A 56185-nucleotide genomic window follows, 5' to 3' on the forward strand; every position below is an offset into this window, starting at 1 on the left:
CTGTGAACCTTTGCGTCTGCAAGGTTTCCCAGGTCACGCAACCAAGACTCCCACTGAGGTCGAAGTCTGTCAGGTAAGTTATCATCCCAGCTGAGTTTATCTCGACACATTTGTTGCAAGATGTGCTTTCCCAGCAGAATGAAAGGTGACACAAACCCAAGTGGATCGAACACAGAGGCGACTGTGGCCAATACTCCTCTTCTGGTGAGTGGTTTTTCCTTAACAACTACTCTGAACTGAAATTGATCTGATGCCACACACCATTGTACGCCAAGTGCTCTTTCCATATGTACTTCACCGAGTGCCATATCTAGCTCTTTGTGAGCTGCAGCGCATTCTTCTTTCGGAAGCGAAGCTAGAACTTTGGTGCTGTTTGAGATGAACTTGTGCAACCGAAGTTTGCCCATGCTGCAGAGTTTGCGTGCTTCATTAACCAGCTGTATTGCCTGATCTTCAGTGTCAACACTTGCTAGTCCGTCATCAACATAGAAGTTGGTTGTGATGAACTTGATGGTTTCTTCATTAAAACTTCCTTCCCCTTCAGCTGCAAGATGCTTGAGGCCATAGTTAGAGAGAGCATGCACATGGAATTGGTGGAACATGCGTTCGATGTCACACATGAAAGCCACTGGGCCTCTTCGGAAGCGACACTAGACTCCGAGCAAGGTGTTTGTTAGCTCTGGACCAGTGAGGAGATGGTCATTTAAGGAAGCGCCTTGGAACTTGGCAGAGGCATCAAAGACGACACGAATCTTTCCGGGTTTTTGTGGATGATACACACCATGGTGTGGGATGTACCAAACTGGTGTCTTGTCAATGTCTTGCTCTGTGACCTTTTCAGCATCTCCATGGGCTAGGATCTCATCCATGAATTTCTTATAGTCCATGTAGTACTGCTTGTTACTCTTGAGCCTTTTTTCTAAACATTTGAGGCGATGAATAGCACATGCCTTGTTGTTTGGCAGGTTCGGCCTTTCACTCTTAAATGGGAGTGGCATTTCAAAATGACCATCCTCCTTGTGCCTAATGCCGGCCTTCATTTTTGTTAAAAATTTGAGATCTTCTTGAGAGACCTTTGTGTCTTCTGGTGCTTTCTCAACAAAGTCAGACTCCAACATCTTTAGGACCTCTGTGGGAGAGATCATTTCCTTTATTTGAGTTCTGTAGACATAGTGAACCTTTTTGGTGAGGTTTGAAGAGGGATTAATGTCAGGCACCACTTCCTTCACAATGACTTGGTGACTTATTCCGAAGGCGTCTCCATAATCGAGCCATGGATTGCCATAACCCACAATACTCCATCCCAGATCAGTTCTTTGCGCAAACGGATGATTTTCCTTTCCAGACACAATCTCACGAGGAACAAGTGCTTGGGGGCAGTTGTACCCAATCAGCAGACCAACATCACAGCTTTGTAGTGGAGCGATCTCACTTGCAATGCATTCAAGATGAGACCATGCCCTAGCTGTTGCAGGCGATGGAATGTGATCTCGGTTTGCGGGAATAAAGTCTCTGGCATACATCACTGGTAGGGAAATGGTCTTATTTGAGTAGAACCCTCTGACTTGTAGACCTGAGAGCTTGCGACAGGACACAACTGTGTTTCTTGAAGACATGGTAGTGAGCTTTAGCTGAGTCGATTCACCTTTGATATGCAGAGCTTGTGCCGTTTCTTCAAGAATAAAGGTTGTATCGCTCTGTGTATCAAGGAGCGCGTACACAAGAATTTCACGCTCTGGCTCACCTTTGGTTGACACCCATACTGGAATAATGGAAGATGTGTGAGTGTCGTCAACATTCTGCGTGACTCTGTTAGAAGTTGCTTCACTTGTTGTTGGTGTGACACTGTTGTCTTGTGAGACATCTGAGTTCGTTTGTCTTGTCCTGTCACTGTTCTTGTGTGGATTTCTCCTTGTTCTGTCTTCCTTCGTGCGATTGTCATGAAGACATGTTGGATGTCTTTTATTACATGTGTCACAGGTTTCTCTCCTTTCGCAATCTTTGGAGCGATGACCAGAGTTCAGACAGCCAAAACATAACTTCTTGTCTTGAACAAACTTTAGTCTCTCAACAATGCTCTCATTTATGAACCTTCTACACTTAAGTAGGCTGTGACCCGACCTTTCACAGTACACACAACTAGCACTAGCAGTCCTTTCATTTGAGTTAGTTGCTAGCACCTTTGCTCCATTGCCTCTGTTCCTTGTTGTTTTTGCCCCTTCAGTTTCACTTGGCTTCAGAGCAAAGAGAGATGTTATGGGATTACAGGCAATTTTGGCTTCCCGTGAGATGAAATCTACAAATTGGCTGAAGCTTGGAAAGGTGTGAGTCTCTTCTTGCACTTCTGTAACCTTTCTGTTCCACCTTGAAGTAAGCCAATCTGGAAGTTTTGCAAGCATTTTTTGGTTTTCATTGCAGTCGTTGAGCACTTCAAGCCCCTTCATTTGCGACATGGCTGTCTTACAGCAGCAAAGGAAGTCAGCAAATGCTTGAAGTTCCATACTGCCTTTAGAGCTTATCTTAGGCCATGCATCAAGTTTGTCTCTGAAGGCCTTTGCTACGAGGAAGGGATTGCCATACCTCTCTTCGAGAACTGTCCATGCTGCATAGTATGCAGACTCTGTGCCAAGCGGGAAGTAGCCTTCTATTGCCTTCCTTGCAGGTCCACTTACATATTTCCTCAGATAATAAGTCTTCTCTTCAGTTGGTATATTTTTCCTGTCAATCAGAGTCTGAAAGGAAATTTTCCAATCATTATATCTGATAGGGTCGCCACTGAATATTGTTGGCTCTGGTACCGGAAGACGACTTGCATTAAGAGACACTGCAAATGCTTTGACCAGATCTTCTGTGTTCACCTCTCGGTGCGGTGTCACATTTCGTGGCGAGGAACACCGTTTCATATGCTGGTCATTGTTTTCAGACTTGACTTCATTTTTCTTATCAGATCTGTGGTGAAGTAGGTTGTATATTTCTTCATCTGAACATTCACTTTGTTCATACACCCGCTGTCGAGCCTTTGCTGCATTCAGCTTTTTTACAGTCTCAAGTCGCTCTACTTCTCTGCGCTTAGCTTCTAGAGCCTTTTGTCTTTGTGCTATTTCTGCTTCTTGCCTTTCAATTTCCTTCATATGGATTTCTTGTTCAAGCAGAACTTGGAGAGCAGCCTCATTTGCTGCAACTTCAGCAGCTGCATCTTGTCTTTTAGCCGAGAGCCAGCTGGAGTGTCTAGAGGAAACCCTCGAATGTGAAGAGAGCTTAGTGTGGTGTGACTTAACACTCATCCTGTCTGAGGCTTCTAACTTAGGCATAGAATCAGTCTCCTTCCATTTTTCATCCCTTTGACTTTTCACATCTGAGGCTACGGATTTAGATGAAGACTCAGTGTCCTTCCAAAGTTCTTCATCTCTTTGAACCTCCGCACTACTTGGGCTTGGACACTTTCTTACAGATTCGATAATTGTCTTTGTTATGGCTTCACACGTATCCATCCTTCGTCTTGTGTCACTATCTGGAGATTCATTACGTCTCAAGTCATCATAGGCAGCATTCACATCCTTAGAAGCACTCAAAACCTTGGAAACATGTTCTTGTAGCAGATCCTTTGAGCATTGACCATCTATAGCTCCTTTGGCATCCTTAATGACAACCTTCCACTTCTCGTAGCGCACACTGAAACGATGTGCAACCTTCTTTATGTGCTCACCGTACAGTTCTTTGCCCTTTTCCGTCAACGTACGGACTCGTTGGCTGTGTCGTGCTCTTTGTGAGGTAGTAGAAACATCATCAGCTGTGCCTTCAACTGCTTGTAGTTGCTCATCTGCAGAAAGTTGTTCCACATCACCCTTTTCACTGACTTCTGGATTAGCCTCAAACTCTGCCATTGTTGGAGGGGTTTGGGGTTTTTTTGTGTATCTTACTTAGCCTTAATGTAAAGGTGCAGCAGCTTAAATTTGATTTGGTAGTTGAGGAGCAAATGAATATTAATCTACGTTTACTGTTACAACTTTAAAGCACAGTAATTACTATTACTCCTTAAACATCACTTAACGTGTATACTTAAGTCACATTACATATCTTGTCCAAGCCAGTAATACTGTTTCTTACAGCAACTGCTGAAGCCCACCATATGCACAATGCACAGGTTACTCATCACAACATTAACTTAACACTGTATGAATATCAGTCACTTAAACAGCAGAAATGTAAACAATGAGAAAGAAAGAAAAAAGAAGAAATATTCCAGTCCTTTGTTCATTTATAAAAGGAAACTTATCTTAATTATTTTTACAGTCCTTTTCCTTTTTATTTCTCTTTCTTGTGGTTAATTATATTGAGTCCTTTAACTGAGGCAACACTTATTTTGGGGGCACCTGGCTTTCCTGCGGGGCTGCGTCCTTCATCTACCCGTGCAGAGCGGAGTTCTCACTGTAGCACCCTCAAGGATTGACGTACGCACGATGTAGTTATAAAACAGGGTTTATTCTGGTCTTGGCAACCCGTGAGAACTGCTCACGGACAAAACAATAAAACAAAAACATCACATCAAAATGCGCTCTTGTACGTAGTGTCAATCAATCAAAAATCCTTAATTACAGAAAATAAAACATTTAAAATACACAAACCTCGTGAGCTGACATCCAGGAGGTGCTAAATAGTTCTTTATGGCCTTATTGCCTTATCTTCCATCTTCTTTGTCGATTATTTCCACTCTTTAAACGATATTTTCTCCATGTGTGGAGCTAACTGTGAGCTGCAGCATGCAGACACCATGTGCGCTAGCAAAAGAAAAAGTGGCTGGGTGGAGACCCAAACAGCAAAGCTGTACCCTACACAGTTCACCACCAGAGGGCGCAAAGGAACAAAATCCAGACATACAGCTTAACAAATATCAAATGCAACAAACATCAAATGCAACAAACATCAAATGCAAAAGACCGTTACAATGATTTTATTCCTGTTTCTTTGTCTAGACTGTGTTATTTAGTCTACCCTGTTTTCTCAATGATAGAGGTTAATGAGGTTCAGATGTGAATGGAATTCTGTATGAAGCAGGTGCGATTTTGACTGCCAGGCTCTTAAGTTTTGGTGAACAATTGTTGAAAGGCGACACCAGAAAATAAAGAACACTTAAAAGAAACTTGAACAGTCTGCAGATGCTGTTTTCCTATCACTTTCCATGCTGCTTATGTTATGCTACCTTCAAAGGATTGCACAGAGCTGTATAAAAACGTATTTTTACACATGGATGCATGTGCGTGAAGGTATTTTGAAATAGCTGTAAAATTATGAGACACTCGCTTTTATAAGGATTTTAGTAGTTTAACACAATATAGCTGCAATCAAGTATAATGTTACGTGCGTGTGTTGGTGGGTTATTTGTTTCTTAATGTGTGTATGCAAATTCACCTGTGCAGGGGCTCGGCTGTGATTGGTGGACCTAAGGAACGGCCTGATGTAACTGGTTCCTGCTGTGGACGTGAACTATAAAAGGGCGACTGAAGAGCTGCGGTGCGGGGGGGGGTGTGGCAGACTTCCCGTGCACTTGCCTCAGGTCCAGACGGAGCGGCCGTAGCTATTTGGTTAAAAGGTCGGGCATGTGTGTGAAGTGCGGAGCAAGTAGGGGTGAGCTGCCGATTATTTTGGGAAGCCTTCTTTTCTCCTGTGTTTTTAGACCAGGGAGGTCAGACTGTGTTATTTCTTTCTTTTCTTTTCCTTGAACAGGTCAGAGGGGAACTGAAGCCTAGGTTGAGTTTTGTTTGTTGTGTTGGCCTTAGCTCACCCCGAAATTATACACTGTGAATAAACTATTGTTAAAAGTCCGATGCTGTGGCTGTGTCTGTTTGGGCGTGGGAAGCGTGGGACACCCCGCTCTTGTTACGGTCATTTCGAGCCGGGTCGTAACATATAAGAAGAAAAAATAAGATTTATTTTTAAATACATTGTTTTTGCATTATTTCTAACCAAATACAGGGTTTTTAAGACTTGCGGAATCACTGCATGACACCATTTTTTCAACAGAGTTAGTGTGGAGTTCACAAACTGCCTACATGGACAATAAAATTCAGAAGATTACAAATAGCAGCATTCAAGCTGCACATCTCAGGGGACATAGAAATAGTTCTATATTTGGCTTTTTACGGATAATCAGCAAGCATTTATTCTCAAAAGAAGGTGTTTTTTGTGTTTTGTTTTTTTATTAAAGCATTCAAAACTATATCCTACATCCAAACTACATTGGGATGTACAGTACTTTATTTATTATTATAGGTTATAAGTTAAGTGGTTTGAATCTTTTAAAATCCTTCTTTTTTTTAATGAACATGCTCTTGTGCTTTGGTTGAACTGAACTTAAACTTAAACTTTCTGTCTCCAGGTTGTTAGTTTCTCACTTCTCCAGACTGCAAGATTTTCCTGTGTGGAATGATTTTCATGAGCAGTGACCCATAGTTTGACAAGCAGCAAGTGTCAGCATTCAGAAGCTTCCCAAAACCACTCCAGACACTTATTTGTGGATTTATTTTAAAGCACCATCTAAATTAACTTTAATTTTAAGAGATTAAAACTGAATGCACAAAGTCAACAGTTACATTTGCTTTGATTTTGATGACTATGACCCTGGGATACAATCTTAAAACCTCTATTTTCATTCTCCTGTTCTGCTTGTACCAGCATCTTTGCTGTTCCAAAAGTACCCTAAAAGCTTTAAATTCAGGACTATTGCTCCTATAATATCTCTGCTCAAACTATCTGTTCTTATGCTTTTATTTCCTGATTCTTTTGCAGAAAGCACATGAGCTGTACCACAAGAACATCGACTGCATGCTAAGAGCAGTGACAGCCTTGGTTTTAAAGAAGTGGTGGTCAAAGAAATGCCCTAGATAAGTCCACCCACATCCTTTTTACTGACACATACATACTAAAATAAACATCACCACAAAAACATATAATGGCAATGGTAATCAGAATTAATACTCTTTGTGGTTCCACATTTTCCAAACACTATTCCTTTATCAGTTACAGTCTGCAAAGCTTCAGTTTGTCAGTGTACATTTAAAAGAATACAAGCATGTGTTTACTGGATGCTCGCACTGAAGATGGGCATGGTTTCAGCATACAATTTTACCACATCACAAGCCTTGAGAAAAAACATTTTCTTCCACAGAAAGTTTCAGTTACTGAGGCATGTCTTCATTGAGGGAAGGAAACACAAAGCTCTTCATCTCACTGTTTAAGACCAAAACGCAGGAAAAGCAACATGCTTGAAAACAAAATGCATGCTTTTGGAGTTAGAACTTTCTGTGTAAAACACACAGAGACACAGACACACACTGTGGGAGGCTCAGGGCACCATTAATAATTACGGTTAATATGATCTCACTTAAACTTGAGAACTTGAGATGTGTAAGTCAGCTCTTCACAGCTCTTGCAAGTGCATGATGCAGAGAGAGAGAAAGAGAGAGAGAGAGAGAGAGTGTGTGAGAGAGGACATAAAGTGTATGTGTGTGTGTGTGTGTGTGTGTTGTGTAATGCAGCTGCTGCGTGATGATCAACATCCACAAGCTTCTTTACTTCGCTAAGTAAGTGTTTCTCCCTCATTTTCAATTGCTGTGTCATATGATGTTGGATGATCTCACTGATGAAACTATCAATGTACAGCTGTGGGAGCAGGCGTAAATAGATGGCCTCTTCATTAGCTGAGCTGGAGATGCTGACCATCATGTTTTCTCTCCTGGTTTTTGCCCTCTTCACACTTGGAGGGATGCTCAATGAGGAATGTGGACAGTCAAATGGTACAACTAAGACACACACACACACACACACACACATACACAAATGTCTGGACTGTGACTTAGCGTCTGCACTCACACTTAGGTAAAATATCAAAATATTAGAGCACCAAAGTACTTCAAAAATGATTACACATTTCAAATAATAATAATATATAAATACATATATACATTCATACATATAGGAAATTTTTGTCATCAACTTAGTGAAGTTTGTCAACTCTGCAAGCATTAAGCACGTGTGGCACACATGTTTAACGAGATTTCCACATAACAGAGTTATTTCCACATAACTGAGACACATAACTGAACTTTCTATATCTTCCTCCTGTCAAGACAAACCCGTCTAATTATTAACCTCAGCTTTGAAGCGTTATCTTTAACCTTATTTTCACACAATAAGGTTCTCTTTGTATTTCATTTGTACTTCCTTTGACTGGAATTGCTGCTTTGTTTTATATATTTTATGTTTTAGTGATATTAAATTATTATTATATTAAATGTATTATATTTTTTTTCCATTGCTTCATTTATACTTCCACTTAGAGAATGCTTCAGATAAAAAATCTACCACTAGATCACAAGACAAACTGTCCAGGCAGGATATAAGATTCTTATATATCTATTTACAATCTACTATCATGAATGAACCCCACACAATTTCTATCAAATGTATAAATCATATTTTATAGATTTATATATATATACATATACATACATAATTACATTTAATTCTAAGATTCGATTATGATAGGTCCATTTTTTTTTAAACATTTATATTTAATAGCCTACAACATGAAAGATGGTCAAATTATTTTGTTTGGCATCACATTAATTTTTAAATGTTATTAATAAATCATTATTATTTTATGTGACCAGATCTGTGATAAAGTATTGCATTTTGAGGTGAAAAACCAAAGCAATAAACTTTCTGTTTCCATTTTCTGCAGAGACTAACACAAACCCACAAAACGATGTGCTGACTGTCTGACTTTGATGAGGGTTATGATTCAGATACAGAAGATTCACAGGGGAAAAGCATCCCTCTGAGAATGTGACAGTCAAAGCCCCCTCCTGTGTGAACCTGTTGGTTACCAGAAAAAAAGTTGAACTGATAACCTCTGAACATAAGTGCATGTGTACTTTGTTAAAGGATCTTGCATTAATAGCCTCCAGGATGAGCCATAGGGGAGTGGCCTACACTACACATTGTAAAAGAAAAAAAAAAAAGGACTGAACAAAGAAACGCCTGCTTTAACAAACAGTGTCAAGTCAGTATCTCACGCCTGCTTTCTTTGTGAGAGTGTGAAGACAGAAGGGTTTTATCTAACCTAGAACTGAAAGCAGCTGCTTCTACCAGTAAGTTTTAAAAGCTTAACCGTGCCTGCTCTTCTTCTTATTCACTCTTTTCTTGTACCTCCTCTTTGAGTTGCTCAAGAATGTTTTCTTCTACCCACTGACGGTTACCTTTGATACTGGAAGGCAGTTGAAAAATCTAGGTCAGAAACAAAAGGTGTGTTTGGCAGGTTGTGAGCGAGCCATCTGATCACTCTATTGAAATGAGAAGTATGAATCACTTGTGCCAAGGCTCAAAGGCTATCGCTAGTGTGAATGCCTACATTTACAGAGAGAAAAATGTAGGCATTCACAGGCCATCTGTGGTTGGCTACACTGATTCATTCAACCTGTCTGTGACAACATAAAAATGCTCTCTCTGTTATTCAGCACCAGCTCTTGTTTGACAGCCGTGTTTTCATAAACATGTAAATCTATAACTATTTTGCTTACCTGACACGTGATGGCTAAAGAGTTAAAACAAAAAGAATATAATGGATGGAATATAAGGATGTTTGATTCTGAAACTCTGCTGAAGATTAAAAATGTATTCACTGATGTTAAGTTCACAGAAAGTCCCTGAAACTTCAGTGACTGTACTTTTTTCTTTGATTTTTCACACTGACTGTTTTATTCATGGGAGCCCCGCCTGGAGTTTCAGCCTGCCACTCATACTGCGATACCACTGTACATTTCTTAACTTTAAAAAACCCAGCAGGTGATACTGCTGAGGTTGTGTGAATTCTCACATTTCAAGCTGAATATAAAGCAGAGAAGTCTCGAATGTAATGCCAATTCCAAGTTTATACGGCCCTCTGGTGGCAGTGCACGCAGAACTGCACTCGAAGGATTGCAAAAGCCTTTAAAAAAAAAAATCGTCTTCTGAACTCATTTACAGCCTGATTTGCTGGGCAGTTCACAGAGAATTAAACTGTTTAATATTTAAAAATGCGCTCCATTTTCATGAATACACACAGTCCATAACTTAATCTTAGAAGTATACACTTACCAGCCACTTCATTAGGTACATGTTAGTATTCATTTTGCGGTACAGTACCGCTTTAATTCAACCTGACATTGATTGATGATTTGTTCATACTGACACAATAGCATCACACGGCTGATAGTTGTCGGTTGCACATACCGATCTTCCGTTCAATCACATTCTATCGGATTCAGGTCTGGTGACTGTGGAGGCCACCTGAGTACAATGCACTCATTGTCATTTTCAAGAAAGCAGTTTGAGATGATTTGACCTTTGTGACATGGTGTGTTATCATGTTGAAAGCAGCCACCAGAAGATAGGTCCACTGTCATCATAAAAGAGTGGACATGGTCAGCAAAAATACTCAGGGAGACTGTGGCATTTAAAAAGATGCTCAGTTGGTACTAATGGGCTAAAGCATGCCAAAAAAAAACCCATCTCCCACCACCAGCAGCCTGAACAGTTGATACAAGGCAAAATGGATCCATGATTTCACACGACATCAAACTGTGACCCAAATGTTGCAGCTAAAATTGATATCCATCAGATCAGCAACATTTTTACAATGTTCTATTGTCACATTTTGGTGAGCCCGTGTGAAATATAGCCTCCTGTTCTTAGAGGACAGAAGTGGCAGAAGTCTGCTGCTGTAGCGCATCTCTTTCAAAGTTCTCACCATTCTCTGTGAACCGTAGAGATGGCTGTGTGGGAAAATCCTAGCATTTAAGCAGTTTCTGAAATACTCAGACCCCCATTTGACAACATAACACATTTGAAAAGATTAAAACCGCCTATCTTTCTCATTCTGATGCTCACTTTGAACTTCAGCAGGCCATCTTTACCATTTCTACATTCCTAAATCCACTGAGTTGCTGCCATCTAACTGGCTGACTAGAAATTTTCTATAACAAGCAGTTGAACAGGTATACCCAACATAGTGGTTGGTGACTGTATAATTAGAAGCAAGAAGTTTAGTGAGCTAGATTCAAGATTGTTTGTTTGTCACGTGCATGGTTATACAGGTATAACACACACTGAAATGTGACCTGATACGCTCCTCGACTGTGCAAAGAAATAAAAAAAAGAGATCCTTTCTATGAGTAGTCTGCATGTTCCAGCTTTGCCAGTGTGGGTTTAGTAATTCCAGCTTTAGGCGTGGAAATGAGCCTGTGTGGTAGCTCTGTCTGTGCCAGAGCATAAAATTATACAGTGAAGCTACACTGTGGCAAAGAGTAATTTCTTCATTTCTCTATATAAATGAGTCCTGTTTTGTGTTGTATAGTTGTGTAGATGGAACTGCCATTCACTGGCTTTGAGCTGACCTTCATCATCGTTGCCTTCATCATCTTCACTCTCTTCAGTTTGGCTTCAGTCTGTTTTCAACCACAGGCAGCCCGGCCAGGTACACATTTAGCCTCTGATATCACCACAGAAACCAACGTCAGCCTCTCTAACGCCGATTATCTATGCTCTATCTCAGAAAAAGATGTCTATGAAGTGAAGAAACTGCAGCCATGTAACAGGAAGCAGAGAGTGATCATCAAAGAAGCTGGACAGAACACATAAAGCAAACATTATAAACCCCAGCTGAGTGAAGGCAAAACTGAAAACACCGCTTACTGTTCTTTTTTTTTTTTGTATTAGTGTTGACGCAATGCCCATTACAGTAGGTTCCCACAATAAAGATAAGGTGGCAATAAACTTGTACCCTATTAATTATACAGCTTCGTGAGTTATGAGTATTGTTATAAGGCTGAAGGCAATCATTTAGAAGTGTAACACAAATTGCTAACAGCATAACGTGATCTCAGCGTATTTGTTTAGGTATCTGGAGAGGACGATTAGCTAAACTTGTAGAGCAAAGATCCTGTTTGTACAGTTTATCACTGTAACACCACATCTTTTCTTTCCTCTATGATAATTTGCTCTTTAGCTCCATCTACAGTTTTAAAAAAGCATCAGCTGAATTCTGAACTGAGGCCACAGAAAAAGAGGTAGAGTTAAATGCCGTGGAGCTGAAGAACCAGGCAGAGCCGAACACTGATGCACAGATCTCTGACAAGCCGTGATGTCTGAGTTAGGATTTAACAAACCAAGTGACTTTCAGCCCCTGCAGCCCTCGTGGGGTGACATCCCAGGGGGTTAGAGGCTGCTCCCTGTGGAGAATGCCCCTCGACCCTTAAGCCCTCCGTCACTCCTCTGCAGTCAGCCGTCTAGCTGTTGACATGAAGCGGAGGAGGAGCTCCAGAATAAAGCAACTGAGGAAGATTTTTTTTAAAAGCCAGCGTCTTTGGTGTGTAATGATGATCCTGTGTGTGTGTGTGTGTGTGTGTGTGTGTGTGTGTGTGTGTGTGTGTGTGTGTGTGTGTGTGTGTGTACTGGGTGTGTACTCCTGTTCATGTGTATATGCAGCCATTGAGGTTAGTATTGGGCTGTTGAAGAGATAAAGGGTCTTCAGAGTAATTAAGCTCTGGCTGGATGGCTACAGCCCTCATTAACACTGACGATATTGTGGCATGACAACAGACCCACTATCACTCTAATGATGGTCAATGAACTCAACAGGCCACAATCCACACCCGTGCACACAGACACAAGGGCAAGGACACACCCCTACAAATTCAGACATCACGGCACATTTCAACTATGACCACTCATTTCATCACCTACACTCTGCTCCTGAATGAGAAACAGAACAACCCACACAAGCTCCGGCCATCACGTCAGCTCTTTGATTCATAAGACCTTAGACTATGGAAACATCTCACATGCAAACCATCCTATAAAGAGAGAGTTTCTTAAAAAGAAACAAACATAAACTCTTCCATATAAAGCACAAGGAGGTCATAATTATATGCAATCTTTGGACTATTTGTGAAATCGTGGTCTTATAATGCCAATATTTGTTTTTATTCTGTTTATTTTGGTTTTCTTGGTATTCATTCCCTCTTCTGTGCCAGATAATCAAATAAATATTAACTGTAAACATCAGCTTAGCTATTCAACCACATTGTCTTTGAACATTCACCCATCACTAAACTGACCGAGTCTTATTTTCAGGCCAGCAGTATTTGCAACAAGGCTTATAACAACATATATGCCTATATTAGCCTTCATTATTTTCTCATATAATCCATTCTGTATCAAATCACCCAGAAATTTCCCAGAAATTCAGAACTCATTCACATTGTCTTTCTTGAACAACCAGCAGTGTGTAAAATGGAAATGTGTTCAGCTTTCTATCATAACATGTAGCCCAACTGCTAAATATTTACATCTGAGAACCTACGATGAAAAATATTTATAACTAAATATCTCCGTTAAACCGACTGGTTCTGGTATCTTTGTTTTTAGCAAAATAAATCCTTGATAAATCATAATACTGTGTTATATTGGTCATGAAATATTTCAATATCACCATTGAGCAGTCCCGCTGCTCATGATTTTTTAATATAACTGTGTTCTAATGTAAAAGGCAGTTGTGTCTGAATAGTAATGTGAAATCTGGTAATAAAGATGGAAAGTTTATTGGGTTTATTTTGTTCTATCTCTAATGCAAATTAAAAACTGTGGCACAGAGAATCACCAGATCCTCAACCATCATCAAATCTACAACTGTACTGCCATATCAGCTAAACATCAGTATCGACCTATGTGATTGATATCAAGTATAAAAAAGTGGGCGTTGATTTGCCACATTAACTGTGTGCTAGGTAAATGTTTGAAAATAGTGTGTTAAGGAACTGAGAGGATGACCTGTCTTTTGTTTATGCCTCCAGCGAAGTTGAAAAGACTTTCAAGAACGGTGATCTGGAAGCTCAATGGGGAAAAAACCTCACTAAAAAGTTCTACTGTTCACCCATCTACAGCATGTACCTTATATTACCATTTCAGTGTTTTAATGATATGTGCTAATGATCACCCAAGTCTAAAAGTTACAGGGGCATTTTATGGAGCACTGTTCTTTCAAGCAAGTTTTGTCAGAGATAAAGAAAGCTCCTTATCTGCTGATCCCGGCCAGGAGATGATGACAGAGGAAAAGAAGAAAGTGAAACTTTAAGAGGAGGGGAGGAGATGCTGTAAAGTCAGTACAGCTGCTGGGAAAACCAGGACTGCTGTTAACACTCGTAATAACAGCAGCCCTGCAGTCCAACTGTTTTCTGAGCTGCACACTAATTCAGAGCACACTGCCTGCTGAGTTCAGGCACACATTAGACTAAAATGTGAGCACGCTGAGCGACGGGATTAATAACGGGGCTGGTACTTGGGAATGTTTCAAATAAATGGTCACACATAAGGCTGCAAATAATTTGCTACCAGCTATTTTTCCTCATTTAGTCACATCATGGTTCTGTAATGTCAAATAAATCTATTAACGTTTACTGCTATGCTGGACAAACTGCCCAAACTCAGACTTTTGAGTTTTACAATTTCAGTAGTCTGTCTAATTTAATTTTTTGAGACTTTTTGCTTGAAAAATACTGACAAAAAGTATTTAATCAGCTAATAAAATTCTTGCTCTAATCCAAAAAGAGGCTGATGTTTTAGCGCAGATACAAGTAGCAAGACTGCATTTTGGTTTCTTTACACTCAGAGAGGAAAATCCACTTTCCAAATGGTTTCCATCACACACATGAACACATAAAGCACACATCCTGATGCTGTTTTATCAAAGCAGAAAGAAACAATTTAGATAAATACTCATCCTTCTCAGTCATTTCCACAGCCAAAGTGGATTTGCAGCTGTTCTGTTTTCTATCTATGTCAACTCATTATCTTCACATGTTATCTTGGGCTTGCTTGGGGATTTTGTTGTTTGTTAAACACTTCATACAATGCAAAAATGCACTGCACTGTTTAAGTAACCAAAGATGGCTCTCACGCCACAAAAGAACAAGCTTCACCTGCAGCCCTGCCATGGTACTGCAGCAGTGTGAGAGCTCGCCCAGTCTGTGTGTGCCTCTCTCACGGGGGTGTGTTCAAGCAGGCTGGGTAATCCTCGTAAACACAAATAATCCCTTTTATAAGGGCAAATTATTACAACACGCTCTGCAGCGAAGACCTGGTGGGAGAATCTGGTATGAATCTTACTCTCTTACTCCAAAGGGCAGGTAGACAGAAAGTGAGGAACACAGAGAGGCAGAGGTCTGGCAGGAGTTAGCGGGCAGTGGATACCAGGTGGCTGTGAATGACAATTGAGACCAAATAAGCATATTCAAATTGAGAAAATAAAAGTTTTTTAAATGACAAAGGCAGCTGATATGCAAAGTGCAGCTCACCACAGAAACAAACTACATACCTCAGCAGAGTGTTTGCAGCAGGATGAATGTGTGTGTGTATGTTTGTGTGTTGTTGGGGAAGAATCTCTGTCATTTCAAGGAGCATTTTTGCAAACATCATAAAGCAATAAAAGGCAACATTTCAAAATGCGACACCGACAAACAACACTAAAAAACACAAAGACCCTGGCCTTGGCTTTATTCTTGAGAGCTGACGGAGCTGACGGCCCAGGTGCTCGTTCAGAGACTCTCTGACTGTTTCAAGCCCTGCGGTCCATTAGTGTCCTGCTGCTCCTCTAATCCTCATTCACATGTAACGGCTGACATTTCATCTTAATGTGTTAATTCATTAGCTGGGTGCTGAATGGAGAGACTCAGTCCACAGAGACGGCCGTCAGCAGACACACTAATGAGTCCCCCCCCCCGCGCGCAGCCGGTGACTGCAGAGCTAATGCCAAGTGAAGTGGGTTACCTGCTGCAGGAAACCCCAACGATGGGCTACCCGGATACCCACGCAGGGCTGGATATTTCTTGGAATGTGGCATAATAAAAACAGCGCTTATACAACACAGACTCTTTTTACCAAAACCAAACAAAAGAAGCAAAACCGAGAGAAATGCTGCTATTGTAAATGAAAAACCTGTCAGCACCACTCTTTGGGCTTTTAAATGTGCAAAGTTCTGCTTTATTTGATTTATGTATTCATTTTTAATTTCACTGTGGATCCATTGTAAAAAAAAAAATATTATTTAATGATTATTTAATCATTTTTGGCATAATAATAATAATGTCTTTTATCAGTGGGAAAAGCTATGATGCAGTCAAAAATCCAGACTTTATCCCTTCCCTCATATTTTCTAAAGCCATCCAGATTGGAGTCTTTGCTGGCCGATTCTTACCCCAGGGCTTTATGTTTGACAACCCTGCTCTAAAGTCAGCCAAATTTGATGTAAATCATGCCCCAATCCAAGGATGTGAACAAGATTAGATCTCTGAGAAGACTTTGCACAACATTTAACACTTTAATGTACAGGTACACCCACAAAAACAGCAACAAAGGCTCTAAAAATCCTTGCTGAGGTTCTGCTGCTCCCTCTCATCGGATGACGCCAGAAAAATAAGAATAACTAAACAATCTTTATATAAGTTAGCCACAGAATGCTTTGTTTACTTCTCTGGTTATCCTTGTGCTATAAGATATTTATCAAGTTCACCTGGATATTGTGGGGTTTTTTTTTTTAACTGTAATGGTTTATCCATGTGATGAGAGAAACAACCAACTAAAAGCCAACATTACAGAGGCAGGCCTTCATGCTGTCACTCAGAGACAGTACAAGATCTACACAGACAGTTGAGACGTGGCCATCATTTGGCCACCATTAGTCTGCCGTCTCCTAGATTTCATTCGGAGGACCGCTGCCCCCCAAAATGCTGGATGCAAACTGCCCCCACCACCTCAACACCCAAAAGCTCCAGATGTATATATGTGTGTGTGTGTCTTCATCTGTTGGGGGGCAGGGGAGAGCCAGGCGGGATCTGGTTCTTGGAGGACCTGCTATTTCCAGTCACAGCTTCTTAAATCTTTGCTCTAATGTTACAGGTGATAAATCTTCCCTGCCTGCTCGCTCCGCTCTCTTTGAAAATATCAGCCACTTGCGCACACAAAATACAGCAACGCAGCATAAGAGTGTGTGTTCAAGGGGCAGTTCAGGGTGCACGGAGGGGGCTTCCTGTCATTTGAATTACCCCTCTACATGTGGGGTCAATATGTGCCGAAATGTGTGTTTGTGTGTTTGAGGGAAAGAGAGTTTGTGTGTGTATGGGGGGGGGGGCTGTTGTGGGAACTACCCACCCAGCCCCCCTCCCTCTAAAAAAGGCTGTATAAAGGAGGAAGGGGGAGAAGCACCTTTGTCACTTCGCTCTCAGACACAGAGACAATCACTCTGGACACACACATTCCTTTAGGGACATAGCGATTATCCTGAGAAGAGATCTACTTGTTCGTACTGGATTCTCCCAGAGGAGGATTTCGTGACTGAAAAGAGAAGAGGGGCAAATCTGAAAGACACTCAGCATCTCCAGTCCAGTCCGGATTTGAGCTACAGGGACTCTCCGGAATTATTTGTGAAAATTATCACAAGTTTCAGCTCCTGAAACCAGCTGCCACCTAACTATGAGGATATTCAACCTGCTCTACCTTCTCATGCTGCTCGCAGTCATGGCAGCATCGGTCTCCTCTGCCAAGCCAGGTAAGCGTCCTCAGACTTCACCGCCCAGTCCATTTAAAGGGGGACGCCTATAAATCTGAACGTTAACGTTAGTAATGTCTGCTAGGTACAATACAACTTTTTTTTTTTTTTTTTTAAAGAATAATAAATACATAAATAAAGCTTTACAACCAGTTACATGGATCAAAACATAGTCCCGTTCAGCAGCGTTCTGAATCACTGCGCACTGACCCTTAAACTCGCATCCATAGCAACAAGCTTGGACTATGTTAGCTATAGTTAACTGTCACTAATAAAACAGATTAGCTTAACCCTATGAGTTAAACAGACTTAAAACTTTTAATAGAAAAGTTTCGTTTATTTTTCTGTTTTAACCTAAGCAATGTTAAAAGTGCGCAAGATAATTTGACGGCCAATTATTGACGGGATGTTGGACGTTACTTCTTTATAACAGTGGTGATGCATTCACTGCTTGTTGTGAAAATTGTTGTGAAAAAGTTAAATAGTCAATATTTACAGTTATTATCTCAAAGATTTTCACCCGGTAACTTGAAATTATTTTTCTCAGTTTTGAGTTATTAGGTCAAACTTTTTTTTTGACTATTTGGAAATAAATAAATGAAACTTTTAGTGGTGGAATCAAGCTTCCTCAGCTCAAAGGCTCCAGTCTCATAAACAAATTACAGCTGAGTGACACTGATAATTAAGTGTCGATTTTTATTGATTTCGCATAATGCAGGAAAAGCACTTTTTAAAGCCTCCTTTTAGCCTGACCACAAATAAGTACCCCCATCTGTAATAAGGAAAAAAAAACGTTTTAGTGTTCCTGCCTCGTAGCAGGTGCGCTTTCCCCCGCAAATTCTCGACTTTTTTTGCGGTTATCTTTGCGCAGATGCAAAAAAAAAAAAAGAAAAGAAAAGAAAAAAAATGGGGGGGGGGGGGGGGTGCTGTTAAAGGGGGAGGTTTTGTGCCTCGGGTCGTGATATAGGTTCATGTGCTGATGGCGAGGACACGATGATGAGAGGATAAAAGGAGGAGTGGAGGACAGCGGAGCGCCGCCGGGGGATCCGCAAAGCGGACCGGTGGGCCCTTTGTCCCCGGCTGGCGCTCCGGAGCGCTTTTGTTAATGGCAGTGTTAAAACTTCATGCAAATACCCGCGCTTTATTTACATGACATGGAGTAGCAGTGGCAAGCAGGCTACCTTCGGGGTGGGGTGGGAGGCAGCTTCTTTCAGAGGTACAGGCAGAGGGGGTGGGAGGGGAGTCATAAAGTCATCTGGCGGTTTATCTCTTCCTGGGCTTGGCTGGCAGTCTGGATTTATTAGGGACGTATAAAAATAATCACGTGTTAGGTGAGTGTGTCCCAGCTGTTTGTAAATGGGTTGCAATAAAGAAAAGAAACTCTTAAAGTGGTCAGGAGAGGTTATAGAGTTGCAGAAGGTTCAAAATTATATATGCCAGGCGTCCACCTGCAGACCGCATGAATGAGCAGCTTTTTGCCTGATAGCAGTCTAATTTAATTAAATATCTGTTTACATCTACAATCAAACCATCTCTTTTACTCCAGATTTCTTGAACCTGAGGAAAAAATACCACAGACACCACTGCCCACACAGACGCTGCCTGCCTCTGCACTCCAGAGTACCCTTCCCTTGAGGTAAGAGACGTTCACTCATGCATGTGTTCATATATAGCAGGCGGTTATGAGCCGAGCCTAACAAAAACAGGCTACGTGGCCGGCAGGTTGGCAGTCAGGAAAAGCGTGTGTGTGATTAATGTTTACGAAGAACAGAGGACATAAATCTCACAAACTGAACTGGGAGGAGGTGAAAGAGGGGACTCAAGGTGACTTTATATCTAAATGCTGTTTTTATCCATTACAGGTCAGAAGAACTGCAATGGGGAAGACTCGAGGAGAGAAATGTGAATATGGACCGCAGTTTGTGGCAGAAACATCACGGCTGGAGCCCAGGAAAGAAGGGGAGATATGGGACTCCACAAAGATGCCACCCAAAGACTTTAATGTACATGTATCTGCTTCTGCAGCAAGAATCTGAATATTCATCAAACCATGAAAAGCTACAACAGCCGGGCGACCACAGAGCTGGGCTCGGCCAGTTTTGAGCTCCTTCCAAATGATAAAACGGGGAAAATAGGATGCGAGCGTTTAATCAATATCATCAAGTATATTCAATAATCCACTTAAAAAGCTGCGGACCAAAGAGCTGTAAATACCCCTAGAATAGCTACAAATTGTTTATATTGTATGCACTTCAGATGTTTATTGAATTACTTTTAATAAAAACAAAACAAAAAAGAAAACTGTGTTTTGATTGTGTTTGTGGTAAAGATGCAATGCACTACATCCAGATTACACTTAACTCTTGACAAAACAGGTTTAAAAATATATATATATAAATGTTAAATGCCCCGGATCAAACGGGGGATCCCGTTACCTGAAGGCCTCCTATTAAATCTGCACTCTCATCTGAAGCCACACGGGAAAGCCCTTGTAAATATTGCGCTCCCTGTGGAGTTACGGATGCCGGAGCATAAAAGAGACACAATGGGGAACAAACACCAAGGCTTCAAATGACGATGACAATGACGAGCCCAGGCATTTACTCCAGCTGATGTTGACACTGCTGTGTTTCTATTGTTTCGTGCTCTTGCACCACATCACACAAGATAAACACTCGCCGACAAAAACAAAGCAGTTGCCACATACTTGGATACTGTCTCAACTCTCGCAGTGAAAAGGCTTTAAAAATCACAAGAATATTAAAGATTTATTGAAATCTGATCACAAACGAATCCAGTGACTGAACAAAGAAACACACTCCCCAAATAAACCACCGTCACACACATTTTTAGATACATAAAAAGCACTTACACGTTTTACAGCATGGTTTAACCGCTCTCGTTTAGTTTGATGCTGATAAGTGATAACCTCTCCCTGCTCGGTTAAGATGATCTTTAGAGCAATTTCACCGCTCTGTTTCTTTCACAGCAACAAAAAGCAGCAGCACACGTGGGTCACCGGGGGTCGTGGCACAGTGATAACCCCCCCACCCACCTCTGATCTGTGACCCACGACTTCTCCCCTCTGCCTCTTTAACTGGCCTCCCGCTTTCAGTTCACCTCCTCCTCCATTATCTGTCCATTTCAGGTGAAGATGCCCCACAGAGGAGCCCTCTCACTCAGTCTGTGTGTACAGGTGCATTTGCCCACAGCTTCCCCCTTCTTTTAAAGCCTCCAATTGCTTTTTTTAAATTCCTTGTAGAGTTAAATGATCAGGCTCTTTTTCCCCAGAGTGTTGGAGGGTGTCCTCGTCTGGCATCGAGGAGGAGGCCAAACTGTGGTTAGTGCTGTGCAGTGAGGTTGAGCAGCCTCTTGCTCAGTATGGTGTTGTGCTGTTTCAGGTACTCGATCAGATCGGCCTGTTTCTCCACCACCTCCTCCAGATTAGAGCTTCCTCTGTAACAAAAATAAGAGTTTGTAAAAGATCCTCATACAAGAATACCAGCCTCGTCTGTTCATTAAAGGAAAACTGCTGCATCAAAAACACTAAACCAGCGAGGGTTATCTCAAGTATTACTCTGTAAACTGTCTACTCTGTGATACAGTTCATTTCTCTGTGCTGTGAAGTTCTACTGCTGTCCAAAAACACATAAACACAACAACATGATACATGTTTGCACTAAATTACTCCAACATGACAACAAATACACTTTGAGTCAATCACACATTTCCGCCTCCCCACTTCTAGTATAAGAAAAAAAAAAAAGAAGCCAGAAATCTTTGTAAATGTGAAACATGTGAAAATAAATTTTCTAATTAGAAGAAACCAAATAAACGTTTACCATCCTAACTTTTACACTGTGATTATCAATCACATGTATCAATGATGGATGACTTTGTCCTCAGTTTGAATTTGATGGAAAGACACACTGAAACTAGTTGACAAGGATAATATTTCTCAAACTATACAGCAATAAAAAAAAATGTCTACAAAATCTTCAAAAAGAGTGTGAGGGTCCAAAAATGCCACCATCATCTCTGAGCCGAAGCTCATTTAAAATAGACTGAGGCAAAGTGGAAAGCTGTTCTGTAGTCAGACGAATTGAAATTTGAAATTCCTTTTGCAGACAACACCAAAGAGCAGAGGGAGCATCCAGCTTGCTTCGGTGCTCAGTTCAAAAGTAAGCATCTCTGATGGTTTCGGGGTCCATTAGTGTCAATGTACATTTGGAAAGGCATCATCAATGCTGAAAGGTATACGCACAGCTTTTGGGGTGACACGCGCTCCCATCCAGGTGACGTCTTACTCGTGAAAGACGTTCCATATTTGAGCAAGACAATGCTAAGCCACACACTGCATCTACTGCTACAGCATGTCTTTGTAGCAGAAGAGTCCAGGTGCTTAACTGGCCTGCAGGTCAGATCTTACCCGAATAAAAAAAAAAAACATAATATAAAAAAATAAAAATTGGCCAGTCATTAAATGGAAAATAAGAAGACCCAAGACTGAGCAGCTAGGATCCTGTATTAGACGAGAATGAGACAACATTCCTCTCCAGCAGCTCCTCTCCTCAGTGCCCAGATGTTTACAGACTTGTTAAAAGAAGACTGGATGTTACACATGACCCTGTCTCACATGTTTTGGTATCTGATTGTATATACACACAGGTTTGGAAGCAACATATGCTGCCAGCCAGGGCTTGCTTGTTTCAGTAAGAAATTAAAGTCTGCACATATTAGAGCACCTCACTCACTGAAAACATTTAATTCACTATGAAACAAAAAACAAACAAACAAAAAGATCACAAAGGAAGCCTGTAAAACATGCACCAAGTCTCATGTTGTGCCTCCTCAGGCCCTAATGACTGCATCTATAAAGCACTAACATCATAAAATTGTCCTTTTTACCAAAGTTATTTTGTAATCTTTACAATCTGAATGTGAGGTAAATGGTAAACCGATCACGGGAGATGCTCTAAAACTGATCCCTTTTAAAATGGAAACTCATGCTGCTATGGCTTAAAATCACATTCATTCAATTCATGTGTCTCCACAGAGGAAACTTAAATCTGAGCACAGCGACACTTCTGTGGGTGCCTGAGTGAAACTGCTGTACCTGAAACCCGTCTCAGTCGGTGCGTTGGTGACGCTGTAGGTGTGTGAAAGCTCTTCCTGGCTCACATCTGGTGCAGCGCGCTCTCTGTTGAACCGCATCACTTTAACTAGAAAAGCAAACAAAAAGCTCTTAGCCTTGCAATAAAATCATCAAACCAGAGTTTTAATGCTGCCGACTGCTTGGAAAGACACACAGACATTATTGAGCAGTGACAGGTTTCTACCCACGATAATCGCCTAGGTGAGAAACATGACACTTTTTTTTTATTTTTTTTAATTGTTTTTCATCCCTCTGACTCTCCTAAACACATAGAGGCTGTTATATCCTGCAGTTAGTTCTTATGGGCTGCCATATCCTGCACTTAAACCTCTAATTCTCACACCCTAAACATGCACCTTTACTAAGGGGTGGTGCTAGCAGCAAGGTGTGTGTATGGTGGGTCCAATAGCTTACAGTAAGAGAAGCTGCAAACAAAATATGTGCTGGAGGAGTTTTTAGGGTCACAAGGCTACGGTTTGAGTACGTCTGTAAGCCTGTATGGGTGAGGCTGCGATGAAGGCCAGAGGGAGGAGCTGGCCGAGTATTGATAAGACTTGAGCGTCATTAGCCAGAGGAAATTGTCAGGGAGGTTCTAAAGAGCACTATCTTTACTTTGCTACAGTGCAGCATCTCAACATCAACACTCACACACAATCCAAAGAAATGCTACACATTCCTGCATAATGAGGCCCTAAGTCTGTGTGTGTGCTCACAAGTAAATAAAGCAATAATAAGTAAGTATTTGTGGGAGAGAGACATTCCTACATTCCTCAGAAATGAGGTGGAGGAGAGAAAAGCAAAAGGTATAAAGGCAAAATGTCACGATGAGCCTTTGTTTGATGCAGAAAAATCACAAACTGCTCTGAAATATTTACAATACCAGGAGAGAAAAAAAATCAACCATTTTCCCAGCTCACAAAAACGCTTTCATATATTTAAAAATAAAAATAAAAAAAAATGCTTTTTTTTGTTCAAGCAATAATAAAATGAGTAGAAATGAAAAAGGAAATTCTAATTTGATCAGATTTTGCGTGTATTCACTCTTGATTTTTCTCAATAATTAAAATTCCCAAGTTTCATACACGAAAAATGCCTTTCAAAAATATATATATTTTAAAAAGCAGATGTATGGACAAATGTCACTGAAAGCTTTGCAGATTTCATTTTACTTTAAATATATTTGAACATTTAGCCGTTTTAACTTACATTAATTAGAATATTTAACAACGCAAATAAATCTAAGGAAAGCATGCGCTGCATGCGGCAAGAAAAATCTTATTAACATCATAAAATGATGTATTTACATTTCGTTTTAGCAGACACACTGTCAGCGCTGCAGGCATCTGCTTCAGTAAAATTCCGACTTCAACAGACAGACACACCAGGATGGATGGATTGGGCAGTGTAAAGGAAGTGATACATTTCACATGTTCCTGTTACAGACTCTCACGGCTGGACAGACAGCGCTCATGCCTGGTCTGCTCGCATCTGAGAAGCCTCAATGACCCATCCAGGAAGGCCCATTTCCAGGTGACAACAGCGAAGCTGCAGAAGTGCTAAGAGCGAATGCGCCCAGCATGGTAGTGCGCCGGTAGTGTCGGTGCGGCACGGCTTTGCAGACCCACGTCTACATTGTTGTAGCTATGCACTATCAGCAGGGGGCAGTGTCAAAAATATGTCCCACAACCAGTTATGTGGGTTACTCTTGTTAAAGTTTGTGGTGTTACAACTTCTACCACGAAAAGACAAGCGTTACAATATACCACAAGAGTCTTTCTAGTGAAGCAAAGCAAAACAATGAAAACTACTGACTGAAGCCATACTTTTCAACAAAGCTTTGAGATTCTTAATGTTTTTGAAGGAGCACATGCAAGTACATCTGCATAACAGCTTTGGTAAAGTTCCCACAATCCTCCTTCTCTTAGCCAAAGAGCATCAATGCACCACCATGACCTAGCCACATAACTGAGAGGAACCAGCAAGAACACACTTTTGAACAGAAAGCATAAAGATAACAGAGAGAAGCAGCGGTGATGCCTTCTAGGTGTAGTATATGCTATGAAAGTACATCAAAGTCGGGCACAGAGTAGTGAAAAGTGGTTGAGAACAGCAGAGCCGAGACCCTGTGGAACTTCAAGTTCCAGACACACGAGCAGCTGCTGACTAACCGGCCAGACACAGCGGTGGCTGACGAGAAGCAGAGGAGGCCAGCTGTGACAGATGTGGTAATCCCAGCTGACAATAACATCAGAAAGAAGGAGCACGAGAAGACGGAGAAGTAGCAGGGCCTGAAGGAACCAGTGGAACAGATGGTGGACAGAGGAGTGGAATTTGGTATATTAGGCTAGGAGAACACACAACAGGTTCAACATCTGAGATGATGAGCAGTGCAGTCCTGGGAACAGCTAAGATACTGCTCTGAATCCTAAAACTCCCAGGCTTCCGGTGTAGCAATCAGTGGGTAGAAAGAAGAACGCCAGCGCTCAGTTTCCAATAACTATAGATCTTTTGCAAGTAGGTCAGCCAAGAGCATGTTTTCCTTTACAAGTAACGTTGTCTAAGAGTCTTTTCTATCAGTAAATAGATAAAGTAAGCCACAGTATTGCAAACAATGAGCACAGGGTAATTTTTCATGCAAACTACCCCACATTTACTATATATAGCGAGGTTTGTTGAATGAGGCGCATTAAAGAGGCACATTAACATTTATCATTTACCTGCAGGGAAAAATATTCCAAGCATTAAACATCAATGATTATTTATCATTCATAAAATGGTGTGAGAGATTAAATATTCACTTTTAGTCTGCACTGACAGGCATCAAACAAATATATTCTAAAATAATAATAAAAATACTAATAATGATAAAATAATGGAGGACCTCCTGATCAAAAATGTGGTTTGAATCTTTAAAAGTGATTCAGTCTTGTTTTACTTCTCCCCATCATGCAGTATATGGGGTTGGTGTGTGATTGGGTTATACTGCAGCTATCAGCATCAATGTGTGTGTGTCTCTGTTGTGCCCTGCAGTGCTTACACTAAGTTCTTGGCCAGCCAGAAGAGAGAGATGTAAGGTAGGCCTTTGAAGGCCGGAGCATGGCTTTGATGTGCAAGGAGGTCTATAGAGGAGAGGGTATTCATGTTAAAATGAGAGAGGTCGAAACATACAGAAAACCTTCAAAGACACACACACACACACACACGAGCACAGACACATACCCACACACGCAATCACAATCAGGCACGCACTTCAAAGACAAGTTGAACGAGGCCTTCCTGCATGGACTTTATGGCTGCAGGCATTACATCTCTCTCTGAGAAAAAGAAGAAAAAGAGTTTGCTTTTTTCATTTTCTTTTTCACGACCTCACTGGTGCCACCGTGACTCTCTCCGATCTGTCGGGGTGCCTGTTTGTGCTCGGTTCGTGCTGTGAGGCATCGTTCTGATTGTGCTATGCCTGACTGCACTGATCTGAGCAGGAATGCAACCGGTGACCAGGGACACCCCCCACCACACACAAACACACTGAAAAACCAGCACTGTAAACACAGGGACAATGTGCATGGGTCTCCCATGGGTGAAGAGGGTGAAGGGGGTGAGGGCTACCCTTTGGCTAGGTTAAATCCTAATGCCTCTAATCTTTTCTCTGTGGCTCTTCGGTATCTTCATCTCACATCTGTGCCCCTCAGCTGCCAAACACAACTTTAATATGGATTTCCTTTCATCACATGATTCTTCAATATCAGCATCCTCTGATTTAGCATCTTTAACAGGAGTTTTTCTTTACGCACTCAGAGGGAGGCAGGACTTCAAGCACACACACACACACACACACACACACACACACACACACACACACACACACACACACACACACACACACACACACACACACACACACACACACACACACACACACACACACACACACACACACACACACACTGGGCAAAATACTGTTAAATGCCGATTACGACAATATCGCATCGTGGTATTTTTGAAGGCAACAAATTGCAATTCACACAATTGATTAAAAACAGATCTTTGTCATATGTTGCTGCGATCTTCACCCTCTGACACTTTGGATAAGCCTCAGTTCCTCTAAGCTGGATAAGCAGTTAAAAGAAACAGGTGGATGGATGTAGCGGTTGCGTTTGTTAGGGGTTAAGATGCCAACCATGAGCCACAACGTCTCCAGATCACTAGCACCTGGGGGGGCTTTAGTCACATCTCTCTCATTCATTTCCTGTGGTTCCTCCCCGTTCTTCAACAAAGGCAGAAAAACAAATCTGTATAACCCAGATAACTTGCCAAATGAAACCAGATACCTTTTTAGTGCCTTATTAACTAAAAACCAAACAAACAAAAAAATTCTTTCCTTCTTTAAAACGTCTATTCTTCTCAGACACGTAATGTGAACCACATAAGAAGATTTTAAATCAGTGAACTACTTCATAAAATCAAAAAATTAAGAATTGCTTTGGGTGCGTCTGCTTTTGATTCCTTTCCCCTGAACTAAAGTTTGACTTCCTGCTACAACACAGTTTAGTTTGATGTGCCTCAAATGGAAAACTGGGATTTTCAAGAATTTCTAGAGATTTATATTAAAATAAGGCGTTGACTTAATTTACAGCTGTGCATGTACGCTGTGTATAGCTTCATCTTATAAAATACTTACGTACAATTAAATGAAGTAAATCTGAGTCTCTGCCCTGTAAAACCATCTGAACACAGCAGTGTCTTCTACTATACCCGGTCCTCCTGTATGAAAACTGATTTGGTTTTAGGCATGCTGGGCATCACCTGCTTATTTCACTGCATGTGTGGAAAGCATGCATTTAATGCATTTCATGGCTAGATTATGGTTCTGTGCTTTTTATTTTTTGCCTTTTTAAAAATGCATCACACTGTTTGCAAGTCTGATTCTAAAGGCTGTTTGTACATAAAAAGCAAACTTTTAGCTAACCTGACATTAAAAACAAACAAACAAAAAAAAACAGATGATAAAAAATTTTGTAGATTAGTTTGGTTTCACCATCCTAATCAACAATTAGTTTTATACTACAAAAAGCAGCGTCACAGTGAAGGACCTTTCCGTTAATAGCCGCTGCTTCGAGCCAACAAGCTACCAAAGCTACTTAATCTGAAATGTGTATCACAGGGTTAAATAACAATAGCTAAATTTAACCAGTTTGTTCTTGAGGGCTAAGGCAAAGGAAACGCACACAGTGGACACACAGACAGTGTTCAAAGTCTGCAAACACCGTGCTGAATCTGAAGCAAAGAATCAGCAGATCAGCAGAGAGAAGGAGGGTGGACAGAGAGTTGAATGGTTGATTGTCATGCTGTCGAGTCTGAAAAGGGCAGGGCAGGTATTGTAATGCAAACGCACTAAGACACAGTGTGGGGGTAGTGTGTGTGTGTGTAATGTAATCTACAGGGTGTGCCTCTCAATATAAAAAACAGCTGATGTTAGAGCTGCTATCTAATTAGTGATGCTGCAGCACAAAAAACACACTCTTATTATGAACTAGTGATTGAGAACCAACAGTAAAAAAGTGTTATTACATTAAACTCTACAAGCTGTATGGAAGCCAGTGAATGTGGTAGAGATAAAGTCCCAAACATGTCTCTGGAGGTCTTATATCAGCTGGGTTTTTTAATCTGAGAAAAAACATGAAAAAAACCCAAAACAAAACAAACTGATATTTGGTATTCAGTCAAGAGTTGTTTTCACAATGAAACTCTGGAAAATATCTGGAAAAACCTGGTCTGTGCATTATCTTACATGTGGCAGACACAGGACACCCACTTTCTCGCTCGCTATGAACTCTCTGGACAATTACTTGCTCTATTCCCACAAGGATTCAGTCAAACATTACACAGACTTTACTAGAAAGCAGGCAGGTTAAAGACTGTTTAATGTCTGCCTCGACTGATTAGGGCAAAAAATGTCTTTAAAAAAAATAAAAAAATAAAAGGTTTAGGGGCTGTAGTGCATGAGTGAAAACAGCTTTTGTTCACTGCCAGGCGGCTTTTTAGGAAAGAGAAGAAAATGTCTTTAACAGTTATTAAATAGAAGAATGATTAAGCTAAGCATGGACTTCCTCTTTATTTTTCCATGTGCTGCCTTTTTGCAGCTGATATACAATACAGGATGCTGTATAAAATGTAGATGTATGTAATAATAATAATAATAATAATAATAATGAATGTAATAACAGAATTCACTGATATTGTATATCCGTTTTAATGCAGTGCTGGCTGAGGGCCTGAAGCTCACAGGCATCCAGTAGTGACCCTAAGTCTTGTTCCTTTCTACAGAGAGATTTCCCCAGATTCTTAATGTACTCCAGATGAGATATAGCCATTCAAGGAACATTATTTTTTAAAATCTTCCACAATTTATAGATGCTGTTTTTGTGCAGATAAGTGAAACTCTGCTTTTCCAGTATGCTCATTTTTATACGAAAGTCACTGACCTGTTGCCAGTTAACCTGATTAGTTGAAAATGTTTTTGCAGCTGTTTCATTTTAGCACCACTTACTTTTCCAACCTTTTGCTCTCCCCGTCCCAACTTTTTTGAGATGTGTTGCCGCTGAAGAAATTCAAAGTGAGCTGAGATTTTTTAAGAATATTAAAACATCTCATTTTAAACATTTCATTCATCTTCAGTGTTCTATTGTGAATAAAATATTGGTGTATGAAGTTGAAAATGATTGCATTCTGTCTTTATTCACACACGTCCCAAAACACGCCCAGACTGAAGTTTGACCACAACGAGTTTATCTGATCTGTACGTAAAGGAAATTATATTTCAGTTTCTTCTTCCTAAAGAATTTTAAAACTGTATATTTTGTCTATACCTACCCTTTTTCAAATGTATATTTCATTTTTAAAATGGTTTATTACTCTACAACTTCAAGGTTAAACTATTTAGATGTGACAGGGAAGGTAGGAAAGAACAAGTACATGTGCGGACTAATTGGTTGACAACAAGGAGCTCGAGTTTCATCTTTCAAAAAATAATTGTCTTGGTGTTTCAGAATGTAAGCCTGAGTATTTGATGTTAAAGGTCTATATACATTATTTTAGAAACCTTAAATTTGTCTGCAGTCCTACAAAAGGGTCAATCTTAAATCCCCAATTGAGATTCTTTTACTCAACATTAAAATAAGATCACTTTACCTATGTAATACAGCAGGTATGGCAATGTCAACAAGACCTCAAATCCCAGAATACTGAGCAGCACGTAGACGTGTACAGTCTGTGGTAATCTCGCAGCCAGAAGAGTCATAAGCAGAGCGTTTCCTGTTCACACACACAGAAATATAAACACTTACTTATGTTTTAGGATTACTGCCACCTTGTGGATAACACTGCCCATTACAGATTCAGTCACTGTATCCTCATGAAAAGTTGTACCTGCAGAGTGTATGATGAACGGCACCTGTTTCAGCCTCTGCGTTTGTCTGTAAAACCGCAGGTATCCTCTGCTCCGAGCACGACTGTGGTGGTGATGCACGCAGCCCGTGAACACCAGCACCAGAATCCATAAACACGACTTTGCGAACACGATGACACTGTCGCCTTGGACTCTCCCCAAAATACTCTTACACACTTCCTCTTGGCCGAATTTTAATACACACAGCACTGCCACGCAGACTGACAACACAACATAAACAACCTGAAAAGAACAAGAGAGTAGAGGATTTGAGACTTACTGGTATTTAATGACTTGGTGAACACTGCGTATGTGCAAATGTGTGCATATCATACATTCAGCAGAGTCAGCAGGATGGCATGGCAGTGTGTTGGCACAGTTTGAAACTCTCTCCTGATGGCAGAGTGGAGGGCATCAGCAGAGATCAGGGGCCCATCCACCAAAGGCTCTTCCTCTATGCTTCGTGTCATATCTGCGGAGGAGCCTGCCTGCTAAAACAAACACATACATGCTTTATGCAACTGCCGCCAGGTCGCTTAAAAGTACCTTAAATTCATTAAGTGTGATCAGATCCTTGAGTTTGAGTTGATTTAGCAGCTGTTTACAGGAAGAAGCAGCAAATTTAAACGGGTTTTATCTCAAATTCACTATGGGCTTTTGGGTCTGATAGAAGTAATAAGTGGTGACTGAAAACAATGACTTCCCAAACTTACCCAGAAGCAGGTCTGCAATTAATTTGAGAGCAGACTAAGCAGGTCTGGCTTTAAGGTTTGTGTGCACTTCGAAAATGTATGCAAAACTAACGAGTATTTAAGGCTAGTCAGTCAAGGTTTAGGCACTTAGAAGCGTAAGGACAATTTATGGTGTGCTTACTCTACACCACTTGTGCTGGCTACTAAAAGAAAAAAAGAAGCTAATATAGGGTTTCAGTTCTTAATCTCGGTTCAATATCGGCACTGAAAATAAGGGAAATGGGCACATATTCATGAGTTAAAGAACTCGGTAGAGATATATAGAGCAAACATTTACTAATTAATTATTTCCAAAACAAACCTGCTGCGGAACAAGAGAAGCAGAGTCGCAGCTAATTCACGTCTCATCGTGTTGTTTTTAGCCGACAGCTTCAACTAGCCAGCTAGCTCACAAGCTAACTTCCGCGTGCAGTTAAACATCAGTATAAGGAAACAAGCGCGCTGTTGACGTGGCAATCAATTTAATGTGCATTGAAAGGTACGTACTGCATAAAGCGAGGGTCCCTTTGGGTCCATCTGTCCGGACGTTCAGCGTTTTTAAAATAACAACAACAAACTACATTGGCTTACAATTTATTTGCCAGACAGGTCAGGTGAATATTAGTAAACTTCCGGTCCTTCCTTTTTCTGGCGCCGTTTTCTGGCTACTTTCTCAATAGTTCCGTTAATGTTTTCATTTTAAAACCGAAAAATAATGACATCAAAACGACTTCAGTAAAGCCAAAACCGGACCGGATATGAATAAAGTTTACTGGTGTAAAAAGCAGGTAGTTTTTTTAAAGCTCATTGAAAAGAGTTTTAAGCCTCAAATTCACAAACTCATCCATCTACGAGGTGAACTATGAACAAAAAAACTTGTGATCTGAATTTCTAAAGTGGGAAATGGAAAAAAAAGGCGAAGGTTTTAAGGGTGAAGAAATGACTCATCCTTCTCACACTACACTACTCATAATGTACTGCAAATCCCGGATTCCAATGCCAAGAGCTTCCGTAGTGCTGTCTTAGAACATTATATATATATATTGTTTTTTTTGTTTGTTTCTGTGTGTGTAATAAAATATAATACGACCTTCCTGGAACATTTGAACATTTCCATGGTAACAGCGAACAGCACCAATCAGAGACCTCGCTGGAATTTAGGCTTCTGGGTAAAGTAGTTTTCCCGCGATATCGCAAAACAAAACTGTTATTTGCTAAAACAACGCTGAGATCACAGTTTCGAAGGGAGCACATACCGTCGTTTAACAGCGTCGAAGCTCGTAGTAAGCGTACTTGACATGGCTATAACATTACAGCTCATAATCAAAATCGTTCATGTTGATCTCAACATGAAAGTAAATCCAAACTAGAAAAATTTGCATTTCCTGCGAAAATGCTGTGTGGATGCCTTAACGCTAGGGGTGGGTTTTTAGAATCGATTTATCGATTAAAATCGATTCTGGCTTGGATAACGTAAAATCGATTCATTAAAATCCTGAATCGATTTTTTAATATAAATTTATTTTGCCCGAAATGCCAGAATCTCTGGTGAAATCTCACAAAATTTCAACAACCACCAAACAGCTAAGACAGTAAATGAGAGCAGGAACACGGATTCTGAATCTGCACAAAGACTTAAACACACAGCGCAACCCGCGGATCAGAATCAGTTAGATGTCGCCTTTCTCACAGTCGGGGCTGAAAGCCGACAGCTCGCTGATTCTGATCTGTCGGCGGGTCCGCGCTTTGTGTTCACGCCCTTTATGCGCTGATTCTAAAGCTGTTAGTTTGATGTCTCTCCAAACAATATTGACCGAACCAGCAGCAAAAGAAGATCCAAACTACGGTTCACATAAACATCATCATGGATTCCCTCTGACTTTTGCTGTTTTGCTTCTACCACGATGCACAGCTCTCTCTCTCTCCCTCTCTCTCTCTGTACTTCAACAACAGTTTCCCGTCTAAAAATCTGTTTTCTTGTGTGTCATTATTCGCTTGCTTGTTATGCACAAGTCTACTGTTGTTTACAGCGCTGTCGCCGACGTTTTTTTTCCGTTTTATATACTTCCGAAAAGAAAACCTAATTTCTGCCGTTCAATACTGAACAAATTTAAACTTTTTAAAATTATGCAAAATGCAAAACGCCTAGCCGTGTCTGTAATAAAACCGCTGTAACTTCAGAGGTAATGTTCATATGTTGATTAATGGTTTTCTTTCGTTTTTGATGTACTGCAGAATATTTTTATAAAATCCCAGGCCAGGAAAATCGCCTTCATCTTTTTCTGTGTTTTATCTTCAGCTACTTTGACACAAAGGCAGCTGCTGTGATGCTCACACCTTTGATAAAGTCTTGCGTGTGTCAGCTTCCTTTTTATAGATACAAAAATATGTAAATGTACTAGAGATGGACCGATCCGATCCGATACTGACCTAAATTACTGGATCGGATATCGGAGAAAAATAAAAAATGTAATCCGATCCATTAAATATCACGAAAGCACCTCACAAAACTTGCAACACGCCGTAACTCGCCTCAGAACGTTAGCACGTCGGAGCAGTATGCATCACGTGATAGAGCGGCTGTGGCATGCGGGATCTGTCGGTGGTCTGGATAGCATTTGGAGCTTCGCTAGCAACCCGGCATTTCATCTCCGACAAAGTTATCCCCGAGAGAAGTAAAGGAAATGTGTAAGTCCATCTCTGAATGTTTGTAAAGCATTCCTGCGTTAAGCTTAACAAACGATATATGGTGCGACTGCCTCTTCTTGCTGCTACTTCAATCATGAAACTGCTTAATGATCAGCTGATCGGCTTTTCTGTCGCGAGTCCGTCTCTCCCTTTTGTTTTTGGCCCACTTTGCACCAGAAAGAGGAAACCAGTGGATAAACAACAGCAGCACGTTTAAGCTTGATAAGCTGTTGTTAGAATTTATTTAATATTACTTTCTACACCAGGATCCTTTTCTAAGTAGCTGAAGCTGGTAACTGTGCAGGGGCGGATCTAGCAAAGTTTAGCCAGGGGGGCCGATAGGGCATTAACAGGGAAAAGGGGAGCACAAAGACATACTTTTCTTTCTTATTCTCATTTAAAATGTCTAGCTTTTAATAAATAATTATCTGACACCCAAAGTTTTAATTTGATGTAAAATGAATAGAAGTCCATTACTGTATATAGTAACTATTAAGTCTAATATATATTAGAGATGGACCGATCCGATATTACGTATCGGTATCGGTCCGATACTGACCCAAATTACTGGATCGGATATCGGCGAGAAATAAAAAATGTAATCCGATCCATTAAATATCAAAAAAGCACCCCACAAAACTTGCTACACGGCGCAACTCGGCTCATAACCGTAGCACGTTGCAGGAGTATGCATCACGTGATAGAGCGGCTGTGTGTATTTGTAGCCTTGCTAGCAATCCAGCATTTCATCTCCGAGGAAGTTTTCCCAGAGAGAAGTAAAGCAAGTGTGTAAGTTCATCTCTGAATGTTTGTAAAGCATTTCCACGTTAAGCTTAACAACAGATATATGGAGCGACTGCCCCTCTCTCTCTCTCTCTCTCCCCTACTGCTACTTCAATCGTGAAACTGCTTAATGATCAGCTGATCGGCTTTTCTGTCGTGAGTCCGTCTCTCTTCTTTGTTTTTGGCCCACTTCTCACCAGAAAGAGGAAACCAGCGGCTGAACAACAGCAGCACTATTAAGCTTGATAAGCTGTTGTTAGAATTTATTTACTTTCTACACCAGGATCTTTTTCTACGTAGCTGACGGCTGGTAACTGTGCAGGGGCGGATCTAGCAAAGTTTAGCCAGGGGGACCGATAGGGCATGAACAGGGAAAAGGGGGCACAAAGACATACTTTTCTTTCTTATTCTCATTTAAAATGTCTAGCTTTTAATAAATAATTATCTGACTCTTACACCCAAAGTTTTAATCTGATGTAAAATATATAGAAGTCCATTACTGTATATAGTAACTGTTAAGTCTAATATACCCTAGTAAGCTATAGTGCTTTTTCCTTTGGGAAAGTACCATCTGTGAATTCTGCAATTCTGTTGAAGAAAGATGTTGAATCTATTTAATTATTCTTGAAAAATAATTTATTTCTGTGCATTTTTCCACACTGCATCAAATTAAATTTGATTACATCGATTAAGCATCATGAGGTGGAGGGTGGGGGGTGGTTCCCTATTTTTTTTTGCTGGGAGCTTGCAACCCTATTAGTTAGGTTGCTTAATATTTCTGCTAAGTACTCTTTAAAATACCAGAATAGGGAGGATGGAGCAGGTTTAAGTTTATTAGATTGATCAGTGTTGCTGAACTATGAAATATTTTGGGCGCAGTGTATTTTTTACATACAGGTATAACAGAATAGCTTTAGTGTTGTTATTTATTTAAACTTGAGTATAAACTTATACAAAATGCAGCAAGATATTAAAAAAACGTTTTATTGATTAAAAAACACACTATATCGGATTCATATCGGTATCGGCAGATATCCAAATTAATGATATCGGTATCGGTATCGGACATAAAAAAGTGGTATCGTGCCATCTCTAATATATATACCCTAGTAAGCTATAGTACTTTTTCCTTTGGGAAGGTACCATCTGTGCAGTCTGCAATTCTGTTGAAGAAAGATGTTGAATCTATTTAATATTTCTTGAAAAATAATTGATTTCTGTGCATTTTTTTTCACACTGCATCAAATTAAGGTTGATTACGTCGATTAAGCATCATGAGGTGGAGCGTGAGGGGTGGTTCCCTATTTTTTATTTATTTATTTTTGTTGTTGCTGGGAGTTGGAACCCTATTAGTTAGGTTGCTTAATATTTACGCTAAGTACTCTTTAAAATAGCAGAATAGGGAGGATGGAGTAGGTTTAAGTTTATTAGATTGATCAGTATTGCTGAACTATGAAATTTTTTTTTTTTTGCATACAGGTATAACAGAATAGCTTTAGTGTAGTTGTTGTTTTAAACTTGAGTATGAACTTATACAAAATGCAGCAAGATATTTAAAAAAACAGTTTTGTTGATTAACAAACACTATATCGGATTCATATCGGTATCGGCAGATATCCAAATTTATGATATCGGTATCGGACATAAAAAAGTGGTATCGTGCCATCTCTAAAATGTACTGATCTGAATTATAATATTTCTGACTGTCAAAATTTCCCAGATTCAAATCGAATCGAATCGAATCGATTTGAATCGAATCGTGGATCGAATCGATTCGGGACCTTGTGAATTGGAATTGAATCGATTCTAGAAATCAGTGACGATACCCAGCCCTACTTAACGCTGAAGATGTCTGCTGAAAAAAGCTGAAAAAGTTGAAAAAAAATGTTGCTCTGAGCAGGATTCGAACCTGGCTCTCCTGGTCTCAAGGCAGCCACTTGTCTCACTGAGCCAAACTCATTCTGACACAGAAGAGGTGGAGAGACTGACAATTTTGCTGAAATGAGCAGAAGCTGCTGAGAATTGTGCTGATAAGAGGTGAAAAGGCTAAAAAAATTTCAGAAAAGAGGTGAATCAGCAGAATTTCTGCTGAAAAAAGGGAAAGAAGCAAAAAGTTGCGCTGAAAAGAGATGAATCAGCAGAATTTCTGCTCAAAAGGTTTTTTTCTGAAAAAAAGCTGAGATTTGTGCTAATAAGAGGTGAAAAGGCTGAAAATTTTGCAGAAGAGGTGAATAAGCAGAATTTGGGCTGAAAAGAGGTGAAAATTCTGCTGAAAAGAGTTCAATCAGCAGAATTCTGCTGAAAAGAGGTTTTTGCTGAAAACAGCTGAAAAAGCTGGTGTTTGTGCTGAAAAGTGGTGAAAAAACTGAAAATTCTGCTGAAAAGGGGTGAAAAAGCTGAAATTTGTGTTGAAAAGAGTTAAAAAAGTTTTACTGTTAACTGAAAGAAATGTTGCCATAAGCGGGATTTGAACCCGGGCCTCGCAGTCTGAGAACGGATGCTCATCTCACTGAGCTAAAACACAGGTCAACCCGGCAAGGAAAATCAGTGAGGCCACTGATAATATGGCAGAAATGGGCAAAAAATATTGCAAAAAAAATTCAATATCTCAAAAAGTATAGAAGTTATGAGCACCAAAAGTCACAGCACCCATTATCAGAAACAGCAGGATTTTTTAAAGTTTGAACTGAGAAAATCGGCTGAAAACTGAGGGAGTAGTTAACGTCCAAAAAACGTACGGAAGCAACTAGCAGAATAATAAAGATAAACAAAGAACAAAGAGAAACAGGAACTCAATAGTGTGGATGCCTTAAAGCATCCACACAAATAAATTCTAACAACAGCTTATCAAGCTTAATAGTGCTGCTGTTGTTCAACCGCTGGTTTCCTCTTTCTGGTGAGAAGTGGGCCAAAAACTAAGAAGAGAGACGGACTCGCGACAGAAAAGCCGATCAGCTGATCATTGATCAGTTTCACGATTGAAGTAGCAGCAGGAGAGAGAGAGAGAGAGAGAGAGGCAGTCGCTCCATATATCGGTTGTTAAGCTTAACGCTAAAATGCTTTACAAACATTCAGAGATGAACTTACACACTTGCTTTACTTCTCTCTGGGATAACTTCCTCGGAGATGAAATGCTGGTTTGGTAGCGAAGCTACAAATACACACAGCCGCTCTATCACGTGATGCATACTGCTGCTACGTGCTAGGTTATGAGCCGAGTTACGCCGTGTAGCAAGTTTTGTGAGGTGCTTTTTTTGATATTTAATGGATCGGATTACATTTTTTATTTCTCACCGATATCCGATCCAGTAATTTGGGTCAGTATCGGACCGATACCGATACGTAATATCGGATCGGTCCATCTCTAGTTCCTCTCCCTCTCTCTCCCTCTCTCTCTCCTTCTCTGTTCCTCTCTCTCCCTCTCTGTTCCTCTCTCTCCCTCTCTGTTCCTCTCTCTCTCGCACTGCATGCTGGGAGTTTGATGGTGGTGAGTTTGGTGTGTCTGAGTGAGAGTGTGTGATTTTTTTTCACTGAATGCTTTTTTTCCCATTTTCTTGCTGTGTTTATTGTATGATTGTTTCATAGCTGTTTGTGATTGTGTAGTTTGTATTTCAGTTTGACAGGCATGGCGTCCGGTGGGACACTGTCCCTGTCTTTGAAGCATGGAGTCAGGGTGGTGCCGCAGCCGAGCACCGCTGTCGAGCAGGTGCTGTTGGCTGTAGGTGAGCGGGTGGGGCATGGAAACATTTCGTATGCTTCACGTATGAATAAAGCGGTTGTCATGTTCTTGAAAGAGCAGGGGTTTGTCAATCAGCTTATAGAGAGTGGCCTGTATTTGAACGATGAATTTATACAGGTTTCACCCCTCGCAGTGCCCTCCACTCGGATCACTGTGTCGGGGGTGCCTCCGTTTATTCCCAATGCGGCTTTGGAGCAAGAACTGAAGCGCTTTGGGAGATTTGCCAGTGGCTTCCGGACTGTGAGTCTGGGCTGTAAGGACGCCAAGTTAAAGCATATTCAGTCCCTTCGGAGGCAAGTGTTCATGTTTTTAGACTCCCCCACACAGACACTGGATGGCTCCTTCCGTGTCAGACATGAAGAAGGGCTCTACATGGTGTATGCTAGGTTATGGTAATGACGCGAATGACATGGAGTGTGATTCTGACTCTGATAATGTTTCTGTAGCAGACAGTGTCTCTCAAAATGCGGATTTGTATTCTTTGGAGGTAATCGTTGCTTTTCTGGATGACACCTTTGGTAGAAAGGTGAATGTTAGGGAATATTTCCCTGATGTTGAGAAATTCGTTCGGTCAGCTATGACTCTTCAGAAGGTTTTGGGATTGGACTTACTGGATGGTAAAAAGTGTTATCGTCTGAAGAAACATGTTACTGGTCTGAGGACACAGTTGAAGCGTCTGAATCGATAGAGACACTGGAGTTTTTTACGCTGAAACGTTATGATCATTTCATCTCTGCTGGGTTTTTCTGTTTTCTTTCTTGATGGCTTCCTCTTATGTGCACGGGTTGAGGGTGGCCTCCTTGAATGTGAATGGGTGCAGGGATGCCAATAAAAGAGCCTTATTAGCTGAGGTGATCAAACAGAAGAGATTAGATATAGTCTTTCTCAAAGAAACGCATACTGACAGTTTGAATGAGATAGACTGGGATCTGTGGTGGGGAGGGCAGAAGTTTCTTAGCCATGGGACAAGTTTTAGTGCAGGAGTTGCTATTTTATTTTCCCCTTCTCTAAATGCAAATATTATTTTCAGCATGGAGATGGTAGCGGGCAGAGTCCTTTTGGTGAAGGCTGACATTGGAGGTTTTATTTTTACTTTTGTTAATGTCTATGCACCAACCTCAGGGGCGGAGCGTGGGATTTTGTTTAAAACGTTGGAAGAAAAATTAGGTGGTGCTGCTCAAGGGGGCTGTATTGTGTTGAGTGGGGACTGGAATTGTTGTCTTGACTTCACTTTGGACAGGACTGGGGCGGAGCCGCATCTTCAGTCATCTTCTGCTTTAACAGATGTCCTACGGAAAATTTATTTGGTTGATGCGTGGCGGATGAAGCATCCCTCATCCAGGCAGTATACCTGGATGAAAGTGACTGATGGCAGGATTAGTGCAGCGAGATTAGACAGGTTTTATGTGTCTGTTTCATTTACTGCTCGAATTATTAACTGTCAGTGTTTTCCTGTTGTTTTTACAGATCATCACTTAGTTTTACTGGAGCTGTTTCTATCTACCACCAGCAAATCCAAATCTTTTTGGCAGTTTAATATAAAATTATTACATGATCGGATATTCTGTGCCAATTTTAGGTTTTTTTGGGATTACTGGAGATCAAGGAAGGGTGATTTTGATTCCCTTACTCAATGGTGGGAGGTAGGAAAGGCCCAAATTCGTGTGTTTTGTCAGCAATATAGTTTTCTTTTGACAGCCAATATTATGAGAACTGTGCAGGACCTTAAAAAGGAGATAACACATGTGGAGACTGTCTCTGGTTCACAGTTAGGTCAGCAGGATAATGACTGTCTTCATTCTAAAAGGCAAGAGCTTAACCATTTTTTACATGAGAGAGCTAAAGGAGCTTTGGTTCGAGCACGTTTCACCAGGCTCCAGGACATGGACGCTCCAACCACATTTTTCTTTAATTTGGGGAAGTCTGTGGTTCACAGGAAGCGAATGGTGTGTCTTCAGCTTTCGGATGGAAAAGTCACCACGGATCCGGCTGAGATGAGAAGGCATGCAGTGGCCTTTTACACAGACTTGTTTAGTGCGGATAGCTGTGATGTGGACTCTGCTTCGGACCTTCTGCAGGGGCTTCCTCAGCTGAGCCCAGGGGATCGGGACGTTTTGAACAGGGATATAACCTTGGATGAGCTGTCTGTGGCGGTGTCTCAGATGGCTTCAGGCAAAGCTCCAGGAATAGATGGTTTACCATCAGACTTTTTTAAGCACTTCTGGAGTCTTCTGGGTCGGGACCTGCTGGATGTGTTTAAGGAATGTTTTATAAAAGGGATACTTCCAGCTTCCTGCAGGCGTGCAGTTATCTCTCTCATACCAAAGAAGGGAGATTTAGCCCTTCTTAAAAACTGGAGACCAGTGGCCCTTTTATGTGCAGACTATAAGATTCTTTCCAAGGTTTTATCGAACAGACTGAAAATGGTCATTGACCTGCTGATTGATGTGGATCAATCTTACTGTATTCCGGATAGGTCTGTGATTGATAACTTATTTTTAATGAGAGATGTGTTTGATATTTGTAAAGTGTACAATGCTAAAGTTGGTGTCGTTTCTATTGATCAGGAGAAGGCTTTTGACCGTGTGGACCATAATTTTCTTTTTTCCACCTTGAAGACCTTTGGTGTTGGGCAGGGGTTTCTGACTTGGGTGAAGCTGTTGTATAGCGATGCTTGCTGTGTTGTGAAGGTGGGAGGGTTGAGTTGTCCTGTGCCGGTTCGGAGAGGGATTAGACAAGGTTGCCCTATCTCTGGACAGCTTTATAGCATTGCCATTGAGCCTTTTCTCTGTAGACTGAGAAGCAAGTTGAGGGGTTTCTCTTTGCCAGATATGGTTCAGAGCCCTCCTGTCATTGTGTCGGCATATGCTGATGATGTTAATGTTTTTATTACGGATCAGAAGGATGTGCAGGAACTGCAGGAATGTCTGGTTTTGTATGGGAACGCTTCCTCAGCTAGGGTTAATTGGGATAAGAGTGAGGCCTGCTTGGTGGGGCAGTGGAATTTGTCGAGTATTCCCAAGCTTCCTGGGAACCTTCGCTGGGGTCAAAGGGGCATTAGGACTCTTGGGGTTTACTTGGGGAGTGATGACTTTGTGAAGCAGAACTGGGAGGGAGTGCGGGAAAAGGTGGAGGCTAAGCTGTCTAAATGGAACCGGTTGCTCCCCTACCTGTCCTACAGGGGTAGAGTTCTGGTAGCTAACAATCTAGTTGCCTCATCTTTATGGCACAGGTTGCTTGTTTTAGTGCCACCACCTGGAAGAGGTGCAGTGGCTTCTGGTGAAGTTTGTCTGGTCGGGACAGCATTGGCTTCGTGCGGCGGGCCTGTATCTTCCTGTGGCGGAGGGGGGACAAGGCCTGATAGATGTTTTGTCCAGAACAGCAACCTTTAGACTACAGACGGCACAGAGGCTGCTGTATGGCTGTGGTCACAGCTGGCTGGCTTCTGCTCAGTTGCTGCTTAGGAGAGCGGGCCGGCTTGGTTTGGATAAACACCTCTTTCTTCTGAAGTTGGATCAAGTGAATCTGTCTGGACTTGTGCCATTTTACAGCTCGGTGGTGAACGCCTGGTGGACGCTGAAGGTCGCACGCGCTCCTGACCCCAGACCTGGGATGTGGCTTTTCGAGGAGCCGCTGTTTTTTAATGACTTTTTTCCCAGCACTATATTTTCTTCTGCTACAATAAGGACCAGGTTTGTGGAGGCTGGCGTTGTCAAACTGGGTCATCTTACAAGGATGTCTATGGGTGCACTTGGTGGTGTCACAGGCATTAAGTCCTACAGAGTGCTGGAGAGAATTATGGAGGAAGTTTGGCAATCTCTGTCGCCATCACTGAGAGACTTTGCTGGAGACCGTGTCCTGGCTGATCAATGGGCTGATGACAGCGAATATGTTTTCCCTTCATTGATGGTCAGTCCTGCCTTTGAGGAGCAGCCTGAGGGGAGTGGCATGCTGCTCTCCCTGGGGACACCAGTGCTGGATAGTTTCAGCTCTTGTGGCAAGAAGCAGCTTTATTTATGCTGTGTTAAGGTGCTGAATTTCCGCTCTCTGGTTGGAATCAGGGAGTCAAAATGGACTGAGTTTTTTGCTTCGGTCTCTACCCCTAAAGGCAGGTGGAGGGTCCTGTATAAGCCTCCTGTTGAAAAACGGATGGCTGACCTCCAGTGGAGGATTATACATGGAGCAATAGCCACGAACAGACACAGAGCCCACCTGGACCCAAGCACTGGGGAGGGTTGTCCTTTTTGTTCAGAGAGGGAGACGCTGGAGCATTTAGTGGTCTGTTGTCCGCGGCTAGTGGGTTTATTTTCTTTGTTGCAGGAGTGGGTGGAATCTTTGGGGGAGACTTTCTCTGTACCTTTGTTTGTCTTTGGCCCTAAGTATTCAGTGCAGAAGAGACAGACCTTGGTTCTGATTAATTTTTTGTTTGGCACAGCTAAGCTGGCAATATGGAAAGCTAGGAAGAACCAGATGCTGGGTCAGGGTTGGACTGATGTTGTGCAAAGTCTGAAGGGCCTGTTGGCATCCCGTCTGAGAGTAGAGCATGCTTTTTACTCTCTGACTAATAGTCTGGACTCCTTTGAAACTGTGTGGGGCATTGGAAGGGTTTTGTGTTCAGTAGGAGCAGATGGGACACTTGTGCTTAACTTTTGAGTGTGTGTGCTGGGTACCTTAGTTAATGGTTAGTGTGCAATGACTGTATTGATTGTGTGTTTGTTTTTTTTGTTTTATTTGTTTTGTTTAACTCGGTGTAAATAAAGTTGTGTGAAAAGTCAAAAGTCTCTGTTCCTCTCTCTCCCTCTCTGTTCCTCTCTCTCTCTCTCTCTCGCACTGCATGCTGGGAGTTTGATGGTGGTGAGTTTGGTGTGTCTGAGTGAGAGTGTGTGATTTTTTTTCACTGAATGCTTTTTTCCCCGTTTTCTTGCTGTGTTTATTGTATGATTGTTTCATAGCTGTTTGTGATTGTGTAGTTTGTATTTCAGTTTGACAGGCATGGCGTCCGGTGGGACACTGTCCCTGTCTTTGAAGCATGGAGTCAGGGTGGTGCCGCAGCCGAGCACCGCTGTCGAGCAGGTGCTGTTGGCTGTAGGTGAGCGGGTGGGGCATGGAAACATTTCGTATGCTTCACGTATGAATAAAGCGGTTGTCATGTTCTTGAAAGAGCAGGGGTTTGTCAATCAGCTTATAGAGAGTGGCCTGTATTTGAACGATGAATTTATGCAGGTTTCACCCCTCGCAGTGCCCTCCACTCGGATCACTGTGTCGGGGGTGCCTCCGTTTATTCCCAATGCGGCTTTAGAGCAGGAACTGAAGCGCTTTGGGAGATTTGCCAGTGGCTCCCGGACAGTGAGTCTGGGCTGTAAGGACGCCAAGTTAAAGCATGTTCAGTCCCTTCGGAGCCAAGTGTTCATGTTTTTAGACTCCCCTACACAGACACTGGATGTCTCCTTCCGTGTCAGACATGAAGAAGGGCTCTACATGGTGTATGCTAGTTCTGGGAACATGAAATGTTTTGAGTGTGGAGATGTGGGTCATAAGAAAATAATGTGTCCTCACAGACAGCTTGCGGCGGGACCTGCTGTGGATGATAGTGGGGAGGGGGTTAGCGGGCAGCAGGCGCTGAACGTGGCTGCGCCTCCGGCGCGGGGTGAGACCGCTGTTGCCCCAGCTGAGGCTGTGCCTCTAGTGCGGGACGAAGCTGCTCTTGTCCCAGCTGAGGCTGTGTCTATAGTGCGGGGCGAGGCCACCGTTGACCCGGCTGGAGCTGTGCCTCTAGCGTGTGGTGAAACTGCCCTATCTAAAGAGGACGCTGCACCCTCGGTGCGAGGTGAGGTCGGCGTTTCTCCCGCGGATGCTACGGCTTTGGTGTGGAGTGAGGTGAGTGATTGCGTGGCGGTCAGTACGGCGCAGAATGGGGATGAAATGGGGAGCTCTGAGTTGGGTGTAGAGTGTGTTGTTGCCTCGGGGGAAGGAGGGGTGGAGGAGCAGCAGAGCAGGACTGCTGGTTGTTATGGTAACGACGCGAATGACATGGAGTGTGATTCTGACTCTGATAATGTTTCTGTAGCAGACAGTGTCTCTCAAAATGCAGATTTGTATTCTTTGGAGGTAATCGTTGCTTGGGTTATCGTTGTAACCCATATCAACTACGCACTGTCACAAGACCCACGTCAGCTGATTTGATCCCCTTCTCCTGATTTGCTCCTTCCACGTCCCGGCAGGTATGAAAACCGGCTGTGGAGGGATACTTGCGGGTTCGACTCCTGCTGTGGCTGTAAGTTTCTGGCGTTTAGAACGGTGTTGGAAAACAAAGCGTTTTCTCCCCTAAATTCGTCTATAAAATTGTATCACCTCAGCGGTAAGTGTCCTTAACATCTACCAATAACAACCTTTTTAGTTGTCAGTAACCAGTCGATCGTTTTTGCGATTAAAAAATGACTTTGTTCGGCGGCGTTCCCACCGCGGGAAGAACTCCGATTCGAAAGCTTCTATTTTTGAACACTTTTATTTACTTAAGCACTTAAGTGGGCTTACTTTGAAACAAAGTGCAATTGAATGATTATCGTTATGTGTTGCCTTGAATTCGGCTATGCTGTCTGTTAGACAGTTGTTTTTCTTTATTGTTGTTTTTGTATTTGTTTGTAGTGAACGCTACTGGAATGTGTGGATTAAGCTACGTAGCCAAGATGATTAATAATTTAACTGTTGTACATTTGTGACTGATGATGATAATTCATGATTTGCATTGTTGCATAGAACTGCAGAAAAATTAATTGATTACCGGTAAACTGAATTGAACTTGATGTGCTAATGGACATTTTTCTGGCCTACAGGTCAGGTTTTTTTTTCCCCCCTTGAATTGATCTTCTTCATATTGAAGTGGCGAGCCGGTAGGACCATTCTTTTCCCCCCTCTTTTCCCCCACTTTGCAGTCTTTGGATTACGGACATATTTTCCCATTACATGAAGCTGGACCCTAAGGAGGAATTCCTTAAAAAAAGTGAACTTTAAAAAAAGGACCAAATGGACTCTTAACAAAAGGACTCTTGTACAGAGAATCACAGCATTAATTTATTAATTAATTGTGGGCATTTATTTATGTTGTGTGTTGTATTAATTATTTTGTTCCACTCCCACTTTCCCCCATTTATTCAATATATTTTTGGTACAAGATATTGCAGTCTTTGGTCTCGTCATTCACACATCTAGGCTCCATAAAGAACTATTTCTTCTGCGCGTCAGTCAGTAAACTCACCCATTGGTCCACCCTACCAGCCAACCTCAGATCTCCATGCAGGCACACATGAATGCACATACATTTGCACACATCCAGAGATAAACTCCCCAACAGAAACCAAATTCCAAGAAATCCAGACGTGGCAATGCTTGCACACACATGTGATTATGCGCAGAGGTCCACCCTACCAGCCAACCTCAGATCTCCACGCAGGAACACATGAATGCACATACATTTGCACACATCCACAAATAAACTCCCCTAAAGAACACCAAATTCCAAGATATCCAGACATGGAAATGTTTGCACACACATGTGATTATGCGCAGAGGTCCACCCTACCAGCCAACCTCACATCTCCACGCAAGCACACATGAATGCACATACATTTGCACACATCCAGAGATAAACTCCCCAACAGAAACCAAATTCCAAGAAATCCAGACGTGGCAATGTTTGCAAACAAATGTGATTATGCGCAGAGGTCCACCCTACCAGCCAACCTCAGATCTCCACGCAGGCACACATGAATGCACATACATTTGCACAAATCCACAGATAAACTCACCCCAAAGAATCCACATTCCAAGAATCCAGACGTGGCAATGATTGCACACACATGTGATTATGCGCAGAGGTCCACCCTACCAGCCAACCTCAGATCTCAACGCAGGAACACATGAATGTACATACATTTGCACACATCCACAAACAAACTCCCCTAAAGAACACCAAATTTCAAGAAATCCAATCATGGAAATGTTTGCACACACATGTGATTATGCGCAGAGGTCCACCCTACCAGCCAACCTCAGATCTCCACGCAGGCACACATGAATGCACATACATTTGCACACATCCACAGATAAACTCCTACAAATCAACCAAATTCCAAGATATCCAGACATGGAAATGTTTGCACACACATGTGATTATGCGCAGAGGTCCACCCTACCAGCCAACCTCAGATCTCCACGCAGGCACACATGAATGCACATACATTTGCACAAATCCAGAGATAAACTCACCCCAAAGAATCCACATTCCAAGAAATCCAAATGTGGCAATGCTGGCACATACATGTGATTATGCGCAGAGGTCCACCCTACCAGCCAACCTCAGATCTCCACGCAGGCACACATGAATGCACATACATTTTCACACATTCAGAGATAAACTCCCCAACAGAAACCAAATTCCAAGAAATCCAGCCGTGGCAATGTTTGCAAACAAATGTGATTATGCGCAGAGGTCCACCCTACCAGCCAACCTCAGATCTCCACGCAGGCACACATGAATGCACATACATTTGCACACATCCACAGATAAACTCCTAAAAATCAACTAAAATCCAAAAAATCCAAACATGGAAATGTTTGCACACGCAGGTGATTATGCGCAGAGGTCCACCCTACCAGCCAACCTCAGATCTCTACGCAGGCACACATGAATGCACATACATTTGCACACATCCAGAGATAAACTCCCCCTCAGAAACCAAATTCCAAGATACCCAAACATGGAAATGTTTGCACACACATGTGATTATGCACAGAGGTCCACCCTACCAGCCAACCTCAGATCTCCATGCAGGCACACATGAATGCTCATACATTTGCACACATCCAGAGATACACTCCCCAACAGAAACCAAATTCCAAGAAATCCAGACGTGGCAATGTTTGCAAACAAATGTGATTATGCGCAGAGGTCCACCCTACCAGCCAACCTCAGATCTCCACGCAGGCACACATGAATGCACATACATTTGCACACATCCAGAGATAAACTCCCCCTCAGAAACCAAATTCCAAGAAATCCAGCTGTGGCAATGCTTGCACACACATGTGGTTATGCGCAGAGGTCCACCCTACCAGCCAACCTCAGATCTCCACGCAGGCACACATGAATGCACATACATTTGCACACATCCAGAGATCTGAAAGCCAGGAGACAATTTATTGACTTTGCCCACAATCTTATGGAGGAAAAGATTTCAAATAAATATTAATAAAGATTTCTATCAGAGCAAAATCTCTCTCTCTTAAGTATTTGCGCCTAACCACGTCCTAACCTAGCAGTCATATACAGCTATTAATTAATCCTGCATTTTTTTGTCAAAGACATTTCTCACCATGAAATTACCCGATTCAAAACATGAACAGATTCACGGAGTAATCAGAAAAGTTTAGCATGAATCTGGACATTAGATTTAAGATTTAAGTTTTAAGCTTATCAGATATCACTTGTTAAAAGCTCCTTACCGTTTGAAGAAATCTCTTCTCAATCTGCTGTCCTCTTCTGCTTGCTTCTTTTTTTTTTTCATCTAACACTGACGTTATTCCATGTTAATTATTTTTTCTCCGTGAAAAACACAGCAACTCATCTTATCCCGGGGTGCCAGGAAGTCGAGCTCCAGATCTCAACAGAAAACTTTTCAAACTGATTCCAGGTTGATCCAGGTATCCGTTTGAAACAGGTTCTCCTCTGTGACGTGACAGTCGGAACGTATCTGCGTAACCATGGTTACAGGGGGACGCTTTGGAGCTCTGCTGCTCAGCAGCAAAATATCTCAGATCAATATGTAAATACTCCAACTCTAAAACCAAGTAAAATAAATATGCTGCATATGTGTATAGTGCACCGCGAACGCATTCAATTTCTGGAAGAGGCTGTAAAACGGAGTTAAAAGGTGACCGATGGCAGCCATACTGAGGTGAGTTGTTGAGGATATGTCGAGCTGTCGATAAGCACGGCTGTTTTTGTGCTCTTATATACTGTTAGCCTGTTTTGCTGGCGTTAGTGAAGCTGTTTTCAACTGGATGTAACATTGTTGAACTCTGATGATTAATGAATAAACTCTCGATGTGACGATGTGAGCATGTAATTGTAACCCTGTGTTCATTTAGTCGTTTGATACAGTTTAATATCCAGTACATCTATTGGGTGTTTTATAACATGCCCTGGAATCATTTTAAGTTTTACAATGCCGGTGATTTACGACTCTTTCGCGACAGTCAACTGTGGCGTAAACTCTGGCGGGTCTCAGAGCTAGCTTATGTGAGCCAGCAGTGACATCTATACATGCAGTAGCCTTAAAATACTGATTATTTATTCTCCTGCTAGGTAAGAATTTGTGTTTTATACGTTTATTGTCACATTGTGCGCCATGTTATTGTTTCGGTGAAATGAATTTCTACAATGGCGGACTTAGACAAAAAAGTGTTACTGTTAATTTGACTCTCTGCAGTGTTTAAATGCTTACATATACACACACAGTTACTGTCCCTCCACACGTAGGACTCAGTTCTGCTTCTATGCCCCATCTTTGTTTACTCTTTCCCACCCAACAAGTGCATAAATAAGATGTTAAAAACGTCATCATCATATCAAACATGATAGATTTGGGGGGAGTTTGTTTGGCACATGCTGACTGCATTCTAATTATAACCAGAAGAGGAGGCGAGAGCAGAGAACGAGAGTGCAGCAGTTTGGTGAAAGGAACAGGAAAGGTGAAGAAGAGGTGAGTATCCAAAAGACGAGCAAGAGGACAGTTTCAAAGCAGACATTGTGGTGTAATCTGTTTGAGTATAACCTGTTTTTATTGTGAAAGGGGGTTCTGAAACAGGAAGTAGACAATAAAGGTCGGAGTTTGAGTGCTCTACAAGGTGTCGCTTGAATCCTTGCCTAAAACCACGACATGGTGTCAGAAGTGGGATTGCAGTAAGAGCCTTGTCATCGGGGAGTGACAGCAAGCGGCTTTGGGAGCGGTAAAGAGTTTTTCTCCAGACGATAAGATGTCGGACGAAGAAGCAGGAGCTAGCGCAACAGCTACACAGCCTCGCACGTCACCGCCCCACCAGCAAGCTAACGGCGGCTATAATGCTAACGCCAACTTACCCCCGAATGCCACATTCACCATCCAGCCTCCCGAGCTGTTTGATTTCTCAAAGCCACAGCAATGGGAAAAGTGGATAAGGAGGTTTGAAAGATTTCGACTTGCAAGCAACCTGCACCTTAGCTCAGAGGCTAACCAGGTAAACACACTCATCTACTGCATGGGGGATGAAGCAGATGATATCCTCCGAGGGCAAGCTTTATCGGACATACAAAGGCAGCAGTACCAAGCAGTAAGAGACACTTTGGATACGTACTTTGTTCCCAGGAAAAACATTATCTATGAGAGAGCCCGCTTTAATCAAAGAACACAGCAAGCTAATGAGACTGTTGACTCGTTTGTCACCGCACTTTATGCTTTAGCTGAAAACTGCAGTTATGGTGCACTGCACGATGAGTTAATAAGAGATCGCCTCGTTGTGGGTCTGAGGGACATCAGCTTAGCGGAGAGACTTCAAATGGACAAATGGTTAATCAGGCCCGGCAGTCTGAAGTCATCAAAAAACAACAGACAGACATCAGAGGGGAAACTAAGATGGAAATAGATGCTGTGACAGCGAAGCACAGGGAACAAAAGCATTCAACATTCAAACCCCGAAGAGAACGTAAATGCACAACAAAGGACAAAACACCAAATGGGAGATCATGCTACAGGTGTGGGAAAACCCCTGCGCATGGTAAAGGACAATGCCCAGCAAAAGATGCAACATGTCACTCATGTGGTAAAAGAGGACACTTCAGTAAAGTGTGTAAATCTGTGAAATCTGTGCATGTGATAGAAACAGAGAAAAGTGATGATACACCCGTGGTTCTTGGTTCTGTAGACGCAGGTTCAGATCCTTGGTATGCAGACCTTACTATCAGAAACCACAAAGTTAGATTTAAGATAGACACAGGAGCTGACGTCTCTGTTATCCCAGCCCAGATGTATTACTGCATAAACCAAAATGAGACAGAGTTATGTAAACCAGATAGACCATTGTTTGGTCCAGGTGGTACTCCACTTGATGTGTTGGGTATGAGCAGAGAAACAATTTGCAAAGGTGAACAGGGAATACAGGAAAATGTGTATATTATCAAAGATTTGCACATAGCACTGTTAAGCAGGCCAGCAAGTGTCAAGCTGAACCTTGTGTGTAGAGCTGACAGTATTGACATGAATGTGTTGAATGAGAACTACCCAAAGCTGTGTCAGGGATTAGGTTTAATGCAACAACCTTATACGATTAAGTTGAAACCCAATGCTGTGCCTTTTTCCCTGGCCACGCCCAGACGGGTCCCCATCCCTTTGTTAGGAAAGGTGAAACGGGAACTGGAAAGAATGGAGTCCATGGGAGTAATCAGCAGAGTTGAAGAACCAACAGAATGGTGTGCAGGTATGGTCCCAGTGCCAACAAAAAACGACTCTGTGCGTATTTGTATTGACCTCACTCACCTCAATGAAGCAGTGTGCAGAGAAAAGTACATCCTGCCTTCGGTTGAACAGACACTTGGATCCCTGGCGGGAGCAAAAGTCTTCAGTAAGTTAGACGCAAACAGAGGCTTCTGGCAGGTTCCATTGTCACCAGAGTCAGCACACTACACAACGTTCATTACACCCTTTGGGCGCTTCCACTTTAACAGACTTCCCTTTGGAATAGCGTCAGCCCCAGAACATTTTCAGCGTAGAATGTCAGTGATCCTTAATGGGCTGCCAGGTGTGGTTTGTCACATGGATGACATCCTCATCCTCAGGAGCACAACGCCATACTGCACACAGTGCTCAATAAACTACAAGAGGCCGGTGTCACACTAAACCTGGAGAAATGTGACCTGAGCAAACAGGAAGTGAAGTTCCTCGGACACGTTTTGTCTGCGGAGGGAGTACAGCCAGACCCAGACAAAATTAGAGCGATCACAGCAATGAAAGAGCCATCAAACGTCAGTGAAGTGCGCAGCTTTCTTGGGATGGTTAACCAATTAGGCAAATTCATCCCAGGACTGGCCGAAAAAGACAAGCCCCTAAGAGACCTGCTCTCGAAGAAAAATCAGTGGGTTTGGAGTTGCGCACAGCAAAAAGCGTTCAATCAGCTAAAAGGCGATCTGACGTCAACTCCCATTCTTGCACTCTATGACCCAAACAAAGAGTTAAAACTGTCTGCAGATGCTTCCTCCTATGGACTGGGAGCAGTCCTATTTCAAAAAGAGGTAGAGCAATGGAGACCTGTTGCATATGCGTCTCGTTCTTTAACGGAAACAGAACAGAGGTATGCACAGGTGGAGAAGGAGGCGCTTGGACTAACATGGGGTTGTGAAAGATTCAAAGATTTTCTCATCGGGAGACACTTCTCCTTAGAGACTGACCACAAGCCACTCATCAGCCTGCTAGGACAGCAAGCTCTAACCGAGCTTCCACCCAGAATCCAACGGTTCCGCCTAAGGCTCATGAGGTACAGTTACACCATCTCACACACTCCAGGCAAAGCACTCCTCACAGCAGATGCACTGTCACGTGCACCCGTTAACCAAGACCCTGATTCTAAGGCTACAGCTGAACTACTGGATGACACAAATATATATGTGGATGAAATAGTCAAATGCATGCCTGCTACCTCGACATACATCACACAGTTAAAGGAACAGCTTAAAACCGACAGCATATGCTCAGATGTCATGGCTTTTTGTCAGAGCAGCTGGCCAGAATACAGCCATCTCACAGGCCCAATTAAAGCATATTGGCCACCCAGAGACACCTTAACGGTACACGACAATCTGCTACTGAAAGGCACCAGACTAGTGATCCCTACTGCTATGCGCCACTCTGTCCTCATTGCCCTACACGAGGGACATCAGGGAATGTCTAGATGCAGAGAGAGAGCCAGGGAGACAGTATGGTGGCCTGGTCTGAGTGGGCAAATAAATGAACTTGTGAAAAACTGCACCATATGCATCAAAGAGCGTACCAACCCGGTGCAACCCTTAATGCCAAGCCAACTCCCTGAGAGACCATGGCAAAAAGTTGGAGCAGACCTTTTTATGTTTAACAACAGCAACTATGTGCTTCTGGTGGACTACTACTCTAAATTTGTGGAAATAGCCAAACTTACTCCCACAAGATCGGAGGATGTTATAGTGCATCTAAAATCAATCTTTTCCAGACATGGGATTCCAGAGTTTCTCTACAGTGACAATGGACCTCAGTTTTCAAGCCAACAGTTCAAAGACTTTGCAGCAGCTTATGGGTTCAGGCATGTAACAAGCAGTCCAAGATTTGCACAAAGCAATGGTGAGGCTGAGCGTCATGTCCAAACTGTGAAAAGTCTGCTAAAGAAAGCAAAAGACCCATATCTTGCACTTCTAGCTTACAGAGCAACCCCATTGGCTAATGGATATAGCCCTGCGCAACTACTAATGGGACGAAGACTGCGCACGTCAGTTCCCCAGCTTCCTTCTTTGCTCAATCCCAGCCTGCCCAACAAGGCTACAGTGTTGACAAAAGCGAGAGAGAGAGTGATGAAGGACAGTGTTGCGTACAACAGGAGACATCATGTAACAGAACTTCCTCCACTCTCACCAGGACAACCAGTGTGGATTACAGACACTAGGCATGAAGGGACTGTCATCTCCTCTCACTCCACACCCCGCTCATACATTGTCGAGACCCCTTCAGGAGCCATCAGGAGAAATAGGCATCACCTCCAGCCATTGCCAGATGCCACACCAAAGTTACAAACCCCAATTACGCCTGTCAGTCCAACAGAGAACGCCCTGCCTGCTTCAAACCTATCGGCGACTACAACTCTGACTCCTAAGTAGGGATGGGTACCGGTATCCGGTGCCATGATGGCACCGGTTCTGACATAAACGGTAGTAACCAGACTGAAAAGCAGCGCACATTTCGGTGCTTTATTTCGGTGCTTTTTTTTTTTCTGAGATGTGATACACTTTGAATTCTAGCCAATCATTTTACGTTTCCGAGGATAGTAGGCGGGTCCAGGTACGTACGTTCTTTTAGAGCAGAGCTACAGATTAAAAATGCCCAAGGCGAAGCGGTCAAAAGTCTGGCTGTACTTCACAGCAAAATATGCAAACTCAGCAGCCTGCAACAAGTGCTTTAAGGTGATACTGTGATACTGTCAAAGGAAGTAACACCTCAAATCCGATGAAACACCTGGCAACGCATAGCGTTTTTTTAAAAGCCGAAAAATGCGCCGTATTTGATAGCTTGCTGCAAGACCTCACACCGAGCGCATCTACTGCGGGTGTGGTGCCTGTTATCGGACCCGGAGTTAGCAACATCCCCCAAAAACCCGAAGAGGAGAGTCCTGGCCCCTAGCCCTGCCAGTGTAGCAGAAATGATGACGGATGATGATGGCAGCAGCAGCCGTTCGTCTCTGCGTGAGTAGCTTAATGTTGTTCATGTATAATTTATGTTGAGTAGGCTAACCACGTTATTAAATTAATGCATGTAAGGTGAACTAGCAAACACCGTTGTAGTTACATGCAACTGTCTTCTTGTTTGATGGCAGGTACTCCCTTCACCCTGGCCAAAAAGGCTAAAATGACCAAAGAAAAAGTGGAAAACAGTTAAACATGAGAGGTTTTTGGACAAAGTTGGTGTTTTTTCCATTGATTAAGCACTGCTTCCAGCCAAGAGTGATACCATATATGCCCCATAGCTGCAGAAAAGGCTAACATTGTTATCTTTTTACAAAAAAAACAGCTGAACATGAGAGGTTTTTGGACCAATTTTGTGTTCTCCATTCTTTAAGCACCGGTTTGAGCACCGTTTAAGCACCGGCACTGTTTCAAAAGTACCGGTTTGGCACCGGTATCGGATAAAACCTAAACGATACCCATCCCTACTCCTAAGACAGAAGACCCAGGTCCTGTCAGAACTAGGGCTGGCAGGGTTGTCAAAAAACCACAAAGACTGGACTTGTGAAAATAAACAAAACAAAAAAAGAAAAACATGGGTTTAAAAGTAAAGGGAAAAAAGGTTGAAGAGAAAGAAAAGTTTCTATGAAAGGTTCTAAGAAAAAAAAGAGTACAGTTTTCATATATGCAGTAAATGTTCTTGTAAGTTTGATGTTTTCAGCGAAAGGAGGATGTGGTGTAATCTGTTTGAGTATAACCTGTTTTATTGTGAAAGGGGGTTCTGAAACAGGAAGTAGACAATAAAGGTCGGAGTTTGAGTGCTCTACAAGGTGTCGCTTGAATCCTTGCCTAAAACCACGACAGACATTATGGCACAATAAAAGCTGTAAGAGCAGAGATTCATTCATATCTTTACTATTTTTCTTTAGCTTTTACTCCCGCTGCTTACAATAAATCCGAGATAAAGAACAAACAAGAACAACTCACATGGCATTGATTGTTTAGTTCAGTGTCACTCTGTGATTGTTTGACATTTCATATAAATGTGACTCTAAAATATAGTCAATAATATTAAAAAGCTGCTGTTACTGAGTGAAACTTGAAGGATTATGATAAACTTCAGTTCTTACTGAATCTGTAACATTTCTTTTTTTAAAATTGTTAAATGACTTTTGTGTCACTGTGCACAGTGAAAAGCTCACCTGATGTAGTGGTGAGGCCATGTTCACCACTAGATGGAGACAACCTGGCACAGGTATTTTCTATACACTAAATTTCACACTGAAAAGCCTTGGTGGGAATTTTTGTTTCATAGAAAGTAAAGGAAAACATGTCTTGAGGTCTTTTTCCAGTGTTTTCAAAATTGTGTTTTTCACATACACATCAAAACTTCACACAGACAAACACACACACAAAACAACAAAATATGTCAAATTACATGCACGTCTCATTCATTTTCTGAGAATTTCACCACTTTTAGTTTTCATGGAAAATAACTTTGTCAGGTCAGTAAATAACTGCCACATAAGTACAAATCTAAATCATACATGTGTATTATAGAAAAAAGCACAAACCGTTGTGCTGGTAGTTCATAATAAATGGGTAGGGGTGCATAGTCAGTAAAAGTCACCAAGGCTCTGCAGAGCTCCAAACCTGCTCTGCCACAGACAGAAGCATCAAAAATGTGCGCTGGGAGCTTCATGGCATGGATTTCTACAGCCAAGCAAATCTATATGTGTGTGGCCAAGAACCTTAGTCCATGTAGGGTATCTTAGCACAGTTTACTTGTGTCAGCTAGTGGGAGGGCAGAGAGCGCAGCCTTTATTGTAGAGTGACAGGAACTGAGCTTCTAATCAAGCAGAAGTGTTGACGGAAAATCTATCAAAGGAAATACATTGATGAAAATCAAAGAAGAGAAATATTTATGTGATGTTCCATTTTCCTGAGAGCTAATTGGCTGTGATGACTCCTTCAAGTACTACATGCTACTTTGTCCTGCTAGTTAAGCCTGCTGTCTGTTCTCAGGCCTCCTCCTGTTTCACTGCCATATATCCATCACCAGAGGGCTCCACTGACCTGTCTGCTGACATCACAGCACACCCCTGTGTCATGTGACTTGGCAGGAGTAGTAAAGCTGGACTCAGACCTGGCCCAGGCAAGTTCAAAGGCAGCTGTGGTAGAGAGAGTATATGGGCTCAAATTGTGGTCATAAATATTTTGTACTTGTTAATCAGGATTTGTGTGTGTATGGGATCAGAACGATGCCACCTTGAAATGAAACCGAAAAAAATATTGAAACTGAAAAAAATATTGAAACTGAAATAAATGTACAACGCGGCTGCGGTCACGGACAAACTTGCATGTATCTGTTCGGGAATGGCAGATGCTGAGAGGTCCAGCGTTTACATTACCGGCTATTTCAAAGTGACAGCCTGAGGTGTTCTTCAGTAAATTGGACTACCAGACAGGAGGACCTGAGGCCCCACCGTATTATTTTCGGTAAGTTAAATGTGTGTG

At 42.0% G+C, this 56185-nt stretch overlaps 2 protein-coding genes across 5 annotated transcripts; both read right to left on the reverse strand.

Annotated features, from left to right (window-relative positions):
- Positions 1-210: 210 nt before the first annotated feature.
- LOC146385768 (uncharacterized) lies at positions 211-6617 on the reverse strand. The gene has a single exon (XM_084931686.1). It carries the CDS (start codon positions 3882-3884, stop codon positions 651-653), a length of 3234 nt encoding a protein of 1077 aa, XP_084787812.1. The 5' UTR covers positions 3885-6617; the 3' UTR covers positions 211-650.
- A 13770-nt stretch (positions 6618-20387) lies between these two features.
- tmem192 (transmembrane protein 192) lies at positions 20388-31636 on the reverse strand. Of its 4 annotated transcripts, none has more exons than XM_084931692.1 (6): positions 31476-31636; positions 30573-30725; positions 30219-30480; positions 29982-30104; positions 22755-22860; positions 20388-21094 (listed from the first exon to the last, which is right to left on the reverse strand). In XM_084931692.1, exons 1-6 carry the CDS (start codon positions 31503-31505, stop codon positions 20980-20982), a joined length of 789 nt encoding a protein of 262 aa, XP_084787818.1. In that variant the 5' UTR covers positions 31506-31636; the 3' UTR covers positions 20388-20979. The 4 variants fall into 4 exon arrangements, with proteins under 4 accessions (XP_084787818.1, XP_084787817.1, XP_084787820.1 ...); XM_084931691.1 differs by having other exon boundaries at positions 30573-30728; XM_084931694.1 differs by lacking the exon at positions 31476-31636 and adding an exon at positions 31291-31403.
- Between the last annotated feature and the right edge of the window lie 24549 nt (positions 31637-56185).

Source organism: Perissodus microlepis, chromosome 6 (assembly GCF_051167445.1).
Source record: "Perissodus microlepis isolate ML-2025 ecotype Zambia chromosome 6, ASM5116744v1, whole genome shotgun sequence".
NCBI classification, from domain to species: Eukaryota; Metazoa; Chordata; class Actinopteri; order Cichliformes; family Cichlidae; genus Perissodus; species Perissodus microlepis.

Excerpts from the sequence above, each read along its gene's own strand:
- LOC146385768 (XM_084931686.1), bottom strand. The coding sequence starts at position 3,884 with ATGGCAGAGTTTGAGGCTAATCCAGAAGTCAGTGAAAAGGGTGATGTG.
- tmem192 (XM_084931691.1), bottom strand. The coding sequence starts at position 31,505 with ATGGACCCAAAGGGACCCTCGCTTTATGCA. Across the intron at positions 30,105-30,218 it reads GTTCATCATACACTCTGCAG|GAAACGCTCTGCTTATGACT; the intron begins GTACAACTTTTC and ends GTGTGTGAACAG. Across the intron at positions 21,095-22,754 it reads CCGACTGAGACGGGTTTCAG|AGGAAGCTCTAATCTGGAGG; the intron begins GTACAGCAGTTT and ends TTTTTGTTACAG.